General features: G+C 44.9%; 5 protein-coding genes, 1 long non-coding RNA gene, 1 other non-coding gene and 2 pseudogenes across 8 annotated transcripts in view; 2 read left to right on the top strand and 7 right to left on the bottom strand.

Annotated features, from left to right (window-relative positions):
- Positions 1-196, top strand: part of LOC147963543 (uncharacterized) — a 1,138-nt gene extending 942 nt beyond the window's left edge. The window contains exon 2 of the mRNA XM_087529612.1: positions 1-196. This exon is cut by the window's left edge and continues 619 nt beyond it. Coding sequence (XP_087385738.1) covers positions 1-162 — 162 coding nt within the window. The 3' untranslated portion in view covers positions 163-196.
- Positions 197-6,254: 6,058 nt separating this feature from the next.
- LOC147963542 (uncharacterized) lies at positions 6,255-11,889 on the top strand. Its single transcript, XM_087529611.1, has 6 exons — positions 6,255-7,529; positions 9,281-10,191; positions 10,438-10,606; positions 10,707-10,790; positions 11,345-11,607; positions 11,721-11,889. Exons 1-6 carry the CDS (start codon positions 6,255-6,257, stop codon positions 11,887-11,889), a joined length of 2,871 nt encoding a protein of 956 aa, XP_087385737.1.
- A 509-nt stretch (positions 11,890-12,398) lies between these two features.
- On the bottom strand, positions 12,399-16,401 carry LOC147963541 (uncharacterized). Its single transcript, XM_087531303.1, has 2 exons — positions 15,558-16,401; positions 12,399-14,947 (listed from the first exon to the last, which is right to left on the bottom strand). Exons 1-2 carry the CDS (start codon positions 16,399-16,401, stop codon positions 12,399-12,401), a joined length of 3,393 nt encoding a protein of 1,130 aa, XP_087387429.1.
- Positions 16,402-27,624: 11,223 nt separating this feature from the next.
- On the bottom strand, positions 27,625-36,006 carry LOC125512937 (NAD(P)-binding Rossmann-fold superfamily protein). 2 transcript variants are annotated; one of them, XM_048678001.2, is made up of 9 exons: positions 35,725-36,006; positions 32,813-32,899; positions 32,668-32,726; positions 32,073-32,168; positions 31,872-31,952; positions 31,374-31,436; positions 31,117-31,290; positions 30,708-30,803; positions 27,625-27,981 (listed from the first exon to the last, which is right to left on the bottom strand). In XM_048678001.2, exons 1-9 carry the CDS (start codon positions 35,912-35,914, stop codon positions 27,949-27,951), a joined length of 879 nt encoding a protein of 292 aa, XP_048533958.1. In that variant the 5' UTR covers positions 35,915-36,006; the 3' UTR covers positions 27,625-27,948. The 2 variants fall into 2 exon arrangements, with proteins under 2 accessions (XP_048533958.1, XP_048533957.1); XM_048678000.2 differs by lacking the exon at positions 27,625-27,981 and adding an exon at positions 29,888-30,327.
- On the bottom strand, positions 28,117-28,190 carry TRNAV-AAC (transfer RNA valine (anticodon AAC)). Its single transcript has one exon. It is a non-coding gene; the product is annotated as a tRNA-Val (tRNA).
- Positions 36,007-36,796: 790 nt separating the features above from the next.
- Positions 36,797-41,563, bottom strand: LOC125517137 (receptor-like protein EIX2; annotated as a pseudogene).
- A 6,116-nt stretch (positions 41,564-47,679) lies between these two features.
- On the bottom strand, positions 47,680-50,423 carry LOC125516860 (wall-associated receptor kinase 1-like). Its single transcript, XM_048682151.2, has 2 exons — positions 49,125-50,423; positions 47,680-49,014 (listed from the first exon to the last, which is right to left on the bottom strand). The coding sequence occupies exons 1-2, from the start codon at positions 50,398-50,400 to the stop codon at positions 47,831-47,833; spliced, it is 2,460 nt and encodes an 819-aa protein (XP_048538108.2). The 5' UTR covers positions 50,401-50,423; the 3' UTR covers positions 47,680-47,830.
- Positions 50,424-53,191: 2,768 nt separating this feature from the next.
- Positions 53,192-55,717, bottom strand: LOC125514206 (uncharacterized). The gene is made up of 3 exons (XR_015608491.1): positions 55,652-55,717; positions 55,198-55,487; positions 53,192-53,411 (listed from the first exon to the last, which is right to left on the bottom strand). It is a non-coding gene; the product is annotated as an uncharacterized LOC125514206 (long non-coding RNA).
- A 10,771-nt stretch (positions 55,718-66,488) lies between these two features.
- On the bottom strand, positions 66,489-68,894 carry LOC125516412 (receptor-like protein EIX2; annotated as a pseudogene).
- Positions 68,895-70,449: the final 1,555 nt, after the last annotated feature.

Below are 70,449 nucleotides of genomic sequence, written 5' to 3'. Positions count from 1 at the left end.
CGACATGGTTGTGAGCCGGGCCACGGTGATCTCCTCGACACGCGGTATCTCAAGTATCACCATCCCGACAACGACGCGGGCACGGTGGTCGTCGAGTACCCAATGAAAACAGTCCTTGCCGTTGACGTAGTTCCATATGTTCCTAGCCTAGTTCCAATCTAGCTCGATTCTAATTATTTCTCCTCCTTCCGTAGAGAGACGCCATGTTTTATCTATATATTGTAATAATACCTAAGGCAAAAGAAAAAGAGTAAAAGAATATAAGAGCGTTTAAAACATTAAAGTAGTGATCTAAATGCTCTTATATTTCTTTGGGCGCTTATAGGCGCCGGCGCACCGGCCCAAAACTCGGCCGGTCGCAGGGCATCCGCACGATTCAACACATAGCGTTCGTAGGATTCGCTTGTCCCCGGAAAAGAGAAAAACTCAACGCAGGGGCGTTCCCCATCCCCTCTCAACCCGGCACCACACGGCCGTTCCGCTCGTGCCGCCCACCACGCTCACAAACCGGCGACACCCCCTCCATGCTCGAACTGCTGCCGCTCGCCGCCCGCGCTCACCGATGCTCGACGTCATCACCCTCCCGTTCCAGTGGTTGCAACTCGTCGCCGTGCTCATAGCACCCCATGGCCGGTTCCAGCTCCTTCGGATACCCATTGTAGCACTCCGGTCGCTGGTTGCAGCATCTCGGCCTCGCCCCCCACACGCTCGCACGGTCGTAGCGGTGCCGGTGCTGATTCCAGCTCTCGGTGGAGCCGTTTGAAGCTTTTTGTCACAGAGGTTGAAGATTCTTCAGATGCCCGTTGAAACTTTTTCCACAGCTTGAAGCTTTTTACCCATGTCAGTTGAAGCTCCTTTCACCGTCGCTTGAAGCTTTTCCACTGTTGGTTGAAGCTTTTTTCATGGTTGAATCATTCTTCACGCGGGTTGAAACTTTTTCCTCATGCCAGTTGAAGCTTAATCCACTCGCTTGAAGCTTTTCCACCGCTGATGGTGCAAGGTTTGCAGCAAAAAATGGTGGCCGTTCCAGCAAAACTAAACACCGGTTCCAGCATTTGGGTCACGTGGTCTGTCTGTGCAGCACCGGCGGCATACGGTTCCAGCTCCTGGTAAGACGATTGCAGCATGTCATCTACTCATCTTGCCGGATCCAGCAGGCAGCAGGGCACCTCGCTCGCCCCCCTGGAGCTTGCACCAAGCCATGGCACCGGTCTCAGCAACCACTTGGGGCCGTTGTAGCATCTGCCAAAAATCGCCAGTGGCAGCAAAAACTTCCTCGCCCGACGCTGCTTGTAGCTCGCCGATGCATGGGGTGTGTCTCCGGGGCAGCTCGAAGTTGGCCATGGTCTCTGCAGAAAAAAAAACGGCGAGAGCTACCGCGTAGCAGGCCTGTCAAGGATGGAGGTTTGAGATGGAGAGAAGCGGAGGGAACCAGCTTGGGTTGTGCCGTCCATGGCGTCTCGAGTGTGAGCGGGAGGAGAAGAGATGGGAGAGGATGTGCGGTTGAGAAAGAAACGCGTCAAACTTAAATCACGTGGGGCCACTGCCAACGAGCACGCGTGGAAAGCGACCGGCCAAAGATGCAAAACGTTTTCCTATTTCTTTACGGAGGGACTACATTGCAATTACGTTTGCGTTCAGTGATTTTGCTCCTGCTTGGCAGTAAATAATGTTTTTTTTGAAACGTACTATTTATGTTACCATTCTCTTGGTTTCTTTTTAGTTTTCATATAAAATTTGTACGAAGTCAAACTTCATAAAGTTTGACCAACTTTGTAGTAAAAAATATCGACATTCACAATACGAAATTCATATCATTTTTTCATCATAAAGTTAATTTCCTATATAACATTAGTATAGTAGGTGTTGATATTTTCTTAATATAAATTTGGTCAAACTTTGCGTATGTTTACTTCAACCTAAATCCTAAAAAGTGGTCGCGTGCTCCCTTGTCTTACAGAGCACACGCGCTCGCTCGCCGTCCGATCCCCATCTCGCGGCCGCACGCGTTTCAGGTGGAAACCGCGGCGATTTAATCGATGCGGGCGCTAGGTGTCCCCTGGTCGTGGCATCGTGGTCAAGTCCCGTTGGTTTCTCAGTGCAGTTGCTTCTCGCATCCCTTCTCCTGTTCCTCTCCACTACCTCTCCCATTCGAAACTGCCCCTCATAGCGGAGCGGATCTCGTTCCAATCCCCCCAACTCCTCCCCCAAATCCAGCGCGAGAGCAGCCGGCGGCGTGTCGGCGATTCGGCGGTTGTCTTCCGCCGGAGCGAGGGCGGGACAGCGGGCGCGGCATGAAGGCGGTGCAGCGGCGGAGACGCGACCGAGGAGAGACGACGCGCTGCTGGCGGCGTCAGAAGGAGCAGCACCGGAGACTCGGCAGAGGAGGAACGGCGTGCGCGGCCGTTGTTCTGTTGGCGCAGAAGGGCAAAATCGCGGCGAATCCCTTGTATGCCTGTCGATCTCTTCCGGTCATCCGCGTTTAGGAACACCAAATCGATGCGCTCTGCCGCTCCGCCGCGGACAGAGGAGGAACGGCGCACGTCGACGGGTCTCCGCGCTGCCGAATCGCGGCGGGTCGACTGTCCACTCCACTAAGTTGATGAAATCGAGTAGCAGATGGTAGAAATTGTTTGGAGCACTTGTTAATTTGGAGATGGACGACGACACGGGGCATTTCGTGTTCCTAGGCTACTGGTGAACTGGGATTCGTAGGTTTCGAAGGCAAGCCTTGGGGCTGTAGATTTCTGGTGTTGTAGATGTCGAGGTCGATCCTGATTAGCGACTGACTTGCCTGAAAATGGTTCATGTGTTGCCTGCGCAGGTGTTTTGACAGTGTTTTTGATTTAGTGTACGAGAATAATGCTTCTCTCATGTCAATGTTGCCTTTGTTTTGTGAGTGACTTGCCTAATATGGTTGATATGTTGCCTGCGCAGGTGTTTTTGACAGTGTGTTTTCATTTAGCGTAGGACAGTAATGCTTCTCTCATGTCAATGTTGCCCCTGTATTGTGAGTGACTTGCCTGACATGGTTCACGTGTCGCCTATGAAGGTGTTTTGAAAGTGTGTTTTTGGTTTATTGTATTGTAGGACAACAATGCCTCTCTCATGTTAATGTTGCCCTTGTTTTTGCGAGTGACTTGCCTGATATGGACCATGTGTTGCCTACGAAGATGGGTTTGACGGTGTGTTTTGATTTTCAGTGCAGGAAAGTATTGATTTAGCAATGGAAAATGCACATGTGACTTGTGTGTGTGTGTGTGTGAGGTAGGAAGTAATCCAGTAGAGGGAGGTTAATAGGGCTATTTGTAGGACAGTTTTAAGCATTTCACGAGGATTCATTCTGTGATTTTCTGTTCTATGTGCCTTTATTTGTTTCAGATTTTGTAGGACATGTAGAGGTAGGGTAATAGGGCCAATTATAGGATAGTTGTAACATAGTGAAAATCAGATAGTTTACAACCCTTTTCACTGCCCACTTTTTGTAAGTTGCTGTTTGTTAAGTTCAGTAAGAATTTAGTCAAACAAAATTCGTTGGATGATATAGAGTTCTTTCAGAATCATTTTCTAATGTGTTTTTATGATGAATCTCACTGTTTTGTCCTTTAAATATGCAGCAGAAAATAGATGGCTGGGACAAGTCATAAGTCTAAACAGGATGGACCTGCTGGATCAAGTCATGACGACCTTGCATCTCATGGGAATGAAGAGCATCAAGCACAGGTGTGCACATGCTCAAGAAGTTTTTATGTTCTTCCTGTACATAACAGAGTTTGTTTTTTTTCATTTTTTTTATTGATTTATGTGGTTTCCATCTCCCAGCCACGGAGCAGTGCACCAATAACTGGGTACAAGCGTATGAGAACTAAGACAGTTGTTTCACGGGGGAAGCGCCCTGATGATATCATTAGTAATGAGAATAGTAATGAGAGCCAAGCTGCAGATGCTGGGAATAAAAATGTTGAAGGTGCAGACGTCGAGCAGCCTCCAAAAGCAAAACGCCAGAAGACGGGAGGAACTGAGGTATTTTGCATAGTTGCCTCAGTTTCACTGAGCAGCTGCCCAGCAATGCTGCCTAAGTTGCCTATGTTGTGATGAACCTTTTTTCTTTTTTGCTAATCCCCTGTTTCTGTTTTTTCCTTATGCGCAATAGGGTCGTAGGAACAGGGCATCCCCTGCAAGGCTCTTCAAGTTGAACAAGGACTTGGTTCCTGACCAAAAGGGTGTCATCATTGGAAAAGAATTTGGTGGCATTTTGGACCTTGTAGCGAGTAGCATGCCCGGAGATCTTAGCCAGTGGATAATGAAGCATTACGACCCGGAGATTTCGCATATAGTCATTTCAGAAAGGGGGAAGATTCCTGTAGATGCCGCAAGTGTCCGTAGGATATGGGGTTTGCCCAACAGGGGCAGGAAGGTGTGCTTCGAGAATCGGCCTGAAATCACAAAGGCAATGTACAGTATTTACAACATCACATCCAAGAACTCCCCAACCCTCACAGAATGGTGCAAGATGATCGTTGACATGGGAGGATCTCATGATGATGATTTTGTCCGCGTTTGGCTAGCTCTTGTTTTTCATGCTTCCTTGCCCCTTCAACTAGTTTGAGTATTTCCCCAAAGAGCTTCCCGGCGGTCATGGATGTCAATGGAATAACGGAAACCAATATATGCCAGTTTGTTGTTGATCAATTAAAGCTTGCGTTCACTTCGGGGCGTGCCAACAAGAAGGCTGTTTGTTGTTGTGTTTTCCACCTTGTTGTAAGTGCTTCAAGCTGTTTTGTTTTTTCAAGCATCCTTTTGTTTACTTACCTTCTCTTTTCTTATTGCAATCATTAGCTAACTTAAACTTTTTGATCTTTCTCCGTGTCTCTATGCAGCTGCTGTACCTAGACTCTCTGGATGTTTATGAGCCAATCCCGAACTTGGTACCAAGGGTTTCAGTTTGGAATTCAGATTTAATCTCCAGAGTTATCAAGAAGGATAGGAAGGCTCCAGGAGAATATGTCCAATTGCGGGTAACTGAATTTTTCTGTTTTAGTATACATATCATTGTCATATTGTTTTTAGGAAACGCTACCATTTTTTTAGAGTAGGCAATTCACTTTCAAAGAGCAAGCAAGGTAATGTATCTTTTTGGGCAAGTGACATACATATTTTTTCAAGTATGCCCAAGTAGTTATCAGACTTAATCGAACCTTCTCTCGTTTGCCATGCACACAGTTGGATAATGTTCACAGGAAGGATTTGTTTTGTTCTTGTATTTAATAGTAGCTTCTGTAGTACATTTTTTAGCTCTTTTTTTTGTCTGAGCAATTTACATGTTGAAAAGTAGCAAATTTACACAACAACACAAGCAACTTATGTTCTGGAAACTAGCAACTTGCATACTAGTTCTTCATTTTTTGTTGATTACAGTATCAACTAATAGTAGGCAACAGGAGGGAAGTGGCATAATGGTTGCAGGAATTTTCAGACTATTAGTAGTACTATTTTCCTTCATTTTTCTCAGGTCTTTTTTGGTATGGGAGTGCCAGAATTGTTGTCACTCATAGTTTTTTTAATCTTCTTTGGCTATAAAACCACCAGCTCAAGACGGAGTTTTCCCGGTGTGCGGATGATAGCTTGTTTGGCAGTATGGACCACATCACCAAATTTGTTCCCGCAAGATTGCCCAAGTCATATGACAAATCAGTAAGTTTATCTAGTACTTGTTTTTTCCTCTCACTGTTGTTCCCCTTTTTATCGCCATTTGTACATTCAACCATTTTTTCAGAATCTTCAATAGAAGATATGTACTTATCATGTTCTCTACCATCCACTTTTATGTTTTACAGAAGCAAAAGAAGCTCACAGAGTTGGTGCACGACATGTGTTCTGTAATTTCACATGCAGTTGGGAAGCTCGTGACTGGGGTTGGGAAGATAGATGATGATGAATGGGGGACAAAGGAGGCAGATCCTACTACTGCAGAGACAAGCAGGCGGCGGTCTAACAGAAGGGGCAAGCGAGTACCAGCCAGAAGAGACAGCTTACCAAGTGAGGAGGAGTCGTTTAATTCTGACAGCGACGACAGCGAGGCAGCCGACAATGAAAGTGAGGGAGATGGCAGGGATGAAGGTAGTGATGAAAGCGACACCGATGGCAGTTCAGACAGCGATGACGGTCATGATGGATCAAGTGGAGTTCAGGGGAAATCAAGTAGCCAGGGAGCATGACAAACGGTTGATCACCACGAGGGGGCAAGTGCTGAGATGGGAGGTAAAGACAGAACTGAGGGGAACGAGGACAATGATGATGATGAAGAAGAAGAGGACGACGAAAAAGAAGATGACGAAGGAAAGGAGGACGATGACGATGAAGAAGGCGATGGGGATGACAAAGACAAGGAAGATGATGGGCAGGGGAAGCAGGATGAAGATGATGAGGATGACAGCGGAGGTGGCAACGGTGGTTCAGGTAGCAATGGTGGCTCCGATCGGGACGGGGATCCCGCAGTTGAAAATGCAAGCAGCGATGATAATGAACAATGCACGCTGCAATTTCTGATTGAAAAGAAGAGGGACAGAAAGGCAAAAGGATTGGATGAGGCAGATAGGATATCTATCAGAGACCTTGTGATGACAGAATTCAAAACTGCTGTTTCCCCAAAACCACGCTTCCCTGTTTTCGAAGTGAAAGAAATGTTGGATATTGATCACATATCCATGGCAACCGAAGCGAGGAGGATGTTCAAAGAGTTGTTGAGGGGGGAAGATTTGGATATGGTCTTCACATTCAACCCCAAGCAAATATGTCCAAAGGCGACTCGGCAGAAAATAATGAGAGAACTTGGTGCTCTAAATGAACCTACAGAACAGAAGACTGCTTGTCGAAACCAACTACCACCACTCCCGCCATCAAAGAAGATGAAGAAAACTGTTAGTTTTGTATTGGAGCCATCTGTGATGAATGAAACAGCAATTCATCCGCAGGCATATCGTGCCGAAAATCCCGGTTACGGCCAAGGGGGAAAGTCAAGGCAGTCAGCCATGAAAAAATCTGGTCCTCCACAGCAGCAACAACATGCATTTTCTGAAACAAAAGAGGCAATCCATGGGAATGCCAAAACACAGGTGGTAAAGAGTACACCATCAAGCTCAGCAGCACCCCTGTGCAGCAAAGTTGGAGATGAGGCAGTACCTACAGGAGTAGATTCAAAGCAGTCGGGTAATTTTCATTCCCAATGTCAAGCAAGTGGATCACATATTCTGGCAACTCAGTCTAAGGAGGAAGCAAGACCAGCTGTTTTTCAGGCAAGTTCTGCAGAGGAAACACTGGACCCCACAAAAGTAAGGCCAGTTCAACTCAAGAAGGGACCCACAGTGCTAGTAAGCACAGGAAACCACAGCAGAACACAACCACTAGGTGACTTAAATGGTCAAGTGCCTCCTCTGTCTCGGGGAAATGTGATGCAGTCAGCCAATGGTATCCAGAGGGCCAAGGTGCAAGACTTCAACGCAACACCCGAGGCTGCGCCATTAAATCATGCAGGACACAAATGAAGGAAATATGCCCTAGAGGCAATAATAAAGTTATTATTTATTTCCTTATATCATGATAAATGTTTATTATTCATGCTAGAATTGTATTAACTGGAAACATAATACATGTGTGAATACATAGACAAACAGAGTGTCACTAGTATGCCTCTACTTGACTAGCTCGTTAATCAAAGATGGTTATGTTTCCTAACCATGAACAAAGAGTTGTTATTTGATTAACGAGATCACATCATTAGTTGAATGATCTGATTGACATGACCCATTCCATTAGCTTAGCACCCGATCGTTTAGTATGTTGCTATTGCTTTCTTCATGGCTTATACATGTTCCCATGACTATGAGATTATGCAACTCCCGTTTGCCGGAGGAACACTTTGGGTGCTACCAAACGTCACAATGTAACTGGGTGATTATAAAGGAGTACTACAGGTGTCTCCAAAGGTAGATGTTGGGTTGGCGTATTTCGAGATTAGGATTTGTCACTCCGATTGTCGGAGAGGTATCTCTGGGCCCTCTCGGTAATGCACATCACATAAGCCTTGCAAGCACTGCAACTAATATGTTAGTTGTGAAATGATGTATTACGGAACGAGTAAAGAGACTTGCCGGTAACGAGATTGAACTAGGTATTGGATACCGACGATCGAATCTCGGGCAAGTAACATATCGATGACAAAGGGAACAACGTATGTTGTTATGCGGTCTGACCGATAAAAGATCTTTGTAGAATATGTAGGAGCCAATATGGGCATCCAGGTCCCGCTATTGGTTACTGACCAGAGATGTGTCTCAGTCATGTCTACATTGTTCTCGAACCGTAGGGTCCGCACGCTTAACGTTACGATGACAGTTTTTATGAGTTTATGCATTTTGATGTACCGAAGTTAGTTCGGAGTCCCGGATGTGATCATGGACATGACGAGGAGTCTCAAAATGGTCGAGACATAAAGATTGATATATTGGAAGCCTATATTTGGATATCGGAAGTGTTCCGGGTGAAATCGGGATTTTACCGGAGTACCGGGAGGTTACCGGAACCCCCCGGGAGCCATATGGGCCTTAATGGGCTTTAGTGGAGAGGAGAAAGGAGCAGCCCAAGGTGGCCGCGCACCTCCCCCCTCCCCTAGTCCTATTAGGACTAGGAAAGGTGGCCGGCCCCCCTCTCTCTCTCTTTCCCCCCAGGGAATCCTAGTCCAACTAGGATTGGGGGGAGTCCTACTCCCGGTAGGAGTAGGACTCCTCTTGCGCCCTCCTCCTGGCCGGCGGCCCCCTCCCCCTTGGCTCCTTTATATACGGAGGCAGGGGGCACCTCTAGACACACAAGTTGATCATTGAGATCGTTCCTTAGCCATGTGCGGTGCCCCCTGCCACCATATTCCACCTCGATCATATCGTTGTAGTGCTTAGGCGAAGCCTTGCGTCGGTAGAACATCAAGATCGTCACCACGCTGTCGTGCTGACGGAACTCCTCCCCGAAGCTTTGCTGGATTGGAGCACGGGGATCGTCATCGAGCTGTACGTGTGCTAAGAACTCGGAGGTGCCGGAGTAACGGTGCTTGGATCCGTCGGATCGGGAAGAAGACGTACGACTACTTCCTCTATGTTGTGTCAACGCTTCCGTTGCGATCTACAAGGGTACGTAGATCATACTCTGTCCTTCGTTGCTATGCATCACCATGATCTTGCGTGTGCGTAGGAATTTTTTTGAAATTACTACGTTCCCCAACAACAAAAAGGAGAAAGAGAACATCCCTCCGGTGTCATGTACAGAGATGAATAGGATACAAGACCTGACTGAAGCTCTAACCATGGGAAAAAGTCTGGAACAAAAGTTGCTAAGAGCCCTAGGGAAATTGCCTGCCTGCTCAACTGTACTTGCCCAACCTGAGGCCACAAGTGTTCCAGAAGCAGTAGAAGCAACTGGCCAGGGGAACACTTCCCATTTCTCTCATGTGGAGGAGAGGTACCATGAATTCATGCGTGTTAGTGGGAAGACAACCAATGCACTAGAAATCAATGTTCTAGATGTGAGTGAGCTGTTTGCAAGGTGTGTTGATCCAAACAGCAAGAATGCCCAATCCAACTCCACAAATCACAGCTCAGCGAATAAAGATAAACAACATTTTGAGAAAAGGGACACCGAAAGATCAAATGACTTTTTCAGAGAGTACTGCCCAGCACCAAGTTTCGATCTAGGCATAGATGATTTGCACACAAGATCTGCAGACAACACAACACATCAACATGTTGGGTCAAGCACATTTACAGAGCATGAGTTCAAGGAACTCCCAATACATAACCATCCAATCATCGATATAATCAATGATGATTATCTGTTGGACGGTGAAGGCATGGATGAACCATGTGTTCAAGCAGAAGGAAATGCGTACCAAACACCTGAAAAAAGTTCCAACCAAGGAGAAGTGGGGTCAGGCAGCAAGGTTTACAGCATTAGTAGTTCAGGAGAGATGCATCCACATCAATTCGAGAGAAGAATTATCAAGCCACCTCCTTGCAAGAGGTCACCTTTCATTGACTATAATGAGAAGAAAGTCTACATGTCCAAACCCGAAGCAAATAGATTATATGCATCAGTTATTTTGCATGGAAGAATTAATGAAGAAGAGTCACCAGATGTGGATACCAGGTATGACAGTATATCACACTTTCCCCCAGGCAAGGTCTGTCATGTTATCCAGGCAATTCAAACTGTGTTTACAAGCAAGCCATTTATAGAATCAGGCAACTTGGCTTAGTGTGAAATTCTTATTTTTTGAAGTAGTTTATCCTTTGATATGCCATGCCCCTATGTGTTTTCCCTGAGTTGAAATGGTGGTAGGCAATTCATGGAATGATTTTGTGAGCTGAATGCCTCTTTTTTCTTCCCATGCAGCGTAAGGGTAATTGAATATGGCAAATACTTTGTCACGGTGAGGGAGCTCGCAAACTCAATGAAGAAGGAAGGTTTTGTCTTGAGCCATGTAATGGAAGTTGGTATACAGAATATAATGATGAACTTGCCACCAGACTCAAAGAAGCTCGTGATGCCCGTCAGGTTCTCGGTAAGAAAACGCGAACCAACTAATAGTGTAGTTTTGCGTTTTTTTCTTTTTATTTTTTTCATAAAAGGTCATGTTCATGTCTGTATTTTTTTTACATCAGGTTCAGATGCTAAACATGGAATTGAATGGCAAGGAGCTCATTTCCCGGTTCAAGAAGTCGAATCGCTTGGACCGTAAAGACATGGTAAGTTAATGGTTCCTTTACTTTTTACCAATGCATTTTTTATATATGACTTTTTAAGCTAAAACTTTTGCTCACACAAATGTAAATATTTCTTAGGGGGGTGGGGGTGGGTTGTGTGGTGGGCAAGTTGACTACACTCATGAAAATTGCTTCTATGTGCCAAGTTGCTTACATTTTTTGCACAACTTGCCTGTGCATTTTTGGCTGGTTGCTTACACAAGTAGATAAGTTGCCTATGCATCTTCTGTTTTTGGCAAATTACTCACACTAGTCCAAAACTGGCATGTGCATTTTTGCATCTTCTTAATTGCTTTTATGTGGCAAGTTGCTTACATTTTTTGCACAAATTGCCTGTGCATTTTTGCCTGGTTGCTCACACAAGCAGATAATGCATTTTCTGTTTTTGTCAAGTTACTCACACTAGCACAAAACTAGCATGTGCATTTTTTGCTTCTTCAATCCAGTTTCTAGTATTGTATTTTTTCTACTAACCCAATTTTTGTACTAGTGTGCATTTTCTAACAGTTTCTTCTTTCCTGTGCATTTTCTAACAGATTATGTTCCCAGTGTTAGAGAACATCAACAAGATAAAACCTAAAATAGGCAATCATTACTGGATTTTTAACGTGAACATAAGAGATCGACGTTTTGAAACTCTTGATTCTTGGAGGACGCTCAAAAACAAGTCTTTAGATGTTTGCGCAAGGAAGATGGTTGCAAGTTTTCGGTCTCTATGGGAAGAGCATTACGCCAGTTCTCGCGTCTCGCTGGATGAGTTTGGGCTTACCAACATCGACGTTCCAAAACAAAATAATGAGTAAGCATCCACTTCTTTTTCACATATTAACTATGGTCTTGTTCAGTTTTTTACAAGCGACACAATACTACATAGAGTAAGCATCCAGTTCTTTTTTTCAATTTTTTGTTTAGGTTCGACTGTGGTGTTTTTGCTCTGACGATAGCAAACGGTTGGGAGGCAAGGGCTGTTCCAAATTTCACAGCTGAGGATATTCCAAGCATCAGGAAACAATTGACTAACACGTGGGTTGACAATGCCAACAACAATGCTCCATGGAAAACCATACTCAAGTTAGCATAGGTCAGTTTTTTCTCCCCCCACGCAACATCCATGTAAAATGCATGTGTTGTTTCTTTTTGCTCTTTTGTGAATTTTGGAGTGCCGGGGGAGGAGTTGCCTGTATAACAACTTGGACCAGGCAATTCTATTGCATAAACAGGCAATTTAAGCTTTATTTTGAGGCAAGTTATTCAGAAGAACCCACATAAAGACAAATGAAAGACAAATAGTATGATCATTACATAACCAGGGAATTGTTGCATTTTATAGCATTGCAGAATCTTATGTGTGTAAGTTTTCGACTATTATGGGGAGGGCAAGGGTGTTTGCGGGGCAATTCAAATCACACAACAGGCAACTCAAAACTTATAACCAGGCAACTCAAAACTTATAACCAGGCAAGTCAGCCACAAGAAACCGTAAACCATAAATAATAGTTTAGGATGTTCAAACATACAGACCCACAAATAGTTTAACTCATCAATGTCATTCGACACATCTTTTTCAGCCATCTGGTCACTGTGTGACCATTACACCAATCTGGTCGGGCAGCTTGCACCATTGTGGTTAAAAGAACCACAATAGCCGCACTTGTTCTTTCTCTTCGGATGCAGCTCAAGTGCTGATTGAATTCTTTTTGACTTTGCCCTCCCTTTTGTTGTTGATTTTGGAGGGTCTCTAGGAATTGCAGGGCCAAGTGTGGTAGCAGGTCTTCCAAACTGTGGTTCAACCATCGTAGTACCTTGTGCGGCTGCAACAGCTGCATGTAGAGATGCCATACTGAGCGGTTGGTGCGCATATCCACCAGGAGCTTGCGCAGTAGGAGATGAAATTGCATTGGCATTTTCTTGTTGTGTTGTTGAAGACTCTGGATGCTGCCCAATCCAGCCATCCAGTGTTGCTGTTGATGCAGGCAATGGTGCCAGTCCAGGACCAGCCACATAGGTTGTGTTTGCTGCGTTAGGCCCCCGCGGTGGTTGTATAGCCCCCATAGTTTGTGGTGCAGGCCAAATTGCTGGTCTAGGACCCATAGGAGGTCGCGCAGGCCCTCTTGCTAGTGCCGTATCCATCAAAAGTTGTGGCGCAGCTCCTCTTAGCGCTTGCACAGGCCTTGTCATTGTTGAGCCCCTTGAAAGGTGCGGTGCTGCTCCACTATTCAGTGGCACATATCCTGACAGTTGCTGTACAGGCCAGCAGCCTTGTGTGGGAGGGCTCATGGGTAGTGGTACAGCCCTTTTTTGCATCGCTGCACCCCCGAATGCTGTCTGTTGGTGTCCATCCTCACTCATAGAGTTGCCAGTTAGGTTTGGTGCATTTTTTCTCCGCGTTGCAGAAGCAGGTCGCTGCTGCCTAGGTCCAGAAGAGGTTTGTGCATGTTCATCAGGACGCACCGCAGGGCCACTAGTTGCCTGAGTGTTTCTTGGTGGTGGCGCAGAAGCAGGTCTCTGCTGCCCAGGTCCAGAAGGGGCTTGTGAAGGCCCTCCAGGACGCACCGCAGGGCCACCAGTTGCCTGAGAGTTACTCGGTTGTGGTGCAGAACCATCAGCTGATGGTGGAGGACCATCAGAGGGCCCACTTGTTGGTGCTGCCGGTTTCTTCTTCTTTGACATGTTGAGATTTTTGATTTCATGACGCGCACCACGCATATGTTTCTTTACAATATCCGTCGCAGCATCTGACGCACTAGCAACTCGGGCAAGACTACCAAAATCCATCATCAAATTTGCATGCCTGAGTTCCTTTTTCGATTGTGGTGGCATCTCATCAGGTTGCTCTTCAACAACAGGGGGTGCGTTGGGAATTGCCATAGGTGTCCACCTTCTAAGTATGTACTGCGCTGGGATTTCATCAACACCAAGTTGGTTGAAAACTTTCAAGATATGGCAGCAAAGCATGCCGTCCCTCTCAATCTTGCAGCAGTCATATTTGTAGTCTCCAGCACTAGCTTCCACCGTGACAAAATAGCCCCTAGAACCATATTTGGCAACCCACTCTTGATTGGGGTAAACCTCATACAAGTTTTCACCATGTGGTCGCACATTGTACCTTGTAGTCAATTGAAACTCATCGCGAAACTTCTCGTACAAGTCCCTAGTATACGAACCGTACGCCTGCTTCTCTATTGGGTAAGATGACCACATTCCAGTCTGTAAATGTCCTGTCCTGTAGTCTTTTGAACCCTCCCGGACTAGTATGTGTGTTTGGATTTTCTGATATTGCTTCACAAAGTTCAAAATGGACTTGTGTGGGTTCACATATCGCTTAAGGACAGCGTTGAACCCCTCGCTGCGTTGAGTTGACTGCAAGAAAGGGAAGAATTGATGCTTGAAGTAGCAGGGCACCCATGTCTCTCTGTACTTGTATAGATTCTCGAAGTGGGAGTCAGTCATAGCCTCATACTTCATCATCAGCTCACACCACCTTGCCTCAAATTCTTCCGGCATCAAGCTGAAGTCAACACAGTTGTTGAAATCTTTGGACAAGCCAGGGTTTCGCCCCAGCAATGCTCCAAGCTTTTCTTGTGATTTTTTCATAATATGCCAGCGGCAACAGCGGTGCACACTTGTAGGAAAGATCTTTTTAATTGACTGTGCCATTGCGATGTCTTGGTCGGTTATGATGTTGGTGGGTGCTACATTATGCATTGCCTCAAGGAAGGTCTGGAATAGCCAATCAAAGCTCGATGCCAACTCTTGCCTAACAAAGCCACAACCCAACATGAACGACTGCCCATGCCTGTTAATCCCAATGAATGGTGCAAAGGGCATGTTGTACATGTTAGTCATATACGTTGTGTCAAAGGAGATACAATCATGATAAGATTCCACGTACGCCTTCCTTGCTGCACCATCGACCCAGAAAATATTCTCAACCCTGTCTTCCTCATCATATTTTATCTTGTAAAAAAAATTTGGATCCTCTCTCTGTTGATCTTTAAAGTAAGCAACTGTCTCTATCATATCCCCTTCTTTTGTATCATCCTTGTTAAAGAGCGTCTTGAGGTTTGTAATGTGTTTAGTGCCATAAGGTACAATGAGTTCTGTCCCATAGAAATCTGACATGATGTGCATCATACGACCTGTTGACATGAAGTCACAATGGTGGTCAATCCTTCTTCTACACAAAAACAGTGCCAAAAATAGTTTCTTTTCTGTTTTCAGCAAGGCAACTCAAATGCAAAGTTTGGGCAATTCATGAAGCTATACAAGCAACTACAACCATATGCCCCAGGCAACACATGAGCAAAATACACAAAACAAACCAGGGGGTAACTATGCATTTAGCAAGCAATACAAATTTCAATCATAGGCAAGTTGACCCTATCCAGAAACAAGTACTATTGTACATTTTAGCTACAAAGAGACTAACCATAGGCAAGTTCACATTCAACACCAAATTTGTTTTATAAAAAAACTAGGCAAGCAGGAAACTTTGCATTGAGCAACAAACAGGTAAACATTAGGCAACTCCAGCATCCAGAAACAAATCAGGCAATTTATTTCTTTTTTCTACTGTTGTAAGCAATTTAGTGGCACTATCAAGCAACTAAGGCATTTGTTTGAAGCAAATCAGTGACATGGTTCAAGCAAAAACAGGTACTTGTTGATAGGCTAAGAAACACACAACCAGTAGGCATGTGCAGGTTCTTAAAGTTAGAAGATAGGGGGGAGGTGGGTGTGGTTCAATACCTGTAGTTAAATTGCAGTTATGAAGATGAGTAAGGAAGGCCCTTTCTTCCGGCAGGATCCCTTGGTGTGATCGCAAATACTTAGTCAAACATGGCTTGTCAACCAACGGATGGTTGTGCTCGCTAACAAAGTAGATCACTTCCCATCTGCCATCTATTACCTTCACAATCATCTTAGCTTTGCAACCACTTTGCACAATTTTATCTCTTTTTCGTTTCTTGCTCCTCTTTTTGCCTTTACTATCATCATCAAGAAAGACAATAGCCTCATCTTCATTATCATTTTTTTCTTTCTCAACAATGTCATCTAGCATGGGAATCTTTTCTGCCCCTCCGTCATCAACATCAGGCTTTCGAAACTTGTTGCAAACAAACTGTTGTTTTATCAACTCCCCTGTTTTGAGATCCTTCCTTGAACTATTCATTTTGATTGAAAACCCCATTTGCAAGGAATATGCATTGTAATGCACCTTGGTATCTTCCAAAGTGTCGAACCTCATGCCCACGTAAGGCTCCTTGGGCTGTGACCAAGCTTCATCATCATTTTCAGCACCCAAACCATTACCAATAGTGCCACCGGTATCACCTGCAGCACCTATGCCATCAAGGGTATGAGCATCACTCCCAGTTGCTATAGCTGCAGGTACTTGTGTACTGCCCGGAGCACGCCCCCCATGACTTGACTGCCCATCTGTCTCCATTGCTTCTGTAGCAGCACCATCGACTCTTTGGATGATAGGGGGATTAGGTGATTCCGCCACAAATTCTGCATTTCCAGCACCATGTTGTGTACAGTACAATGGATCATCATTATTTTCAGCTGGTTCTTCATTCAGATCAATCATTGTCAACCTGTTTTATTTATTGAGAATATGGGAAAAAGTAAAGCAAGTCAGCAGAGGGATGGAAGCAAGTAGCACAGTAAATACAGGCAAGCCAATAGCTCACCCACCCACCAAAGCAATTTTTACGTTGTTGAGGCAAGCTAGTACCACACTAAACTCAAGCAAGCAAACAACACAGCAACGCAAGCACACCAGATTCACAAGATAGCAGTTGAACATAACCAGGCAATTCAAAGTGCACTATCAGGCAACCCAAACCATATAATCAGGCAAGTCAAACTATATATGTCAGGCAATATATTATTTTCAGGATATGCATGGAGCTTGCCTGAATGAACCATGTTTGTACATATTAAACATAACATAGGCTTTTTGTTTTTTGTGTTTCATAATATATTTTCTTATTTTGTTTTTCTTTAAACGCCGGCAACATTTGATTTTGGCGAAGCAAGCATACTGCCATAGAAGTGCTACTTTTGAAGTGTCTTCAGAATGGAATTCACTCCCAATTCAGAGAGATTAGAGCATGTTTAGTGTTAGGAAAAACTTGAGTTAGAATTATGGGCATGATTGCTCTTTTATATTCAGACTATTTCTGCTTTCAGTACTTATGTTTGTGTGTTAGAAAGAACTTAAGTTGACATTTTTAGGTTTCATCTTTTACAGCAGCAAGTTTGTGTGTCTTTGGATATGCTCAGTATGTTTTGAAGTAATGTTTCGCAGCTGAGATAGTTGTTGGTATATGGATTTTTTTGTTGGCTTTTTCCTTCTTTTGCAGGATGAAATACTAATAATTTTGCAACTGTATCCTGGCAACTTTCCAACTTTTCTTGGATCATGATGAAGGATATGATACAACAAAGGTAAATTGTACTACGCAACTGTCTCTTTGTTTTTTAGTTGCAATTTCAGTTACATTTATTTCTTCTAGTGTGTTTTCACTATCGTAACCAAGGAATAATGGAAACAAATGTCCAAGAGGAATATTTTTCTAGTTTCTTCAAGAGTTGCCTTGACATCATTATGCTGTTTTGCTTAATCCTATTTTTGTAAGTTGCTCCAATAAGCCATATTGATGTCAGTATTCATTGTCTTATAAGTTTCAAAAGTGTTCATGTTTTGCCATGGCATAAGTTTTCAAAGTTTTGTGCAGACATATACTTAGTTGCCTCATTATAGCACTATTTTTGCTCAAACAGAATGTTTATTTTTGCACTATTTTAAGCAATTAATAGAACCGGAACACGTCAGAAAGATCATGATCTGTTTGTTTCTCATCCTCTTATAAGTGCTCAGTTGTTTTTCTTGCTCAAGGCATTATATTTTCCTAATTTTTTTGTCAGCATTTACTATCAGCACTTGCCTACAGATTTATAAATGTGTTCATATGCAACAGATTTGCAAATAGATTTTGAAAACTGGGAAGAAATATGATGCTTAACATCAGACTAAATTTGCCCAAATCAGGGGGCTGAAACTTGCCCAAACAGCAGACTAAACATGCTTAACATCACATCTTTTTTACACAATGTTTTGCACATCTGAAGCCTTGTACAAATCATGGGGAAAGAGGAGGGGGATCTGAAAGATGAGCCAAATCTGACCTTTTTGCCTTTTGCAAGGCAATTAGGAACCAGGCGCCTAGAGAAGAAACATCAATGGAGCCGCCATTGGAGGGCTGTGAAGGTTTTCTTGGATCTGGAAGTGGTGAGGGGAAGGGGCGTGCTGTCCTTCTTTGCTTGGGAGAGAAGAAGATGGGGCTGGGGGTTAGGTGAGGAGAAAGGAGGAAGGAGAAAAGATGATGCGCAGGGGTGGGGGAGGGATCGGGCAAAGGGGAGGACCAGGTGTTTTGCCCGCTCGATGGGTGGCTGCGGGAATCGGGAGCGGGGGCCAGGTACTTTCCTATCCTGGACAGGGGGGACAGAAAATTACCTTTTCTGGGTGGCTGCCAGGAAACACTAGGGAACACCCGGCTGCTCCCTAGACGCGTCCTTACCTCAAACAAATTTTATACATGGAGTAAAATGAAATGGAGGGAGTATTGTTTATGTCCTTTTATAGACAAATAGGTGGAAGTGAATTACCTTTTTAGTAGGGAAATGCTAACTGGTGAGCATCAGATTTTTTAGACATTCCTAGCGAACAGTTGTTGGGTCAAAGACATGAATCCTGAAGCACTCTCAGTTGCCACATAAGACAAACCCACCCGTTTGCTGCGAACGTACCTGGTGCGAACGCGTCCATACAAGCACCGATGCCCCCCTCGCGTGCCAGAGGGAGAGGGTGTTGGGGAACGTAGCAGAATTTTATAATTTTCTACGCATCACCAAGATCAATCTATGGAGTCATCTAACAACGAGAGAGAGGAGTGCATCTACATACCCTTGTAGATCGCGAGCGGAAGCGTTCAAGAGAACGGGGTTGATGGAGTCGTACTCGTCGTGATCCAAATCACCGATGACTGAGCGCCAACGGACACTACAAGAAATATGTCAACTTATGACCACCACTATTGGTCACTGAATGGTCACAAATTTCTATTTATGACCTTTTTGTGACCAAAAACATAAGGTCAAAAGCTGGGCGTCGTAAACTGACTATAGCGACCTTTCTTCTGGAATGGTCGCAAACGTTTATGACCAAAATAAGTCCACTGTGGCGTTTTGGTCACTAGCAACCTCCCCAGGCCACGTAGACATCCAACGTGGCAATCTGACGTGGCACAAGATTCAGCCCGATCCAATTCGATTTTCTACATGGGCCTAGCCCAACAATTCGGCCTTTTCAATGTATTTTTTTCCTGTGCTTTTATTAGCTACATGGGTCTGGCCCAACAATTCAACCTTATTGATTTCTTTGTGTGGCCCTTTTAACAGCAGGTTTTTTTTATCATGTATTTTTCTGGGCCGTTTCTTTGCTGGGCCTCTCATGTTTTTCCCTCAAAAATAATTGTCCAATATAGCTTGGGCCTAGCCCAGTTCCGAAAAAATTGATCCAATCCAGAAAGAATTATTATGCCATATACATTTTCAAAGCAACGTGCAATGTTATTATATTACAACCGTTCATTCCAGCAATACTGACTCGACAGGCTGGCTGGCTGGCTGAGCTACTACTGACTGACTGCATTTGCATTGCGCCCACGGAAATGATATGCTGCTGCTGCTAATGGTGGCTGGTCATTTGGGGCTGGCTGGTCATTACAACAGAACAGTCTAGCACAACAGAACTGTCTCGAGAGAGCCCTAGTAGCCTAGCACCGTCCACTCGTACCATCCCGGGAGCAGAAGTTATACCTGATTATTACAACAAAACAGTCTAGTGTTAGCAAGTTTCTTTTTACAGTATGTATAGTTCAGGTGAAGAAGAGAAGGAAGCAGAGTTCTTCTTACTTCTCCCTGAAGCTCTGGTGTTGCTGCTGCTCGGCGGCGGCAGCGAAGAACTCGTCCATCTCAAGAGAGCTGCGTCGGGAATGGTTCCTGGCTCCGGTCGCTGAGCCAGGGGTGCTCATCGTCTTCGAGCTGTAGATCAGGCTGCACAGCGTCGTCTCCCTGGCGCCCCTGCAAGCAACCAACCAATAGCACAAGATCAATCATAGGAACATAAGTAGAATTAAATAAGCTGGGAAGATTATTTACTGAACTCTTCAAGTCTTGAACTAAGTACGAGTAGAAGTAAGTAAAATCTTTTTTTGGACAACTAGCAAACTGGTCCTGTTATGCCCTGGACAACTACATACAAGAAAGCAAAAGTAACCAGGACAATAGAGGTGTGGTGATCAAGTATATAAACACTCCTAGCAGCTAATTATATAAGGGCACTGCTCATAATGAAGAGCAAAGTATTTTTATGGGGAGGAAAGGCTCCCAGCTTCACCACCCCCAGGATATGCATTCAAACAAGAATTTATTAGTGAAGAAAGAAAAGAGAGGCTCCCCTACTTTTTGCTGGAACTGCAGTAGCCTAGCTTAGCTTCAAACAAGAATAACGCCATCGCCTGGAGCTTCTCCAGGTCGGCGGTGAGGTCCAGGTTGGGGGAGAGCATGAAGCCAGCCCCGACTGCAAGGGAGATGACCAGCAGGCTGCCCTTCAGGCAGGTGGCGCCGCGCAACAGCCTCCCGATGATGGCCTTGCAGTACTTGTCTGCTTCCTTGATGGAAGCCTTCTCCCCAGAGTCCTCTGCTTCCTCCAGAGCAGCCTCATTCTGCAATACAAACCCATGTGCAGAAGATTAGAACATGCAGATATGTGCAGGGATATGTTGAGGGTTCAGTAAAATACTATCTTTGACCAAAAGGTAAATTAGCTTTGCATACATGCTTAAAAAGTGTCAATGCCACATATGTCTCATTTTAACATCATAACAGCTTGAACTACTTTCTACAGAGCATTTGCTAGTAGAACAACTATGCACATAAAGTACGATCACAATGGATGATATGCAGATATATGCGGGGATGTAAATATTACTTGCAGGGATATGGAGGTGTATATTTGATCAACAGGTAAATTAGCTATGGCATGCAAGCTTAAAAAAATGTCAATGCCACATATGTCTCATTTTCGCATCACAGCAGCCATGTTATCAACAGAAAATGGTAACCGCTCATGGACAAATTTAACAAATTTAACAAGTATTACCGCTGATACTTGTCCTTTTGGTCCTATTCTAGCTCCACGCCCTTCTTGAGCTCCTCCAGCTCGCCCTCCTGCGAGCAACCACAACCACATACGGTCAGATCCGGACGGGCGATGAGCAGGCGAACGAACGGGGATCAGGGGAAGGTGGATAAGGGCGTACGAGGCGGGTGAGGAGCGCGGGGATCCCGGGACGGACGTGCGCGGGCTCGACGCGGTCGAAGGGCGGGAAGTCAAAGTCGGCGAGCAGCGGGTTGCTGCTGCTGTCGGCGTCCGCCATGGCGTCGGAGGCGGCGGTGCAGTAGGCAGAGCAGGCGGGGGTGGCGGAAGGGAGGGTGGCCGGGGTAGGGGGAGGAGGGGGCGGCGATGGTGGAGGGACCTGCCGGCAAGGTGAGAGAGCCGGCGTGTCGATCTGGATCGAGGAGGAGGCGGCGACGCATTGGATCTAGATCGGGGAGGAGATGGCGGCGCGTTGGATAGCAGAGGAGGCGTTCCGCGTCCTGTGGGAGGGAAGCAGATGGGAGAGGAGAGGTCGTCGGCGGCGAGCTGTGGGAGGGACGAGGCGGTGGGTGGGTGGCGGCGTGCGGAAGCAAGGAGGCACGGGTGGGGCGCGAGGGTTTGGGTAGGTGGATGCGGCGCACGCACGCGCCTGCGAGCAAGCCAGCCACGGCGGCGCCCCTCTCTCCATTGCGGCGGTGCCTCTCTCTCGGTCTGGGGAGAGGGGAGAGGCGGCGAGAGTTGATCGGGGGAGAGGGGAGAGGCTGCGGGAGTGGATCGGGGGAGAGGGGAGAGGCGGCGGCGGGAGTGGATCGGGGGAGAGGGGAGAGGATCTGAGTTAGGGTTTGGGTAGTTGGGTTGTGGTTGGGTGAAGGGTGAGGGCTGCCGTTGGATGCGGAAGCATCCGACAGTGGTTGATGCATGATCCGCATGATATGCCCATGGACCAATCAGAACGCAGCAAACCATTTGATGACCTTATGACCATATAAATTGGTCGTGATCAATTCAAGATAAAAATTTCATTTCATTTTTCAGTGCTCAAAATGATTTTTTTGTGAAAGTCCTATCAAATATGTGTTCAAATGATATCATATTTTGCACAAGTTTACATCGTGGATTTGCATACAATATTGACAAAGGGAGTTTTCATTTTCTTTGGACGACAATTTTTTTTCCATTTCTCGAGTGCCCAAAATAAGTTTTTTTGTGAAGGACCTATAATATATTTGTAGCAAAATTGGACCAAATCAATTTTCTAAAATACTAGGACATATTTAATGCACAATTGACAAAATGGTTGGGTGTAAAAAGGTTTGATCCACCTCTCGTGAAAAAGGCAAATTCCCGCCGATTCAGCTGGAAGCGGGTCAAATTTGAACTGCAGCTGCCTCATAGTTTGCTATTTATTTTTTACAAAAATCATTTCTAGGTACATAAGTACCTATTTAATCAGAGAAACACCAAAAAATTCCAAGATTCAAGCACTAGCTAGGAACGGTCATTCCCGCCGTTTTGACCGCATTTTGAAACGGGCATAAAAAATTCAAAAAAAATCAAAAAATTCGGAAACCTTCACATTGTGTCATCATATGTGACCAAGTTTTCAGGAAAAATAACAAACTTGTAATACGGTAATTATTTAAAAAAAAGTGTTCTCAGAAATGAGCTATCATGGGTGAAGATTCATGGATTTCAAGCCAAATGATCAATCTTATGGCCACATTCATGGCATAGTTTGTTCAAATGATCTCATATTGTGCACAAGGGTGCATATTGGAATGGCAAACAATGTTGCCTAAGAAAGTTTTCATTTTCTTTGGACGAAAAAACCATTTTCCATTTTTCGACTGCCTGAAAGGAGGTTTTTTTGTGAAGGACCTCCCAAATAATTGTTGCAAAATTGGACCAACTCAATTTTATAAAATACTAGGACATATTTAATGCACAATTGACAAAATGGTTGGTTGTAAAAATGTTTGTTCCACCTCTCGTGAAAAAGGCAAATTCCCGCCGATTCAGCTAGAAGCGGGTCAAATTTGAACTGCAGCTGCCTCATAGTTTGCTATTTATTTTTTACAAAAATCATTTCTAGGTACATAAGTACCTATTTAATCAGAGAAACACCAAAAAAAATCCAAGATTCAAGCACTAGCTAGGAACGGTCATTCCCGCCGTTTTGACCGCATTTTGAAACGGGCATAAAAAATTAAAAAAAATCAAAAAATTAGGAAACCTTCGCATTGTGTCATCATATGTGGCCAAGTTCCTAGGAAAAATAACAAACTTGTAATACGGCAATTATTTTAAAAAAGTGTTCTCAGAAACGAGCTATCATGTGTGGAGATCAATGGCTTTCAAGCCAAATGATCAATCTTATGGCCACATTCATGGCATAGTTTGTTCAAATGATCTCATATTGTGCACAAGGTTGCATATTGGAATGGCAAACAATGTTGCCTAAGGAAGTTTTCATTTTCGTTGGACGAAAAAAACATTTTCCATATTTCGAGTGCCCGAAAGGAGGTTATTTTGAGAAGGACCTCCCAAATAATTGTTGCAAAATTGGACCAACTCAATTTTATAAAATACTAGGCCATATTTAATGCACAATTGACAAAATGGTTGGGCGTAAAAGTTTTTGATCCACCTCTCATGAAAAAGACAAATTTCCGCCGATTCAGCTGGAAGCGGGTCAAATTTGAACTGCAGTTGCCTCATAGTTTGCTATTTATTTTTTCAAAAAATCATTTCTAGGTACATAACTATCTATTTAATAAGAGAAACACCAAAAAAATTCCAAGATTCAACCACTAGCTAGGAACGGTCATTCCCGTCGTTTTGACTGCATTTTGAAACGGGCATAAAAAATTCAAAAAAAAATCAAAAAATTGGGAAACCTTCGCATTGTGTCATCATATGTGGCCAAGTTCCTAGGAAAAATAACAAACTTGTAATACGGCAATTATTTTAAAAAAAGTGTTCTCGGAAACGAGCTATCATGTGTGGAGATCAATGGCTTTCAAGCCAAATGATCAATCTTATGGCCACATTCATGGCATAGTTTGTTCAAATGATATAATATTGTGCACAAGGGTGCATATTGGAATGGCAAACAATGTTGCCTAAGGAAGTTTTCATTTTCGTTGGACGAAAAAACCATTTTCCATTTTTCAAGTGCCCGAAAGGAGGTTTTTTTGTGAAGGAACTACCAAATAATTGTTGCAAAATTGGACCAAATCATTTTTATAAAATACTAGGCCATATTTAATGCACAATTGACAAAATGGTTGGGTGTAAAAGTTTTTGATCCACCTCTCATGAAAAAGACAAATTTCCGCCGATTCAGTTGGAAGCGGGTCAAATTTGAACTGCAGCTGCCTCATAGTTTGCTATTTATTTTTTCCAAAAATCATTTCTAGTTACATAAGGACCTATTTAATCATAAATACATGGTTTGGTGGCGATACGTCGAGGTTTGGGCGGTGGCCGAGGGCCCCAACTCTAGAGCACGTAAACTCGCATGCCCGTCGCGTGGTCACCGCGTGATCGTAATGTTTCCATGTGTTCTGGGCGGCCTAGGCATGTCTAGTGGGTTGGGCACTCCCCAGGTTGGTGTTACGAAGAAAATTACAACATAAGATTCTCACGAGGAGACCGATCGATGCTCAAACATGAATTAGCAGACAAGTGTTTGATTAGCGGTACGGGAAATTCACATGGCCAATGGGCGTGAGTTTTGGCTGAGGATGATCATCTACTAAGGAGAATGTCTTCACAAATTTTGAGATCAAAAGGAGGATCCTAGGTGGTACTTGCTTTGCAAAGTACCATGCTGGACAAAAATATGAATGTTGAAGCTGGGCTCAAAATAATGAATGGAGTGAGCTGAAATTTTGTGGAGGATGGTTATTTGGGCATAGGAAAGCATTGTAGAAAATTGATACCATTTGGACATGCCAAAGTAGTACTTCCTTCACAATGCTCTTCTATGGACAGAAACTTGGGAAAACTAGTGAGAGAGATTTGATGAATGAAATGAGCTCAAAATTGGTGTAGGTAAGTTACTTAGGTATGGTCATGCGCTGGTAAATTTTCAGATCATTTGGGTAAGCCTAGCTAGTACTTACTTCACAAAGCTTCTCTCGAGGTAGAAACTTTGGAAATTTCCCGAGAAAGATTTACTAGGAAAATTGAGCTGAATATTATCATGTGGCAATGATTTGGGTATGGAAGAGTGCCCGAAAAGTTTGAGGGTAATAGGAGGGGTCTATATAACACTTGCTTTGCAACGTGCCAATTTGGCCATAAAATATAAATTGAACCTGGGCTCACATAGATGATTTGAATGAGCTGCAATTTGGAGGAGGGTGATAATTTGGGCATATGAAGGAACTGTATAAATTTCATGTCATTTAGAGATATAAAAAAGGTACTTCCTTCACAATGCTTCTAGGTGGATAAAAACTTCGGAAATTTGCCGAAGAAGATTTGCTAGGCAAATGGAGCTGAATTTTGTCATGCGGTGATGATTTGGATAGGAAAGAGTGCCCAAAAATTCTGAGGGCAATCAAGAATATATAAATAGCACTTCCTTCATAAAGTGTTGTTGTGAACAGAATAGGAAAATGAATATTGTTGAATTAGTTTTGAACTAGGCAAGGAAGGATTTTTACATATTTGATGAAGATATGCCCCAAAGAATTTATGAGATTTTTTTGGGAATTTTGGGAATGATAGAAATATAGGTTGCTTCACAACCTAGGGCAAAAACTGCCACATGGACATGACACATAGGCAAAACTGATGAGATGGCACCTAGTCATCACAACCCACCACAATCTAAAAGGCTATGACCATCTATATTGGTCATTAACAACTAGAAATAAGGCAGCGGACTAGCACTGTTTGCTTTGTGACCATTTCGTGTAAGGAAATTATGACCTTTCTGACCAAAATGGTCGCAATGGTTTAGGGTTTGGAGCCCCCTGAACAGATTTTGACCAATTGGTCTAAAATGGTCATAAATTTATGACCAATTCTTCGAGGGTCACTGACAGAAGGTCATAAGTTGACATATTTCTTGTAGTGGGACGGCACCTCCGCGTTCAACACACGTACGGTTGGGGAAGACGTCTCCTCCTTCTTGATCCAGCAAGGGGAAAGGAGAGGTTGATGGAGATCCAGCAGCACGACGGCGTGGTGGTGGAAGCAGCGGGGATCTCGGCAGGGCTTCGCCAAGCTCAGCAAGAGGGAGAGGTGTTACGAGGGGAGAGGGAGGCGCCAGGGGCTAGGGTGCGGCTCCCATGCGCCTCCCCACTATATATAGGGGTGGAGGGGGCTAGTTTCTTGCCCTCCAAGTCCATTGGGGCGTTGGCAAAGGTGGGGGAAAGAAATCCCATCATTTCCCTTCCCCACCAATTGTTATCCCCCCTTTTTAGGGATCTTGATCTTATCCCTTCGGGATATGATCTTATTCCTTCTAAGGGGGGATCTTGGTGCGCCTTGACCAGGGGTGTGGGGCCTTGCCCCCACTACCCACGTTCATGTGGGTCCCCCCATGCAGGTGGGCCCCACTCCGGAACCTTCTAGAACCTTCTCAGTACAATACCGAAAAATCCCGAACATTTTCCGGTGGCCAAAATAGGACTTCCCATATATAAATCTTTACCTCCGGACCATTCCAGAACTCCCCGTGACGTCCGGGATCTCATCCGGGACTCCGAACAACTTTCGGGTTACCGCATACTAATATCTCTACAACCCTAGCGTTACCGAACCTTAAGTGTGTAGACCCTACGGGTTCAGGAGACATGCAGACATGACCGAGACAACTCTCCGGTCAATAACCAACAGCGGGATCTGGATACCCATGTTGGCTCCCACATGTTCCACGATGATCTCATCGGATGAACCATGATGTCGAGGATTCAATCAATCCCGTATTCAATTCCCTTTGTCCAGCGGTATTGTACTTGCCCGAGATTCGATCGTCGGTATCCGATACCTTGTTCAATCTCGTTACCGGCAAGTCTCTTTACTTGTCCCGTAACACATCATCCCGTGATCAACTCCTTGGTCACATTGTGCACATTATGATGATGTCCTACCGAGTGGGCCCAGAGATACCTCTCCGTCACACGGAGTGACAAATCCCAGTCTCGATTCGTGCCAACCCAACAGACACTTTCGGAGATACCCGTAGTGCACCTTTATAGCCACCCAGTTATGTTGTGACGTTTGGCACACCCAAAGCATTCCTACGGTATCCGGGAGTTGCACATAATGTGGCCTCTTCAAAAACAAATCCCTAAATTGCCATGGCATTTTGTTTTGTTTGTACCGCTCACATGTCATGGCATTTTTTGTATTCACCATGGCAATTGTGTCTATTAGCATGTCAAAATTCTCTCTCTCCATGTCTTCCTTTGGTGTGAATTTTTATAATTTGCAACTCAAATCTGTTTAGACGTCTGGCCATCTTAGTATGTCTTTGGCTATTGTGAATCGTAGTTTTGTATGAATTAAAATTGGTTGAACCGTTGAAAGCCCGTTAGGCGGCAAGGACGGAGAAAGTGGACCACACTGTAACACAAACAGAAGGCATTGCAGCTGCTCTGGGATTGGATGTATCTTGGGACAGACCTATGCTTACTCTCGACTGTGCAGAAGCATGTGGAGCATTTTGTTGGTTCAGATTGACAGATTTGGCATTCGTATCTGCCTTGCATTATAGCAAAAATAATGTCACTGTGGTAACAGTGATGGATGTAAACAGTCCTGCGTCACGGGGCAAAAAGAAAATTCGTACGTCAACCAGTGGGAGACGCTGAAAGTTGGAGAGGGAAAATAACAGACGACCTGATGATCCTTGTGCTCTACTTCTCCAAGCAGAAGACATCTTCGGTATGATCAATGATGCACGCACGCATATGTCTCTCCAATCTACATAAGAATAATTGTTTTAGTAGAAAATATAAGGATAATTAACTTCCGAAATTTTAGTTTAGCTGGTCTGATGTGAGTTGAGAGAAGAAGACAGGAAAAGTAAAATCTATGGATGAAAAAAAAAAGAACAATTGGCTTCGCCCGGGTTTGAACCGGAGACCTTCAGTGTGTTAGACTGACGTGATAACCAACTACACCACGAAACCACTTTGGAGATAACTTGACTTAAAACTAACCGTTTAGTTTACTATCATCACCTCGTCGACGCAAACTGTAATTTTCAGTTGAGAAATTAGCCCTAATTACACGGCTGTGTTACAATGAATACCAACACCTTCTGGCAGATTTGTATATGAAATAAACATGCTCCGTCCGCAGTTCAGCTTACGAAGCTGCAAACCGGCCGAGCCAGGCTATGCGCTTCACGTCGAGGAAAAGTGGTGTATGATTCTTCATGCGGTGGTGGCACGTCATCATACACGGTAAGAAACTGCCTCTATAAACCATGGCACCAACATTAAAAAGTAGTTTAAATGTTCATGGAAATTTAAAAATATTTTTATTTTCACAAATATTAACGATTGGTGATCACATCAATCTTACAATCAGTCGATGAGTATGGAGAACAATCGAGAGGGGATGGGAGCCTGAAGGAGTGAAGGTATCTCATCAGAGAAACAGAGAGATGGTTGTTTAACCCAGATTCAAAGCCACCGCATAAGTACTAGTGATATACTGTATGTCCTAGCCAAAAAAGCGCATACGCTCGGGCGAAACCACAATCGCCGGGTGTGCTGGGTGGCCGAACGAGTGGGGTGCTCTAAGCTGTGAGTAGTCCATCTCCTTGACTACGGGTTTGTCACACTGTCTATATAGCATCTTCTCTCTCATGAATCTATACAAAGCTCGCTTCCTTGGTAGGTACAGATCATTGCACTTGGGGTCCCAATGTAAGCAAGTAGACTCATTCCCGTCTCCCTGAGTGTATTTCCTATCAAATTTTGTGATGGCCCTTTTGTAAAGGGGTCTAACAAATTCTTTGCAGTTTGTGATACCACTCTAGAGCTCTCGATTTCCTAGCATATTTCAGTCTTCTCTTTAAATGCATCAAGGAGTTCATATTACCCATAGAACTATTCAATTTGACAATTACATTTTGATAGTCATGAGGATAGCCAAAATTGGTTTCTCAACCACCGGCAAGTCCATAAAAAACTCATGATGTTATTCTGCTTCAATGGTGGTTCTATCCAATGTTGTGAGTTCAGCTTCCACTCTTGACCTCACTAAGATGGTTTGCTTACCTTCCGAAAAGAAATGGTCTGCTTACAAGATTTCCATGAAATAGCCCCACTTCCAAGTGTGGAAAAATTTCCACGTGGCCTTTATCTCATAAGCATCGGAGATCCAATTCGACCCATAGTTCCCTTTAGATTGTGCATGACTTTTTTCAAGACCACTCAATGACATCTCCAGGTCCCGTTCCCGGCTACACCCAGGTGGGGACTCAAGGGGATACGAGTTAGGATCATGGGTCTTATGGTTGTAGGGAGATATTTTCCACTTAAATCATGAGATTGCCTAATGTAACGGATCCCCGAATCCCGATGGATAGCTACCAAACTAACGGTCATACCCCGCATGTAGGCAAAACCTCCTCAACATCACGCTGATAGGAAAATTCCCATATGTTTGTCAACTTGTGATTTAGGTGCACGATTGTACAAGGCTCTTTCAATATCGTTTCTCTTTAGGAAAACAAGAGTTACCCTGTCAATTAGACGACAACCGGGCAATTCAGCAGAAATAGCATGCCAATATTTTTACCAAAAAGGGCTCCACGCCCTGCTTGCATGACAATATTAACAAGCTTAGCATTCACACCCTTTTGACAAGTAGAGTACGATGATATTTACAGTTAATTGCCATGGCAAAAGAATGAGTTTAGCAGTTGTTGCGCCGTGTATGTTGCAAATGTAGATTAGAAAAACATAAAAAAATGTAAGAAAGAAATATCGATGTTGCTTGTGTTCATGAACCTGTAAATAACTGGATCACTGCACGTCAGCTTTAGAACTGATGCAAGACTTCCCAGAAGACTAGTGGATGGAAATCCACACATGTTGTTCAGATCTGTGATAAGATTGTCATGGGGGGCAGTGACTCTGATGCGGAAATGTTGAATCTCTTTCCTTTTCGATCCTTCTCCTATATTCATATATTCTATACATCAACAAAGAAGATAAACGTGTGTTCCAATCATGTGTCTTTGCTTTAGCCCTTTGCCATCCGTTCAGCAAACCATGTTTTCCAGTCTGTAACGTTTTCATCGCCATTTGCCACCTGAAGTAACACGGAAGATAAGAAGCTGGGCGTAAACCCTTTGCTCGTGCACCGCAGAAGAGTGAACAGGTTCAGACATGTATAATTTATACCTCAACCAATCTGAGGAATTGCCCAAAGCCTATTTCAAACATATTAGTTGAAATTATTAAGCTATGATACCATTTATCGATGTATTTTTTTGACACATTTTAAAGCGTGGGTGTGATTTGTGGCATCGTCCATGACATTTGGATTGTGCTTGTGAAATTTGGCACCCCCATTCGTAGAATTCTAGATCAGGCACTGGGTTCATTCAACACTACTTTCATCATATATAGCAGCGTATTGGAAATGAATAATGTTCAAGCTCATACATGAGCCTTTCTTGAGCTAATTACCTCGAATATGAGTGTTGTCTGGGGAATGGCATCCAGGGCCTCCACACAAATTGTAGCAGCATCCTCTCTGCTTATTTTCCCCTTGGCTGCTATACCCTGCGTATTTCATGGACCATATGAAAAGATACTCTTGCCTCAAAAAAACAAAAGAAATATAATTATCTATATTTACAATGTCTATGTTATGTGCAAATTACTTTCTTTTTGCAAGAAAATTGCAAATTACATGATACGTCCAATGAACCTAGTGGATTAATCTTACATGACAAAGAACATGGGGTCAGTGCCCTGTCTGGCTGTGTGGTTTATTGTACAGATTTAGCTTTACTTGCTGAAAGTTGCTGGTCTAAATTAAACAACATTAATTATTGGAGAGATAAGGTAGCTTTGTGTGCTGGTTGTCTGGTACCTCTGTAAAACTGAACCCCTTCTCACCACCCGGAGTGGTCTCCAGAGAAGCACTCCTGATTATCGTCGATGGGATGCCAGATGCAAGAACAACCTCTTCGTCTCGCTCGGCTAGCTTCCTTAGCTTGCTGTTCATAATAGCTTGGAGCCCACCGCTATTTCTGTAAACAGATAGCTGCATTTTATCAAGATCTTTTATGGTAGTGACTAAAAACTAGGCTGAACCGGGTAACCCGAGGTTACAAGAGAGGAGTAAACCTGGGATAGCAGGACAATGTGTTCGACACCTTTGAGGTCAATCTGGTCAGAAAAGAAGCCATCCTGTTGAAAATTTGCAATAGAAGGTCAAGGCAATCAAGGCTTTGTATGCAGAAGAAAACTTTTTGCCACAAGGAAAAGGAAGTCTTGAAACAGTTCTGACATAAGTATCAAACACACAACTAAATTACAAAGATAAACATTGAAGAAATCAATCCATAAGTACCACCAGATAAACTCTACAAAATTTCGATTCTCATACGTCTACATGGATAAACCTCATGCCACACAGGAATCTCCAAACACAAGAGCACGTCTCAATAATGCCAAAAGGTGGGGAAGACAAAAAATACAGTGATGTACTAACATCGAACAATGAGCTTGAGTAACTCGTTTATGTGACAAGCAATCAATAATTGTGCATAGAACGGAAATAGTAGGATTATGCCAGAAAAGTTTCATAAATGAATAAACAATGAACATTGAGTGGAAACGTACGTCGGTTGGACAAATTACAGCACGAACACCCCTCAATGTTTTCTTTGTGAAGGACTTATCTTCGATGTTGCCAACCATGCACTACAAGGAAACCAAAACAAGGAATGTTAAGACAAGTCACTATTTATCAGAGAAAAATTGATGAAAAATAGCATACGATAAATAACCAGAATTTTTTAGGTGAGAATTCAAAATTGTCACCTCTACATAAGTTCCAAAAGCTTCTTCAGTTGATCGTTTGTCCTTCACTAATGCTTTTATTCTGGCCCTTTTCAGAATTAGTGACAATATCACCATCTGAAAATAAAAGCAAATCAAAGTTCAGGAATTGAGAAAATTTAATCAAGCTGTACATACGCAATTTACACATTGCGATATTCACTGAGAAACGGCAGAAATAGCAACAAAGAACTCTGGAATTTAATAATAGGAAAAATATGGAGGCGACATCTGAGGATATATGAACACCAATTTAGTCTTTCGGAAATGATTTGAATATCCTAGAGTATTTTCCCAAAAAGAATTTGCAGAAAGAACTCTTAGAACTCTTTTACGTTAGTAGAATAAAAGTTTACATTGTAGAGAAAATCTTGTGTAAGTGTCAAAACATTGCCTTAAGAGACTGATAGTTTGGCTTTGGACACACATGTAAGTAAGAATAGAATATATATTGTTCAGCTCATAGCACAAGAATACAGAAGAAATTGGGGTATAGTGACTAGTGAAATACTGAAGATAGGACCGGATAGCATTTTCTGCACTGATTGGAAACATGAACTTGAAGAACAAATCAAACCTGTCCAATCTCACTCTCGCCATTGGTAACTAGCACGGCATCTCGAGGCTCCTCGATATCTATTCTCATCCCCAAACATGCCAACAAATAAGAGATAATGACAACAAGATGGTATTACATTTATGGATTTTTTTTCTCTATACACCTGAAGACTCATCCTCCTCGCCCTCGGCACCCCCATCCTTGGGAAGCAAATCGGGTGCTCCATACCACTTCCTCAACTTTGGACCACCTGTACAAAAAGGTTTCAGAGAATACAACCTGACAGTCAATAGCACCAAACTTGCACGAATAGACTCGATCCAACAAAATTTAATATTCGGCTTACCTCATTATGGAATAATACATGTATCTGTGCAATCATACATGTATTTGTGCATGAAATTGATTTATAGGGGGGGGGGGGGGGGGGGCGACATACATGACTAGTGGAATTTAGACATGATTATGATGATTGCTCACAGGTGTGACTACAAAGATAGAATCCTTCCACATATGAACTATAACGTGATTGGTAGTTTAATCTGGACTCTATTTCGAAACTAGTTTAAATTTGAGAATCTTCTCTATATAAGAGATGGCTCTTTTGAAATGCAATATAAGAATGTCTCTACCCCTTAGCCTCACGTATGCAATTGGGAGCGGCACCACAGAAAAGTGCAGAAAAATAGGGGTAGGCTACAAACATATTCCCAACAGCCATTACATATCAAGTATAAAAAGTTGATTCTTAGTGATCATTGCATCATCTATGTCTCTAAAACACAATCCAAACATGTAACCAATGCGTGTACAAGTGAAAGACTACTCCCTCTCGCTTCGATACTGCTCTCCGAGCATCACGGGGGAGCCCCAAACCTGCATTCTCGCCCCCTACCACCTCCCATCTCTACCTCATCGCCGACAGCAAGCGTTGCCGGGCAAAGCCCATGCATCAGCACTGGCAGGGCTGCTCTACATCGACATGGTTCTAGCGACACAGGCCTGGAGTGGATGCTTGCAGTGGCTTCCTCGGTGAGGCCTTGTTTTCATCGACGATGAAGCTCTTCGCGGTGCGACAACTCCCTTGTGGTGGGGCACGACGTCCTACTGGTTTGGCTACGGCTGGTCATGAGCGTCGAGGAAGCAGGGCAACAGGCTCCGATGAGCCTGGATCTAGGAGATCTTTCTCTAGTTGTAGATTTTGCGGGCCCTATGGAGCTGATGGGCCTGGGCTAGGCATAGCAGATAGTTGTAAACGGTTGGGGAGGGGAGCTTAGTGGTCCAGCTAGTCTCGAGGCTCGGGTGGGTGGAGAGCAAGGCAACATCGAGTGAAAGCTCCGCCTTTAGCTAATGGTCAGGGTAGGCAACGGAGACGCACTTAGGCATCGCTTTCTTCTTGAAGGCATCATCAAGGATCTAGAGGTTGGTGCTCTCCGGTGGCGGTGGACGTCACTCGGTCACGGTGGCACGGCGTTTTCAATCCTGACGAAAGGGGGTAGGGATCCCCTTCCCGACGATAGTGGCCTAACAGAAGTCGAAGTCACCTCGTTACCAATGTCGTCGATGCTCTATCCACCTTGCCTCTCTTTGTCTTTGCTCGGTGCCCTGCTGCCTCGTCTTCGGCGTCTGGATTCCGAAAGCTCTCCTTCTCCAACTAGTTGGGCGTGGACAGCGGCGGTGCTGCTGGCTAGGTTTAGCCCGGATCTAGGTGGTCGCCCATTGTCCACCATGCGATGTGAGGGGGCATTCTTCTAGCCCGAATGCCGACGGTGCGGCATCTTTCGATCCAAGGCGAGGGGGTAGGGTCCCCCTTTGGTGATAGAGAAGGAAGATATTGTGTCCCCTCCTTCCCTATGTGCTACCTGGTGCACTGTCCACCTTCGACGGTCGGCTATGTCCTGCCTTGCTGCTCCGACCTTGATTTCTTTGATCCTAGTGTGGAGTGCTTAGCGTGTGCAAGCTATAATCTTCATTTTCCTTTCATTAGTTGCTTGTGGAGGCTGTAGTTGATGTTTGCTTTCCGGTGTCCCCAGTTGTACCAGTATGGCCGTTATTGTTTGAATCATGTCTTATAATTCCTGGCTGGTTGATGGCTATGTTAATTCAAAGCCGGGCTCTTCGCGAGCCTACGTTCTAGAAAAAGATGTGGTGCTTATCCTTCCTCCCAGACAACCCCGAGGGGGAGTGGCAACGGCCTCGAGTGCTCCGTTTTCTTGAAGATGTCACCAAGGTATGGTGCTCACCGTTCCAACCAGACAACCACAAGGCGAAAACCTTAGATTTCCCCGGAGCGGAATCGGTGGTGGTGTTTTTGCATCATGCACCCCTTGGGGGTGTCGATCTCGCAATTGTTATCATTTGGAGGGGCCGATGGATGGTGTGAGGATGGTGATGGTCGTCAGGGCGGGCGCGGCAATGATGACGGTGGTGAGCAATGTCGAGATAGCGGCAATGGTTGTGATAGTCGGCCCTTTGATGTGTCCGCTGGATTATCTCAGTTTGTTCACTGATGTGCAGTCGAGGCTGCGCCGTCGAAGCTCGGTTGGTGATGATGACAGGTGATAAGTTGTCCGTTCGGTGATCTTTTGCAGCCCATCCTTGCATATTTCTCCTTCAGATCTCGCCGTCAAATTGGAGATGCACAGTCGGCGATGAGTGTGGCCGGTTGTTTGGCATGGATTCATGTGGTTTCTCACAGCCTCTGCGGTGTGGGCTTTGTCGACGGACGTTTGCAGAGAAATTGCGGTCGCTTGCTCAGGGAGAACCAGAGAAGTGAAGATGATGACACCAATTGTGCAACCTCACCGGTCGATGTATATTCTTCGCAGCAGTGTTGTGCTGTAGCTTTTGTGTGCCTGATTCCCTAGGCTGTGACGATTTTCGCCCGGTTTTCCGCTAATTAACCGGATAACTCTCTTCTTCTTAAGTTGCCTTGTTTAAAAAAACACATGTACATACCCACTTTTCAGGCGACCAATATTTGCATTCTCAACATTGGTTCTAGAGCTTATGACATAATAAATCTGGAGATGCGGGAAGAAACGCGCAGTAACGGGCAGAGGTTTTGGACATTACCCTCGATGTAGTCGAGGATGCGATCGGTGAAGCTGGCGTCCTCCCTGCCCTTGGACCGCACGACGGCGACAAGCGGCCGCCTTCTCGGCGAGAAGAACAGGGGGCGACTACCGTCCTTCGTGTGCGGTGGACGGTGAGGAGGACGCGCCGGCTGCGGCGTGGGCGGCGCCAGCAGGGGAGGGGCGCGCATCTGGGGAGCCGCCGGCGGCGGATTTCGCGCGCGTGCGTGCGTGCGTGAGTGACTGGTCGTTGGTTTTGCGGCGAGGAGGAGGTGGATAAGGCGATTGCATTGCGAGGGTGGAAAGCCGCGAAACTCTTGGTCCAGAGGAAGGGGACTTGGGCCGGGTTGGGCCGCGGCTTTGTATCAGGCCGGGCCGCCGTCAGGCTTGGGCCGTGCCAGGCCACCTTCCATTTTCATTCCTTCAGGAATAGACCGAGCAACCTATACAAAGCTAAGTTTCAGAACCAGCACAACACCAATCAGAGTGGCGCAGCGGAAGCGTGGTGGGCCCATAACCCACAGGTCCCAAGATCGAAACTTGGCTCTGATATTTTATTTTCTTTTTTCCAATTTGAAAATTCCTTTTTTTTTGTTTCATCGAGCCAAATCTGTATACATTACTCCCTCCGTTCACCTTTGTAAGACGTTTTAGACATTTATAAAACAACACCTAAAACAGTTCAATTTCAGCTGTCTAAAACGTCTTACAAAAATGAACAGAGGGAGTACTGTTTTTCTTCACTCGTTTTGCTGCATTCTGTCAATCTCATGCCCAGCTGATCATCTTTTCTTGCTTTCCTCAAACACTGGAAACTACTATTAGTATACGGAGTGTTGTTCGGTAAGAGCAGGAGTAAAAGCAGAGCCGTCCTCAGCGAGCCAGCATCCACCCCAAGCATTATCTGAACTCACATTTTCTACAGAAGCAGATGCATCATTAACAAAGCTTCCACAGCAATTTTCAGGTTCTGCATACGTGACTCGCATAGTGAGATAGCCGTTACACAATATTGGATCGCACCTCCAAGCATGTACCCCAATTCGCACAATATGCACACGTTTCTAGGACTGAATTAGAGGAGCTATTTATGGGACTGAGTTAATAAACAGATTAACAAAGCCAATATATACAAGATACAAGCATTATCTGAACTCACATTTTCCATGTGCATATGCAATAGCATGTGCACTTGTGCAAGTGAAGGAACCTGCGCTAAGATAAGGATACACAACAGCGCTTGGGTTGCAAATATGTTGCTTTGTTATACTACTATAAAGCAGAGGCACACAACTGACAGTCATTACCACAGGGAGGACACAGTTCGACAAATCGACAATGGTCAGGCTCAATCGAATAATCCAAGAGAGCTGAACCTTTGAAGCAGTAATCAATCGAGCAGTCTATGCCATCTGTAAAAACCATCCAAGATCCAACGGTTACATGCAGGACAAAACAAACAAAACGGAGACCACCTCTTACATGGAGACCTCAGCTAGAGCAAAGACTTTCGATTTTCTCTCCATAGTGTTGTCTGGGTTCTTCTCAACTATTGCTCTTGCAGAATTGAACATCTTGCAGGCCCGAACAAAATCAGAATCAGCTCCATCACCTGCCATGTTATCATCATCCTTGCCATCACCAGTTTCATCCTCCTTATCTTTGCCATTTGAGTTTTGCCCGAGGTATTAATATTTACCATGGGGTAAAAGCACATTGAAAAGAACCATAAACTATTATAAAAAGAAAAGGACCAACAACAGAAAGCACATACAAAACACATCATATATAATTATATACAAACGTCAGTCAATGGCATGCCCCTAGAATTCATACATGTGCATGTTTAGTTCCAATACAATGCACCCAGAATACATGCATGTGTGTGACTTGTTCCAGTACGATACACTGGAATATCAATTGATACATTCATGATAAATCTCCAGATTATATCGTATTACATATCTAGAGCAAACCAAGGACCACCAGTGCTGGTTCTAGTACAATATGGAAAACAGCAACCAATCTCAGTCCATGGTATGCACCTTGAATACATATCCTGACTAGTTCTAGTACAATATAATACCTGAACATCGATTGATACATTCATGATAAATCTCAAGAGCAAACCAAGAACCAGTGATGGTCATCTCATCTGAGCTTCTAGCCATTGATTTTACCTCTCAAGGAACTCCAGGTAATAGCCACATGCACATAAACCCAATCATACAGGCTGTCACAGAGCAAGTACCATGAAACTCTCCATCTCCTCTTGAATAAGAAGGTACAGAAGACCAACCAGAGACCCATCACATATCCAGAGCCCATGGCTAGGAAAAACGAAACCAAGTCGTCGCTTGCATCTCCGTGGTTTTCTCCTGGAATTGGCTCGGGCTGTGACGAACAATTTACAGAGAGGAGGACCCCAGAGGCCGGGGTTGCCAATATAAATATAGGCCGGGTCTTCGAGTGTTTGCAGTTGATTTCCAGTCGGTATTTTCCCCCTCAGATTGTTGTAGGACAGGTTCAGGCGACTCAATGATGTGAGAGTCGATAAGCTTGAAGGGATTTCACCGGACAAATCATTGTGCGATAGGTCAAGTGACTCCACCTGCATTAAGGCGCCAATATTCTCAGGGAGTTTTCCATTGAAGTTGTTCCATGATAAGTTCAGGCTCTTCAATGCTACAAGAGCGCTGATTTCTTCAGGGATCTCTCCCATAAGACTATTACAGGATAAATCAAGATTCACCATACATATGATTTCTCCTGTATATAATCTCTCTTGACCTTTCGTGAGTACTGTTAAATTCTCAGTATAGTCAACTAGTTCATTGCCAGCAGAATATACTCCAGAAGTGAATGCATCCCGAAGATCATCATTGTCTCTTGTTTGTGTCATGCCTGTACAGTTAATAATAGATCTCGGTATGCTCCCTGAAATATTGTTGTAGCCAAGGTCCATGTATTGAAGATTAACAAGCTCCGTAAGCTCGTCTGGAATGTGACCACAAAACATATTGGATCTCAGTCGTAAGAATGACAAAGATGATAGCTTCTCCCCAATCCATGCTGGTAAAGCCCCAGAGAATTGATTATGTCCGAGATCAAGAAAGATGAGTTGTGGACATTTCTGGAGAAGTGAAGGAAATTCACCAGAGAGGTTGTTGTTTCTCAAGCTTAGGTTAACGATGCTCAGAGTCAGATCTGTCATGTTTGTGCTGTACTTGTTGACTAGGCAATCGGTAATTGATCCATTGAGGTTATTACTTGATAGATCTAACAACCACAATGATCGCAATCTGCACAAAGAAGATGGAATGGCCCCAGAGATCATGTTGTTATATAGAACAAGTGTTTCAAGCCCTGGAGCTCCAAAGTCTAATGGTAGTGGCCCAACTAGATTGTTCCGACTGAGATCCAGTTTGGTTAGAGATATGGGAAGCTTAGGTATTGGACCACCAAGCTGGTTAGAACTGAAATCCATTTCTTTTGCTCTCATAAATTCCATTGTTGATGGTAGGAATCCTGTAATCTGATTATTTCGGATATTCAGAGACATTACTGAGGAAGCTGTTGTCCAAAACCAATCCGGTATTATATCGTTTATGCTTGTGTTTGATATATCAAGACTCATTACGTGTGTTTGCCATCTAAGCCACATTGGGAATTTTGGCCCTAGCTGACAGGACCGAAGTTCAATTATTCCTAGACTGAAAGGAGGAACCCAAGTTAGGCTCACTGTGATGGCTATGGAGTTGTCTGATAATCTCAATTCCTGTAACATATCTAGACGTGATAAATGACCTTCATGTATGACCCCGTCCAGGTTGTTAGAACTAAGGTCCAACGTCGTTAGCTGTTTGAGCTCTCCTATCCACACCGGGACATGACCTGTGAGTTTGTTATCACTGAGATACAGCTGGTTCAGGTTGCTCAAGGATTCTACTGGTGCAGTTGGTAGGCTTCCAGTCAGATTGTTGTCCGATAGAAACAAGTCCTGTAGTTTATTCTGTGAACAGTTTGGTAATCGATGGAATAACTCTGCTATACTCCCGCTGATATTGTTCCTGAAAGATACCAAACTCTCCAACTTACATAGGTTCTTCATGTTGGATGGTATCATGCCCACAAGGTTATTATCTGATAAATCAATCTCCACAATGGAGGTCATATTACCTATCCCATCTGGAAACGGGCCATAGAAACCATTGCCCGAGATATATAGATACTTGAGGCTAGTTAAATCCCAGAACCAGTTGGGCCTGCTATGCTTATGGAGGTGGTTTTCCGAAAGGTCGAGTGTTTCAAGAGATGTCAAATTTGAGAGCAGAAGAGAATCAGGGCTATTTTTAAGCAGGCAATTAGTAACACAAAGAACTTTCAGAGTTGGAAGCATGTTCACAGATGGAAGCCAGTGAACAAGTGTGCTGAGGTTCAGCCCAGACATATCTAGGTGCTCAAGGGAAGTCAACCGTGACAACCAGGTGATATCAGTGGAGTATGTGTTGTCTGAGATGTATCCAAGATTTAAGTATCGTAAGTTGGAGAGATTCCCTAGCTGCGGTGGTATGCTTCCAACGAACAGTGACCCTGATAGATCGAGATATCTCAAATTGTTAATGGAACCAATGAACTCCGGTATATGTACCTTGTCGAATCTGTTGTGGCTGAGGTCGAGATACCGAAGATGATGTAAACCAAGCAACGAGGAGCTTATGTTGCCTGCCAGCGCCTGCCCGTTTCCTTGGAGATCGAGCCTGACAACATGGCCAGTCCTGTTGCTGCAGTAGACGCCCTTCCATCGGCAGCAGTCATCGCCCTTCCATGATGAAAGGAGGTTGGCAGGGTCTGATAGGCCTGCCCTGAAGGCAAGAAGGGCAGACTTCTCACCGGCAACACAGCTGGGGATCGCATCGTTTGGATGCAGGGCAGATGTGCTGCCCTCTGTGGTGCTCTTGGCTTGAGTGAACAAGAGCAAGGCAATGGCTATTTGGATGCAGGAGAAGTGAAGTGTGTCCATTGTCCATTGGAGATTTTGCCATGAACATGTGGTCTTCTTTTCTCCCGGGTCAGTTATATGTTCTTCTTGCGATAGGAGACCAATGAGGACTTTGGGGCTAGGAATTTCATGGAAGGCGCTGGAGAGTGGAGCTGAGCGGAGTCTTTTTCCACAACTAGTCAGCTTGAGGGTCCAATCAGGACTTTGGGGCTTGGAATCTAACGGAAGTCGCTGCTGGAGTGGAGGGTGGAGCATCAATTGACAACGGTGTGGAGCTAAGTGCAGTTTTTCCACGGATAGTTGGCTTGGGGGTCCAGGTACTACTGTCCTAGGATCATGAATTGTTGGGAATGAAAGTAGAATATATATGTAATCCAAAATGTAAATATTCTAAGAATTCCTACATAATAAGTGGTGAATTCCGTTGCTAAGAGATCCCGCCGTCCCATCTAGGGCCCAAATTAAAGATTGATGTGAAAGAAAGAAATCTGGTCCAAGAAGAAATCCCAATATTTGGGACGGCGAACCCAATCCCGTCCATCTCCCTCGGACGACCGGAAGAATACTGAAGCTGAATGGGGGAGGGGAATGTGGAAAGAGGCGACCTTGCGATCTGGAGGCTGGCGGCGCCGGTTAGGTTAGGAGGACGGAGACGCCGTCGAGCGGATCCGCTGGAAAAACTCCCCGAGGCGCGCCTCCTTCATGCTCCCCCGCGGCTGCCTCCGGACGACGGACCAGGCTTGGCCGCCGCCTCGGCTACTCTGCTGGCGCAGGTCGCGGGGCATGTCGGAGTGAGCAGAGTAGGCAGCCCACACCGTGGGGATGAAGATCTAATCCGTGCCCGTGCTGTCTCTTTTTTTTTTTACACAGAGAATGTATTGATAGGCCTTTTTTTTGCGGGAAAAACTTTCAATCTATTCATCTTCTGGTAGTACAACGAATACTAGAAATAATAAAATTACATCCAGATCCGTAGACCACCTAGCGACGACTACAATCACTGAAGCGAGTCGAAGGCGCGCCGCTGCCATCGCCCCTCCCTCATCGGAGCCGGGCAAACCTTATTGTAGTAGACAGTCAGGAAGTCGTCGTGCTAAGGCCCCATAGAACCAACGCACCAGAACAGCAACCACCGCAGATGAAGAGTGTAGATTAAAAGGATCCAACCTGAAGACACACGAACGAAGACGAACGACGAACAGATCCGAGCAAATCCACCAAGGACAGATCAGCCGGAGACACAACTCCACACGCCCACCGATGATGCTAGACACATCACCGGAACGGGGGCTAGGCGGGGAGACCTTTATTCCATCTTCAGGGAGCCGTCGCCGTCTCGCCTTCCTGAGCAGGACACAAACCCTAACAAAGATCGAAAAAAGATCTAAAAACGGAGCCCTCCCACCGGCAAGGGGCGAGATCCACTCCGCCTCCATGGCCCTAAGGCCACCGGAGACGGGACGGATCGGCGCCGGCGCCGGCGGGAGGCAGAGTACCCTAGCTTTTTAGAGGGGCGGCTGGCTAGGTCAAAGGAGATCTCATCCAGTATGCGTATTAATAGGCCTTTAATAGAGGAAGAAGTGAAGAGAGCCTTGTTTTCCATGAAAAGTAACAGGGCCCCTGGTCCGGATAATATCCCCGCTGAATTCTACCAGCATTGCTGGGAGATAGTGAAGAGTGATATCATGAGATTGTTTACTGCCTTTCATGCCGGGGAGCTTGATGTCTGTAGATTGAATTATGGCATTATTACTTTACTGCTCAAGATCAATGGGGCCAATAAAATCCAGCAGTTTAGGCCGATTTGCCTACTAAGATATCCTTACAAACTGATAACTAAGGTGTTGGATAACAGGGTGGCCCCCTTTGCTGATAAGCTGTTTAGTAGACATCAAAATGCATTTATCAAGCATAGGAATATCATGGATGGAGTATTATCTTTGCATGAAATTCTGCATCATACTTACATCAAGAAGAAAGTGGGTATTGTCATTAAGCTTGATTTCGAGAAAGCATATGACAAAGTGAATTGGGACTTTCTTTTGGAATGTCTCGAGATGAGAGGGTTTGGTCCCACATGGTGTGGGTGGATTAAAAGTGTTCTGGTCGATGGCACAGTTAGCGTGAAGTTGAACAACGTTATGGGCCCATATTTCAAGAACTTTAAAGGGGTTAAACAAGGGGATCCGGTGTCGCCCTTCCTTTTTAACATTGCTGTTGAATGCCTGTGTAAAATGGTGCTGCAGGCACAGAAGAATGATTTAGTTGTTGGGCTCGCTCCGGACCTTGTTGAAAAGGGAGTGGCCATATTGCAATATGCAGATGATACAGTTTTGTGCATTGACCATGATCTAGAGAAGGCTGTGAACATGAAGTTGTTGTTATACATTTTTGAGCTCATGTCTGGGCTCAAAATCAATTTCCAGAAAAGTGAGATCCTGTGTGTAGGGGGGGATGATGATATCCTTAGAGCATATGTTGATATGTTCGATTGTCAAATAGGGCACTTTCCCATGAAGTATCTGGGGGTGCCAGTGACCTTTTCTTCTTTACGAGTAGCTGACTGGGACTTTTTAGAGTCCAGATTCATTAAGAGATGTGATTCTGGCCTGGGGGGCAATGCCTCATCTGGGGGGCGCTTGACATTGCTCAATGCTAATATTTCTAGTATTGCTTTTTATTATATGTCCATGTACCTTCTATCTAAAACTATTCTGGCCAGGATTGATAAATGTAGAAGGAGATTCTTTTGGCATGTGACTCAGAATAAGAAACGGTACTACCTTGTTAAATGGACTAGGATTTGTAGATCCAAGAATAAAGGAGGGCTGGGTGTGAAAGACTTACATAAGCAGAACCTTAGCCTGCTTACTAAATGGTGATGGAAATTAAAAACTAAATCTGGCCTATGGCAGGATATTGTAAAAGCCAAATACTTCAGTAGGGCTACTGTGGCTGACATTAAAATGAAGTGCAATGATTCACCATGCTGAAAAGCGATCATGAAGGTGAAGAATCTTTATATGGCAGGGAGGAGAGTAATTGTATAATCGGGAAACATTGCTAGGCTATGGATTGACCCATTGGGGACAATATCCCTCTGGCTGAGCAGTTTCCCCGTCTTTTCTCGATCTGCAATTATCCTGAGTGCACTATTGATAAATACGCAAATGCTGATCCCTCCTCATTCTTTAGAAGGAGGTTGAATGGTGAGCTCTTAGATCAATGGGCCGTGGTTGGTAATAGGGCCAGGGAAGCATGTGTTTCAGATGCCTCTGATGTGATCAAATGGGGCTTGGGTGGTAAGACCTCTTTTACCACCAAATTGGTGTACTCGTTCCTGGAAAAGAATGCCGCTGGGTGTGATTACAGATGGATCTGGAGTGCTAGAATCCCTCTCAAAATTCAAATATTCCTGTGGCAACTTTTTCAGGATGCTGTCCTGACTAGGGATGTGATGAAACATCGCGTTTGGAAAGGAAATTCAAAATGTTCTTTTTGTGAAGGAAGAGAGACCGCACAGCATTTGTTCTTTACTTGCCCTGTTGCCAGGATAATCTGGAGAACAGTGGCATGTATGTTTGGCACTACTTTATGCCCTGATAATATTTGGCAGGCCTACTCTTGGTGTTTTACATTCCTACTTGGGGGGGGGGGAAGTTCTATACAGCAGGGATCGCTGCTGTGTGCTGGGCGATCTGGTCATGTCGCAACAGGGCCACCTTTGAGTTCAAACCTCTTACGAGCCCGTTTGAATGTATTTTCTCTACCTGTGCTTTAATTTGCTATTGGGCAGGAATGATGAAGCAGGATGACGCTACTGCCATGAGGGACGGCGCGAAGATGCTGAAGGAGAATGCGTCGATGATGATGAGGATTTGTGCTGCGAACCGTGAAGAGGCGACCTGCTGATTCTACTAGAGCTATGTCCCTGTGGTTTAGTTTGATGCTTGAGTTGCTCTCCCCTGCGTGGGTCTGAACTTATTCTGCTCGACTGTTGCGAGCTTGTGTTTTGTGCTCTTTTGGGGTTGTTTGACCCTGGTCCTTAGCTACAGAGATTTGGTGTCGTCGGGTTTTCGCCCCACAGTGAGTAATCTCGATGGCGAGTGCTCACGGTGGGTTTCCCGGTGATGCGTTGAACTCGCTTCCTCTTTTCTCCTCTTTGGACTGTTGTATTTCCGTTATGTCGCAGTAATGGAAAGGGGTAATGCCCGATTCAAAAAAAGAGAGAATGTATTAATATCGTAAAGATATCAATTACATCTAGTCTCTCTATCAACAATATGTCCCAAAAGATGATATGTCGGCTCAGTCTCTCGGAGGTGCTCATAAGGGTAGGATGTGCGTGTGTGCGTTCATAGGGATGAGTGTATGCGCGTGTATATGAGTGCTTGTGTTTGTACTGATGCTAAAAAAACAATATGTCCCAAAAGCATCAAAGATACACACAACAAAAAGAAAAACAAAAGAAAAAAAACTCCATCAAGGTGATCAGTCACTAGTATCAACAACACTCTAACCTCCATCGAAGATGAATACAAAACAGGTTCTTCGAAACAACGCCTCCATGAATATACAATGCATGAGTGTTGTCGTTGTTCGATCGAAGATCTTGGATTTTCATTTTGGAGAAAGTCTGAATTCACCCCAAAACACAGTGTCCTCAACAAGGTCATTGCAAGTACAACCAATAAAAGTCAAACCTTGGCCTTTCACCTTGGGAATCAAGACTCCGTACTCGAGGAGCACCATCAAAAATGCAGTCCTCGAGTGTTGTCGCCCCCACTTGTCGAGGCCGCTGATGCAGGTCACCAAACACCTGGCACACAGAATTCATCACATCCAATGCATCCTTCCACCAAAGCTTCAAAATCTCCAATCGCAGCCGACATGACTTTCTCTACCTCTATCAATGCCTTAGGAATCTTAACTTAGACATGTTCCATGACATCGATAAAAAGCGAAGCTTCGCACTGTGCCCTCTTAAGCGCACGACCTGAACCTTTCCAATCTAGATATCCAGGGGCAACATACACCAATCTGTATAGATATTACATGGGAAGATCGGAACTTGTTAGCGGCCAGATACAAGAGATCGACATATGACAGAAAGATGACTTGTCGGAAGTAGAGCGCTAGGGCCAAACCACCACTGTCGCGCCGCTAACTCCACCAACCAACGGCCACGGCGGAGCCGGCCACCCGCGACCCACGCCGCCCTCGGCCTGCCCAGCTCGAGCAGCCAGACCGACACGTCTCCTGTCTGGCGACTCCAATGGCCCAACGATACACCATCTCGACGCCTGACACGCTGCCATCACGCTGCCATCGCCGACAAGCTCCGACGCACCGCCATGCTGCTTTAGAAGCAAATACATCATGATCAACCAACAAAGCTTCCGGAGCATTTTTCAAAAGGATGTCATTGGTATTATCCTGAAAGAAGAAAGAAAATAAAATTAAAACTAAACCTAAATAATGAAGTTTTCTAAGGCAAGAATGAATTAGTGGCGCCGGTATCACCCTTTAAGAAGACAGAAAATGAAGAAAAACTAAACAAAATAAAAATAAAGTTTCTAAGGAAAAAATGAATTGATGACATTGATATTACCTTTTAACAACAAAGAAAATTAAAAAATTGCACACAGTTTTGCACCAAAAATGTACTTCTTGTAACATGCAAGCAATACACATATAATAGTGTAACATCGAAATCTTATATAATTTACACACATATTATTTTAGTACATGCGTGCATACTTGCACACAAAAAAAGAAAAATAATAGTAATAAATGGCATTTTCTAAGAAAAATGAATTAGTGGTATTGATATTATCCCTGAAGAAGAAAGAAAATAAATAAGAAACTTTCGCACAAATAGCATAAAAATTGCACTTTTTATAGTATGCAAGAATATACATATAATAGTGGAATTTCCGCACTCTAGTATAATTTGCACACACATTATATAATACTTGCACGTGTACATTTACACACAGTTACATCCAAACATACACACAAAGAAAAAACAAAACCTGACTAAAAAACAAAATAAAAGATAATAAAAACCACAAGGAAAAAAGTGTGTGCTCAGTTGTTCTCTCTCTCTCTCTCTCACACACACACACACAAATGTACATTTACACACAAGAACTGAAGACATGCATGCACCAGCAAGAAACGAAAATCGACTGAGGAAATCAACGGGGCAGTCAAATCCATTGTGAACTTTCACACGTATATCGTTACTTGAATCAACGGTTACAATATTGACTGACCCAAATTAAATATTCAGTTGCCTGACGTGTAGCTAAAGTGTAATGATATGTCAACAACTCTTGTGTATTATTAACTCTTCTAAGTTGCACCTAAATACATCTCGAAGCAAGCAATTGAACCATTTCCTCCGTTCACTTTTGTAAGTCGTTTCAGACAACTTAAAATGAGCTATTTAGCACATTGTTTAAAATGTCTTCAAGGTCTTATAAAAATGAACGAAGGAAGTATTTTATATAATTTCTTCATGTCATCCCCAAATTCCCATTCCACATCTGTCACAGATGTATGAGATCATCTACTAGCATAAATTCCACACCTAGTCAAAGAGACCCATCAAACACGTCAACATCGCCCATATTCTAGCTAGGGAAGGGGGTGAGTAATGTGTGGACTGAATCCCGACCTGATTGTATCTTGAGGGTGATCTCTGAGGAGACAGCCGACTTTGCTGAATAAATAAAATGCGTGATAGTTCTGAAAAGAAAAAGAAGACCCGTGTTGCATTTTCTTTGGTGTCACAACCTGCATACCTAAGGTTAACTATCCATATGTGTTGACTGACCCATTCAAGGACGCTTGATAGTCACTACTAAAATCTTTTTCTTTCTTATACGCATGTGTGTCTTATGTCCACTTCAGATCCGAGCCCCATTTCAAATTTAAAGGGCTCGTTCCTTGGTGTGTATGACATGGTTAAGAGAGGCCTCGTTGTTTCCATAAAATACAAAAAATAGTAAAACATACAAGCCCTTTAATCCTTGTGTACAAATCAATGAAAAAAATCCTTAGTTTCTAGTTAAACTTAACTAGCACCAAAATACATTCACTATCGTGGGTATCTTGATGACAACAAATACTCTTCTTCTAGGCTATATTGTCTGCTCACCTCCTCTGTGCTCTTACCCGTAACCACTGCATAGCTAGGTGCAACCATCTCATACATCTTAGCATTTTCATTGGGTACTCGAAGGCTCTCGAGTGTCATCTCGACTTGCCTCATGGTCGGCCGGTGGTCTCCTTCCATCCTCACACATGCCGCTGCCAACATAGCTACCTCTTCAACCTCCTTGCCCCCTTCCACCACAATCTGAGGATCTAGCACACGGACTAGATTGCCTGTTGCGAGCAAGGTAGTGAAATGTGCGACAAGGCTTTCCTCCTCCGGCGACCGAAATGAGCATGGTTTTTTCCTAGTGAGCAGCTCCATGAGGAGAACACCAAAGCTGTAAACATCGCTCCTCTCGGTAAGTCGTCCCGAATAGTAGTACATAGGGTCTAAGTACCCGAATGTCCCTTGGATGGCGGTTGCATTCCCCGTTTGATCGATCGGAATGCACCTTGAAGCTCCAAAATCCGACACCTTTGCTACGCGATTGCCATCTAACAAAATATTCTGAGACTTGATGTCCCTGTGAACTATAGGGATTGACACGGCCGAGTGAAGGTACGCGAGAGCTCTCGCGGTCTCTATTGCAATTCTCAGACGATCCAACCATGGCAACGGTGCTTCAGGCTCTTCGGCATGAAGATGATGGTAAAGAGTCCCATTGGGGATGAACTCGTACACTAGCAATGGTACCTCCGTCTCGAGGCAGCACCCAAAGAGCTTCACCACGTTCCGATGGTTGATCTGAGAGAGGATGGCTACCTCGTTGATGAACTCGTCGATCTCCCTCTGGATCGCGACCTTAGACCTCTTGATCGCCACAACATGCAGGTCTGACATGATCCCTTTGTACACCGTGCCATGTCCTCCTCCGCCGATCTCGCGAGCTTTGTCGAAATTGTTTGTGGCCTTCTCCAACTCCACCAAGGGGATGATCATCCTCTCGGCGATGTCCGCCTTTTGTGACACCAATTGCTGCAAGAGATAACCCCTGTTTTGCTTGAAGAACTTCTGCTTCAACATTTTTGCCCTCCGGCGCTTCATCTTCCTGGTAAAAAAGATGGCACCAAGTACCATTAGTAGAAGGCCAACGCCGCTGCCCATTCCTATGCCGACACTTAAACCTGAAAAAGTATTGACAGAAAACGTGTCTCTCTTGTTAGGAAATGGTCTCTGGTGTGAAACAGAGCAAGAACAGTCTCTCTCTGATCTGATGTTGTGCTGTCGTGCTTACCTAAGGAAGATTTGACGCAGCCATCTTTGACATGGGGGTTGCCGCGGGCCCCACGCGGACACCGGCATATGTATCCGCCGGCCGTGTTGGTGCACTCGCCGCCGGAGCAGGTGCCGGGCAGCGCGCACTCGTCGACGTCTTGGCATCCGTCGGCGAGGTACGGGTTGCCCTGGTACCCGTCATGGCACCGGCACACGTAGCCGGTGCGGTAGTTGCCGGTGACGTTGTGGCATGAGCTGAGGCTGCTCCGGCACGCGCTTGTCGCCGCGTCCTCCGGGCAGCCCGACGTGCCCAGCGTATCCTGCGGCTGCGGAAGCGGCCTGGACTCCACCGCCCACTCCAGCACCACGGGGATCGCCGTCCGGCTCGACGCGTCCGCGAGCGACGTGTTGAGGAGCGCGGCGGAGACGCCCTCGAACCAGCCCCTCTCGGCGATGCGAACGTACGCGGGCAGCTCGCCGTCCTTCTCGTGGTTGGGGTCCACCCACTTGAACTCCACGCCGTAGGACGGGCGGCCGATGGGGATGGGCGTCTCGCAGCAGCCGATGCCGGCGCACTTGGCGACTTCCTCGAGCGAGCTCGTGGCGGCGCTCGACCACCGGTCGTTGACGGCGCAGAAGGCGGAGCAGCCGACGATGACGTTGCCGGTCTCCACGAGGAGCGTGGCCTGCACGTTGCACCCGGTGACCAGGAACTGGTTGCGCGTCTCCGACACCACGTACGGGCCGGCGCGGGCGCCGGCGAGGCCGCCCCACGTGCCGTTGCCCTCGGGGATCCCGTAGTAAGTGATGTTCACGGCGCCAGCGGTGTCCATGACGCGCACCGTGGAGTTGGCCAGCGAGATGTCCACGACCTCGAGGGTGCCGCTGCGGCCGCCGATGAGCAGCCGCTCTCGGCCGCGCGCCCGGTCGCAGGTGAGGTTGAAGCCCGGCCAGTAGCACCCTTCGCCGATGCCGAACGGGTACGGCACGCTCACGCTGCCGCAGCTGGTTGGGCAGCTCGCCGCCGGCGGCCCCGCACCTCCTGTGACCTGAGCAGCCGGCGCCGAGATGCAGAGCTGGAACAGCAGCACAATGAACGCGGCCGCCGGAATCATCGTGATGATGCGTGTGAAACCCTCGTCGTACCGTCGCCGGATATGCAGCTGCGTGCGACGAATATATGCTAGTATCGGTCCATGCATGCAGTGAGTCAGCCCATGCATTGATTTTTTTTTGAACACGCCCATGCATTGATATTCACGCGTGGACTGACCTTGTCTACGCCGACTATTCATTTTCCTTGCAACAGAAGCAATAATACTAGCACTGTATACGTGGGACGTTTTCAACAAGGATGGAGCAAAATCTAAATTTTGGATCAAAAATATCTTTAAAAAATACTCAAATTATGAGTGGGATTTTGACCCAATTTACTTTGAAGAGACGTAGGGTAGAGTGTATTTTTAGCTATATATCATGATAAAATTTATTGGCCAAACTCTTCATTCAAAATTGGTGTAGGAATGAACGATTTTTAAGAGCGGGACATAATGTGACTTTCATTCATTATACATAAAATATGCAATGATGTCCTTAGAAAAGAATACTCTCCATTCAGCATATCTCTTTGCACATTAATCTAAGAAAATACCAGAAAACCTCAAATAATACTCGCTTTGTTTCTGGGTGATTGATCGACCTTTTAGATTATTATTGTTGGTTGGTTACTTTTTAGTTTATCTATGATTGCCAAAACACAACCATAGGAGCATCCTTCACATGCAAAAACCATAAATCTGTGGTTACTGCAACCCGGGGTCATGCACAAGTTGATACATAACCCGGGGTCTGTGAATCGACTGTGACTACTGCAACGGAAGCCTGCGCTTGTACTAGTGACTAGTCAAGTTTTTAACAGGGTCGGCCAATAAATGCATGCGCGTAGAAACAGGCAGAGAGAGTTAGCAGCAAATCAAGGCGAAAACAAAGCCGAGATTGCTGGAGCAGCAGAGAAGGGAAGCTCAGCCTTGCTGATCATAGTGGGGAGTAACTTAGACTAGTAACATACATACTCCTACGTTATTAGTCTATATTACTACCTTTATAGTATATAATATTATCGAAAAATGCGAACAGCGGCCGCACATCAGGCAGGTCGCTATCCAGGCCGTCACACCCTCATGTGGATCCGCACTTCTAGTGTATATATATCACGTATTTGATTTTTTCTTGGCCCGTATTGAAGCAGTCAAGGCCCACCCACATGCAAAAGCCCCTAGGGCTTTGACTCGAAGCTGACATGTACGAGCAGCATGCTGGCGTCGGAGGCCTGTTCGACCTTGCGGGCGGAGCCCTATACGTCGTGCGTGCATTCTGTGGAGCGACGTTGCACAGGGACGACCACAAGTTCTCACAAGTGTCGACGTGGATCACTCCCGTCCAGGTCCAGCGAACACGCACGTTGGTTCGCAGCAGTTATCAAGGATTAAGCATGCTCAACTTCTTCGATTGTTGTTTTTATTGCCAGCTTTCACCATGGATTACAACATGATTAACATCTTTTTCTTTGTTTGCAATACACTACCACCAGACTGGCACGTGATTTGTTATCTTAAGAATTTTTATAATTCTGAAACAACAATCGAATTAGGCCCATCAAGGTTAAGTCCATCACAACCACGTGATATTGGCACGCTGACGCATATTAACCATTAATTAGCATCAGCGAGTTTAGGTTTTCCACGTGACGCCCATTGCCGTGTGTCAGCTTTTCGCCGCGCAGCGTGGTTCTCTTTCTACACCCAAGTCATGTCTTGGAATTAACTACGTCTTCACATCACCCATCCCTGTTGTCATCTACCTCCCCCCTCCTCACTTAGCTCCAAATGATTGTGAGCAATGCTTCTTTATTAACAAAACGTGTCACAATTAGATTTTTTGTGCTGAAACGATTATGATTCATTTGTTAATGAGTTTTTTCAGTTTGACACGCTATAGAAAATCCAGCCAACCGGTGTTCTTGAGCCTAACTAATCATGTTTACAGAAGAAACACTTGTATTTACAAATGGTAGCTTGCACTTAAGATGCCTCAGCGGCAGCACCATGCTAATTGCACGTTGTGCACTTCGGTTTACGCTGAGTGCACAACAACACCGCTCGGTTAAAACAGAATTGCAAGCCGGTGCACTTTACGAAATTGAGATCGGCCGTAGTCAAAGTTTTTAAAATTACTACTCCCTCTGTTCCATAATATAAGAACGTTTTTAATATTAGTGTAGTGTTAAAAACGTTCTTATATTTTGGGATAAAAGGAGTAGCAAATTAACCAGCATGCATAGTGAAGGTTTCACAGGCACCAATCTTCATGTTAGTGAATGCCCATAATAAAGTACGTAAACAAAGTAGTTCAAAGACGACAATATGTACTATAATTAACATGGGTTTAACATTACTGTACCCTCGTTACAACAGTCAGTTTTGATTTACTCGTGGCCGAGCGCTGGTCAGTAGTATTGGTGTTTTGTCTAAGTACTCAAACCAACCATCATTGTTAGACTAATCAACCACACCTCCAAGATGATCATTAATTGTTGCTGGAGAACACAACCGACCACTCATCAGTTTCTCGTTTGCCCATGCCGTGGGGATATATTTGCAATGGTGGGAACTGCCTGAGCACTCCCTGAGCCCATGCCGCTCACTGCTTCCTGCACGTCACAGGGGAGGCTCCAGGGCATTTGCTGTCACTTCACTTGACCTCGTCACTAACCTAGGCATCACATTACACGCCCGAAACTGTGCAAACCAAACTATGCAGTGCATGTAAAGCAAACGCACCAACAGTTATGGTATCAATCTAAGAAAATCTGTCAACAACAAAACTGCAGTACTCCACGCATGCCAACTCAGATCAAGCCAAATGCATATATTAAGTTGAGGACCAACAAGTCCACACAAGATTCAAGGCTGATGGGAATGCAACACTTCCGAATTCAAGTTTAAGAAAATAAAAAGTTCTAAAGAAATAAAACACAATCCATGCAAATAAGAGTCACAACACGCAATCTACGTACGTGGAAAACAATGACTGCAACTAATTATATTAGCCACCAAACAAGCATTTGCTGAGCTACAACAAATCCACACGACAGAGATTGTTGAGCTAGGACAAATCCACACACACCACCATTGACAGTTCACAACAATAGTACAGAACAACATTCAGGGATCCACAACTGGCCCATCACTCTTCTCTGGATATGCTCTAGAGCAGTTGGGATCTCCCTCTCCTCCGTATCCTAATCCTGCAACATTTGTAGAACTATGGTGTGAATCCAAGTGAAAGGAAATAACCGTGCTGCAAGATATGGAATCCTAAATAACACCAGATCGCATGCATCAAATCCTACAACAAGGGTCATACTCATAGTCACATACATTCTGATCCTAGCAAAGGCAAATCCATGACCAAGTGTTCCAGTTTGAACAAATTAATATTAAGCAGTACACATCAAAGCTAACATTTTTCTCCCACAGATATAAAAGTCAATTCATCCCCTAGTCCCAAAATATCCTCCAATGGATCTTAATCAAGTTACAGGGGAACTACAATTTCCAGTCTTAAGAGAGACAGGACGACAATTAAAATCTCAGGAAAAATACACTAGTTTGGCTAACTATTTACTGTCTCCCAAAACCAAAATGCAGGCTAGCATTCACCTCGTAATCTGCATTCCCAGATGGCAACTTCCGCATCTGCACTACGACTAAAATCCAATTGGCATCACCTTGGGACATGATTAAAATCACACTAACACTAAATAAAAATTGAATAACAACCTGGTGAACAATATGTTCAGAAAGTTCAGTCCACCATTGCCATTGACTGTATCCCCAAAACCACAAGTGTCTCCCCAAAAATTTAGTCTACCATCAGAAATCACACTTCGTTTGGCTAATCATCGACTGCCTCCCCAAAAACCAATCTGCAGTCTAAAGTGTCCCTCATACCAAAAGAATTACTCCCCAAAGATGTTCAGTGTCGTGCCAAGGGTATATAAACAAATCAGATGAAAAGAAATAGATATGCACTATAGACCAACTACTTAACCAAATCAGATAATTAGTCAGCGGCAGATAACCAAGTTACCACCGCGTACTATAGACCAACCAATTAATTAACCTGCAGCAAATATGTACATTACTAGCAATTGGACACTGTAAAATCCAAATGCTAACATATGTTCAGTTCTAGTTCGTCTAGCACATATGCACCAGCTTTGTACATAACTAAGCTAAATTGATCAAAGTCGCTCGGATGTAAACATTATTGGCATGCCTCTCGATTGGCAGGTTAGCTCTCAATGAAACTCCACTCTGCAAAAAAAGAAAAGGAAATGTTCAATACCAAATCAGAGTGAAACCCCACTCATGCTCAGCAGGTGTTTTTCCGATCCTCACCCTAGCAAATAAATTTCAGTTAGGTTCAGAATTAGGGGGGGGGGGGGGGGGGGGGGACTATTCTACTAATAACACAAAACAAGGATATTTCAGTCACATTCATAATACAGGCCCAAAAATGCATACTATAATAATAAAATAACCACCAAGTCCTAGTTAATTACTTACGAGCTGATTGTTTTTAAATGTTTCGATCCGCTGCTTCAGTATAGCAGTTAAAGAACATAATGCACCACTTTTAGCAAATTTCAGTTAACTAACTGATGGGTGCATACAGATAAAAATAACTAAATCTATTAAGTAACGTAGACAAACAAATACACATGACCATGAGTGCATCACTGATTGTGGAAAATCAATACCCGGATACACTCATAACACACGACCAAAAAAAAATCAGTAAGGTTCAGAATTCAGGACCAAAAAAGGGGTATGCTATACACAAACAACCAGGAAATCTCAGTTAGCTTCGCAATTCAAGGCACAAAAGAGGCTATCTGTTTTGCAAATTCGGATGCTTCTGGTTTGAACAAGAAGCGTCTTTGACTAGAAAACCATGACAGTCTAGCATTATCCCGAAAATTAAACCATTTCCTGTGCTAGATGAGAGATTTTTTAATCCACAATTACCTCCTTGTCCAGCCACTTATAGCTTCTGATCACGCCGCAAAGCCGGTGTTCCCATACATCTCTATGCCCTCGCCACCGCGGCCCATCTGGTCATCTGCGATGCCATGGAATCCTGCGACTTCACCGGTAGGACAGCACCAATCAGCACCGCCGCATGAACACGCATCCTGCAGAAAAGGGTTTGACACAACAAAATGAACTCAGATCAATGGAAAGAGACGAGGTTCTATACGTGGATGTGCGGTCGCGCCGCCGTCGCCCATCTGGCCATTGACGACACTCATGGAGTCCTGCGACTCCACAGGTTGGAGAGAAGCAGTAAACGCCAAGGATCCTGTACAAAATCGAGCTCCTCAGTCAACTCTATCCAAATCCTCCATGGGGATTAAGCAGGCCATGACCTGAAGAAAAGGAGGGGGCGGAAGGAAAAAGGGGGGCGGCGGAATACACATACCCATTGCAGTCAACACCATTGTTGGACATCTCGCGGCACAGCACCGGCGCCGCCGTCGTCCGGCGGAGAGAGTGAATGGGGCCGAGAGGCAGGGCTGTTCTGTGGCTGCCGCTTCTCCCACGGGGTTCAGGAGGAGGAGTGCCGATTCGAACGAACAACGATGGGCCAAACATGTACGCCTACGCTGCAACTAGCTGTATCCCGGACCGTATATGCGGGCCTAGGCTGACAGCAGCCTGCCAACAACGTGACTGATTTCAGATCCCAAAGCCCATTCGAACGACTATGATTCCGGCCTGCCTGGTGCTCGGCCGCCGTAAGCCCGCACTCGTAGTACTATTATAGATTAGTATAATAGATGATCTTATTTATTGTCATGCATGACATGTAGTAGCATCACATTTATTATGTTACAGTATCTACCTACTCCCTCCTTTCCAGTTTATAAGTCTCAATTCAAAAATCTCACCAACCAAGGTAGATGATGAGTGGTGGAATATTTTTTATAGTTTGCAAAAACACCCAATTAATGCTCTTGTTTTTCTCAAAAAATATGTTTACGAATGCATTAATTGCAATGCATGCATGTATAAAGTGCGTGCATTGGTCAGTTTTCTCTTAATACTTGCATGCAATGATTTAATGCATCTTGAAGTCTGAACATGTGATGGGGAACAATCAAATTGAGCCTTAAAAAATGGAAAACCTAAAATTTTGAGATAAACCCTATAAACTGGAAAAAAGGGAGTATGTTACTATAACCATCTTTCTCTTCTTTAATTGCCTGCCACATAAGCATGTTTGCGAGTCCCAAGTGCATGATACTACTTATGTTATCCCCACTATGGCCAGCCTTAAAGAAAAAAAAAGCTACTACAAGATGATACTCCCTCCGTTCCAAAATATAATGCTTTCTCTATTCCCGTACTTTAATTTTGACCATAAATTTAATCAATGAGACCGACTACGGCGAGAGCAAAAGTTATACCAGTGAATTCGTATTTAAAATAACTTTTCAATTATATAATTTTTTCTCCCGCCGCAATCGGTCTCGTTGGTTAAATTTATGGTCAAAGTTAAATCTCAGGAAGCGCGGACGTATTATATTTTGGAACGGATTAAGTAGTGTGTAGTCCTCGAGCACCCGCACGAGCCCAGGTCTTGGCCTCCTCCTGAATCTGAATGGCCGTGACGAGACGCTGGACCGATGGTTGGTCACCGTCAAAGACGCAACAGTTACATTGGCACCAAATGGACCATTAAAGTTGCAGCAAATAAATTGGTTATGTATATGCTACAAAATAGCGTTAGTGGATGATAACTTGACACATTTGATGATGTGGAGGGTTACATATTAAGAGAATTAGAGTTAGTGGCGATCAACTATTTAGGTATATAGGGTATCTATAATATCTAAATAGTTCATCTCCACTATCCTATTTCACTTGACATGCAAGCTATCCACCTTAGCAGTCTAGCCACTTTAGCAGTTCTCCACTCACCGCATGCTTTTGTTTACAACCTTGAGCCATGGAGCCTTCCACCTTACCGTGTTAATCTGTTCAACTTTCCACTATAAAAAAATGATTCTTTGTGAGGCTTGATCTTCTAACCTTTCGTCTTATGGATCAACTAATTTTAAAGATTTCTTTCATCTCCTTGAAGCTTGAACCAATAAATCTCCACTGATTCCCTCAAAACAAATCTTCACCGATTCTTATCATCTTCTCTCTCTCTCTCTCTCCATACCATACCATACTGCGCCGCCGCTGGCCAAACATTCACAGGTCGTTGCCACTGAATAAGCGCACATTGTTGCCAACTAGTGCTAGTGTTAAATCATTACAGATGCAATCTTAGAACTACAGAAGGAAATGTTGGCTACTAAATGGAAAAACTCTCATACCTACAAAGTGATGATATGAACAATATATTTCATACCAGTTGAGCTTCAACTAATTATCCTCGTGGATGAACTGGTACCCATAGAACAGCCCTATCTCATCCTCAGTTAGTCCATGCACCACACGGAACCGGTGACTCAAATCTGATCAATGACATGTACAGTTGAACTCCGGAAAGAATACATTGCTGTCAAAAAAGAATTCCACCAGTACGTCTTTCATAATAAATTTGTTGTGGGTATTAGTAAATTATCCCCTCTGGTATAAAAAGACTAGTCGTTTTACTAGCTAAATATCTAAATGGTTGGTTTGACCCAAAGCTACTCACTAAGTGTATTTTCATAACATAACTTGAACACTATTATGGGGGTGGATAGGGGGGCACTGCCCCCCCCCCCTCCCCCGTCTCACTTCACCATGTTGTATTTATCAATAACTATTTATGGCTAAGTTCATGTATATAAAATCTCTATACTCTAATACCACATTGAGTACACGAATATAGATCTGAACTGATAATAATTTCACCATTACCTCATATAAAGATTTTTTGCTCCCACAAATGAATTCTACCATGCGTCAGTTGTTGCTTTGGTAGAAGAGATGAAAACCTTCGTTGTCAAACAAGGTGTCCCAGAACCCGAGTATTCTGCATCTGTACATCGCCGCCATTTCAACAGGAAGCAGCAGAGCCACCGCCTGCTTCATTTCCTCTCTTGGCTGCGGTGAAGGTGCCAAGTTTTGCAGAGAATATAACCTCACCAAGAGTCTAAATCTATATAGGATAGTTAAGTATGCAAACAAATGTGTGATAACATTTGTACCAGGCATCTAAAGATACCTAGACTCTTGAGAGTTTGAGGCAATAATGCAAGTCAAAACAGGGATTCCACTTAATCTGGGAGCTGCCGTCGTACACAAAAGAGGTTACGCTAGCACTAAAGATGATGTTGAGTTTGTAGACAGTGACAATGAAGGTTGTGATGGTTTTGTTTGGCGGATGGTCGCGGGTGAATTCAGGGTTGCCAAGATGGTCACGCTAATTTCAGGGTGAAATTTGTAAATGGAGTCCCATTCTCCATCTGCGTGCGGAGCTCCGGTCGGCGGTCTTTTTATCCGGCGGCCAGGGTGGGGTGGGGGCCCCCTTCTGCCTGGAGCTGGTCTTCACGCAGGTCGGCTTGGCCAGCGGCGGCTTGCCAGATCCGGCCCTTCCGGGGCGGATGCAGTGGCCCGGGCGTCCATCGGCTCCATTCGGCGGTTGCGGGCGGGGTGGCAGCCCTCCCTCCCGATGCTCGCGTGGGTGGTTCTGTGGTGGTGTGCGCCAGATGTGGCTCTGGCCCGTCTACCTTGGCAGTCGGCGAGGAATGCGGTGGATCTGCTCGGCGATGGCGCATTCGCGGCAGTGGAGCGGGCCAGTCGAGTCCTGCGCGAGGGTGTTGGTCGTGCTTCTCCAGGCGTAAGCCTTGCTGGCGCTTGACAGCCGGCGGCGGCGGCGCCCGTGGGCGTCACTATTCTAGGCGTAAGTCATGCATAATGTGTGCCATTATAAGATCCAAAGAACAAGGAGTTGACTAGTTGTTGATGATTCAAATACTAACCTGAACGAAAACAGAAGATAGGTGAGCACTACTTAAAATCAAACATCACCGCACCCGGAACAACCATGGCATGCCGACCACGCAGGCATCCGGAACAACCATTGCTGCCGCTTCCTTCAATCCATGACGACGGAGAGGCGGCATCTTTTGATAGATCTCCTGCGTCGGCCAGCTCGGTCACCATGGATGGATGGTGGTGGTGGGGAGGCCGCGGGGTAGGGATTTGGTCGCGGCGGCGCTGTGAAGGTTGGCCGGAAGGAGCTCCTCTACCGGCGGCACGGAGAGAAGATGAGGGAGGCTCCTGTGATCCTGTCCCTATGGTCAAAGCCCTTGATGAGGGACCCCTGCTGGATCTTCGGCCTCAGGTAGAGAGATAGGGCGGCTGCAGTTAGGCAGAGCCCGGGCCATCTTGCTCCGTAGTCCGTACCATCACTGGCTGACAGTGGGACCACACGCATGTGGCACGCCACGCAAGCGGCTCATACGATGTCAAGATAGTGACTACAATTTCGTATTTTCAAAATTTTAGCACTAAACTGAACATCCAATGTAAGTTCTATGACTCGCGCTGATATTGCCTCTTTTTTCCAATATATGTTTAGACTAGTCATAGTGGAAATAACTTAACAAGTAACATAGAGCATTCCAATAATCATTTGCTTATGTGCATGTAGTTAATAATGAAAAATGTGTTTAGAGTAACATAATATGTTAATGTGGCATAACGCAACACAAAGCAAAATGAGTCTACAATCTAATAAATGCCACCATCTATGATACTACTTCTAAGTTACTTTGCACTATAAAGATAGTAACACCGTGAGGTATCGTATGCATGACATAGTCTAAATTACTCTCCACTATGAGACCAACCTTAGGCGAACAGTCCAGACATATCTGGACAACCCATTTGGCCAGATGTAATGGATTCCTGGCGGAAGGACTCTGAGCGCTGCCGTTGGACGGCCTCCTCCCAGGAGCGGTTGGGCGCAGGCCGTAGGGTCATCTCCTCCTCAAGGCCGCGTGGGATGAGCTCGGGGTCGATGGATCTGAAGGTGTGGGACTCGGATCCGTTGCCCGCCATACGAAGAAGGCCGAAGATCGCCAGACGGGAGTTTGGGTGGCAGAGTGGGGTGTACTGGAAGGGAGAGTAGTGGAGTGAAATGAGGCCAGGGTTTCGGCTAGAGGTGTGAATAAGGTCCATTTTATGTGGGGTCGGGTGGACCAGCATGGACTGGCTCCGACGTGACGGGCATCCCCGTATCCGCCCCAAAGTTGGGCTAGATATGAGAGTTGCCGGTCAGTCCGGGCGTATAGACCGAATTTGAGGCGCCCGGTTGTGTAGGTTTTTACGTCCGGTCACTGACCGGACAACTCGTCCGGCTGTTTGGAGCGGACGAGGTCCGCTCATAGATACTCTAAAAGTTTACACTACTCTCCCCTCCCCCGTCTAGTTTCCCACCAGAGTTTCCCATTTTCGCCTGGTTTTCCATGGAGCTCTTCACTTAAAAAAACAGCCGCCCCCGTCTCCGACACAGTCCAGTCTTACTTCTGCGACTCTGCCATGTCGCCCCTTCCCTTCCTGCCCCATTTCCCATTGGGTCGCCCAGGCCGCCACGATCGAGGCTTACGCCGCCTGAGCAAGGAGGAGGTGCTCGTTGCTCGTCGCCCGAGCCAAGTCTGAGGCGCCAAAATTCAACATCTACTTAATATCACCTCAATATTACATACTAATTTAATAAAGTCCTACTAACGACATATGTTAGAGTTGTGTCGAATATTGTATACAACGTACGTTACAGTTGAACTCTAAGTTGTATTGTGTTTAATAGAATATGAAGTCGTGTCCTAATAGAATACTTGTATCCTTGACCTCTTATATACAGTGGAGGTAGACACACGATATAACCTATGCCAATATAATAGCATGGGCGCAAGGGGGAACTGACGACGTGTGCTGGTGCCCGGGTGATTTGTATGCGGTATTGTGACGGTGTCATGGGAAGGAGCACCGTAGTTATGCCCCGGGGATGCAACCGAGTTTGACGAACCTCGTTAACAAATCTCGGTGTCGTGCCTCGTGTGATTATTTGGTTTTCGGATGATCGACTATGTGTCTCGAATTTATTCTAACGACATACTCTATCGCTCTCGATGGCGCCTTCGAAGAGACCTCCTTTCCTTAGACGGGGAGACATGGTCTACTGCAATTTGTGCCTCCACAGTAAGAAGGCGCTTTCGCAGCCGGTCGGTCACCTGAACAGACAACAAATGAGGAGATGATTATATTCATCTGTTCATCGTTTGCACCGCCCCTTACAAAAACAAGTGACCTGAGGTGCAGTTTAAATCCTATTAGATATGTCGTTTCTTTTTCTTCTTATATAAGCAAGGAAAAAAAGTTCATGTTCCTTTTTCATGGAGAACTGGACTCATGAGACTGAAGACAGGCAAGCAACATGAATCAAATCTAGTTTGTTACTGTACCTTCTTCTTGAATGCAGCCCCATCTCAGTTTGTAGAGTAGATTTTTCAGAGCCTCCTTCCTTCAGAAGCAGATGCATCATTTTCAGAGCAATTTTCAGGTTCTAGGATAGAATTAAAGAAAACTAACAAGCGAATCTATCATTCTTAATAAGTTGCTTCCCACTACTTTCTATTCTTTCACCATACACACTGTCCACATTAGCGTTGTGCCACGTCAGCTACCATATTCCAATCGGTGCTTCTATTTCCAACTGTAACAGCAGAAAGAGCTGGACTTAGGGCACGTACATCGGTTTAGATAGCTGCTGTCTATACTTCTGTACACGTCATTTTATAGACTGTACTGAAGACACCCCGTACATCAGGCTGTCTATTTGGGCTATCTGTAGCATACCTACGATCCGTAATTTAAGTCATGCACACGGTGGGTTTTGCATGTAAAGAAAACAGAACATGAGATTTTCTAGGATCACAATAGACGGCATTACAACGGCAAGAAGGGCGTTGGTAAGCAGTGATTCTCGTGGGAGTCGACCGTCTTTATTTCTACAGACGGGTATCTTCTCTCTCCTCTACCTTTCTCTTTCACCTTGTTAAAAAATGAGTAAAATGCATCACAAGTCCTAAAACTATCATAGGTGTGTCAGTTTAGTCCTATAACTTTGAAACTGCACTTTTGGGTCCTAAAACTATCGGAAGTATGTCAGTTTAGTCCTATAACTTCGAAACTGCATTTTTGGGTCCTAAAACTATTGGAGGTGTGTCATTTTTAGTCCCATAACTTCAAAATTGCAGTTTTGGGTCTCAAAACTATGTATGTTTGTTCATCTGAGGTCCTAATCTTGCATGGCCACCATCCATGGTGCATTTTTTCAAATGAGCCCTTTGTATGTGTTTATATCCCCCAAAGTGGTACATACGCTTCCACGTTGCAGTGTGTCCTGCAACCTGCATGCCCACCACCTGCATGGCCATGAGCTGCACGGTAGCCTCCCTGAGAGGTTTGGCGTGACCGTCGGGGAGACCCCGAGCTAGTCGGCATGGAGGACGACATCCCTCTCCCTCGGCGAGGCCGCCGGGGAGATCCCGAGCCAATTGGGATGGAGTACGCCATCCCACCTCTCTCTCTCTCTCTCTCTCTCTCTCTCTCTCTCTCTCTCTTTGTTTGATGATATCGTCGTTGCCCCAACACCCTTGCCGTAGAGTTGGCCGTGCAGGCTGTTGTTTGGGCACGAGCATGGTCATAGGTGGTGAGCTGTCGGGCGACACAGAGGAGTGCGCGGAAACTGCAAAGCTGGCGCAGAGGTCGTCGAGAGTGACACAACCCTAGCAGTAGCCATAGGTGGGTAGCAATTGGACGTTGTGCGACATGTCGTTCTGCTGCTGTTGGGGGAGCCTGAGATGACCGGTCTACTCTCCTCGCTGGAGCTCAAACCATCATTCCACTGATGGCCTCTGTACCATCGCCTCTGAGCATTCTGTGCGTGGGAGAAGACGAGCGCGTGAGAATGAGGCGGAGACAACGCTCTAGTTTTTTTTTTGCATATTTACCTGGTGGGCCCATTGGGTCAGGTCAACGTGGCTACAATCCAAGCATTTTCAAGTGACTCGTTGGTGGGTCAATGCTAACCATGCAAGCTTAGGACCTAAGAGGAAGAAACTTACATAGTTTTGGGACCCACAACTACTGTTTCAAAGTTATAGGACTAAACTGACACACCTTTGATAGTTTTAGGACCCAAAAGTGCAGTTTCGAAGTTATAGGACTAAACTGACACACCTCTGATAGTTTTAGGACCCAAAAGTGCAGTTTCAAAGTTATAGGACTAAACTGACACACCTCCGATAGTTTTAGGACTTATGATGCATTTTACTCTTAAAAAATCTACTTGACACATATTACAGACTGATGACTGTATGGCGTTGTACATGCCCTTAGTAATTGCATGCCGAGGCTGTGACTGCATGTCTTCTCTAGTCATAGTGGGAGTAACTTAGGTAGTAACGTAGCGTACTTCAAGAAATTTTTGCTTATATGGCATGTAGTTAATAAGGAGAGAGGTGTTGAGAGTAATATAATATGTTACTGTAACATAGCGCTTTCCGAGAAAGGATGAGTCTACAAGCTAATAAATAAGGCCATCTATGACACTAGTACTATGTTACTTTGCACTATGGAGGTAGTAACTTAGACTAGTGTCATATGCATGACACTAGTCTAAGTTACTCCCCACTATGACCAGACTGGTCACTATGGAGGTAGTAACTTAGACTAGTGTCATGCATATTGGCGATGAGTGTTAGCTGGGGTGAAAACCTGCTCTATCTTTGAACGGACCGGCGGCGGTGTAGCGCGTTACCTTCTTGAAGGCGTCGTCGCGGCTCTCATCAGTCATCATGTTGCTCCAAAGGATACTCTGACCCCTGGGTCGGGCGGGTGGCGGCGCGTTGGCGTCGTAACCTTCTTGGAGGCGCCGCCTTGGAGCTCACGGTTCGTCATATGCGGCTCCATCTCTTCACGGTGGCGTGTTCACGGTGGAGGACCCCGATTGCTCTTGTAGTGGTAGGGGTGGTGTTGCTGCGCTCAACACCTATGTATCCCGTCTTGGGTGTGTGCGTGTGTCATGGGTTGCGTTTGTACTTGGGTTGTGGTGGATCTTTGCTTTATATATAAAGCGGGGCGAAAGCCTTTTTCGGAAGTTACTACCTCCATAGTGCAAAGTAACATAGTAGTAGTGTCGTATATTGCTTTATTTATTAGCTCATAGACTCAACATTTTTTGGAAAGCGCTATGTGATGGTAACATAATATGTTACTCTAAACACCTCTTTCCTCATTAACTAGATGCCACATAAGCAAACTTGTTTTGGGATGCGTTATGTTACTAGCTAAGTTAGACCTCTTCCAATGGACGGGTGCTTAGATGAGGTGCTAAGCGCATTAAATACTTTAGCAACTATAGTCCACAATGCATAGGTGCTTAACTTGTTGTTGCTAAGCTCCCTTCATTTAATGATTTAGCTACTAAACTCTTTCATGCATTGGTGAGCTTGCTCCATTTAAATGTTTTGCCTAGGTTCACGCCTTTGGCATTGGTTCTTCATGGGGTTACCAAATCAATCTCTCTCCTATTAATTGTCTTGCCACATCAGATTTTTCGCCTACATGGCATGCTTAGCACCTATACAAGATGGAGCATTGGGAGGGGCCTTACTCCCACTATGACTAGCCATGTGATTCTTTCGTGAAGGCACACCCTTTTCCTAGGCCCACACCTTCCCCGCGACCACGAATCTCTTTCTTCCTCTTAACTGTCCCATCCGGGCCCTTCCCCTACACGAGTCTTCTTCTTCTTTCAGTTACGATTACGATCTAGACAACAGAACAGGCGCTACCCCTAGACCTCTCCCCTTCGATCTATATAAAGATTTGCTTCATGGCACTACTACATGGAAATCAAGATCCCCTTCATAGCTGTACTCCTTTTTGGGCTGCCCCCCTCCTCCACATCTAGCTTCGTGAGAGACGTCGTAGACAACGCATCGGTCTCGCCGTATCGAGTGTCGATCTGGCCATCCAAGCCTAGAAGATGCAGTGTTGATTCCGCCGGCGCCATCGTCATCTATCAGTGTTTTTTTTGTATTCACCTAGAAGCAACCGTACAACCTGCGTCCCTCCATGGATATTTTGTATGGTTGGCAGATATTAGATTGCTTTTCAGATTATGCAATTGGTGCCTAGACCCTAGCTAGAAACATTCAAACGATTCTATTTGATTCCGCCGGCGCCATCGTCATCTATCACTGTTTTTTTGTATTCACCTGGAAGCAACCGTACAACCTGCGTCCCTCCATGGATATTTTGTATGGTTGGCAGATATTAGATTGCTTTTCAGATTATGCAATTGGTGCCTAGACCCTAGGAATCATATCAAGTAAGTTTTTCTTGGACTGCATTGGCTGATTATTTGCTATATTCATAACGATTGTTCTCATTGGCTGTGTCTGGGTTATTTCCGTTTAGGGTACTTTATTGGCTGATAAAGTAAAATTCTTCTTGCAACTTTCAGTTTTGTCTCGATGCACCACTGGAGTTGACTGGGAGTTCTTTATTATCCGATTGATGAAATTTCCTCAGATTTATTCTGATCCTTTTGCCAGATGATAGATGAAACGCCCATGGGCCGATCGATTTCTGAAGCGTGTGTTGTATCAGGGTGCAAGGTGGAGGCAAAACATACTTCCTGTCCATGGGCCCATCGATTTCTGAACCCAAAATCCATGATTTATCACTAATTATATGAAGAACGTACTATTGTAGTGGTGTAATCCCTATGATGGCATCATCAAGTGAGATAGATGCATGGCAAGGAATATGTCTTATATGTTTATTTACTGCTTTTGATGTGCCCATAAAATGTAAGAGTTTGTTCCTTAATTCATACAGCTCCAAAATGGGTTCTTAATTGTTAAGATACATGGATCAATTGGGAAGGATTCTGATATTTACCATATCATTTGACAGCAGCAAAATACATGGATCTTTTTTTACATATTCATAAAATGCATGGATCTTTTTTTACATATTCATCTATCCTATGTTTTGTTCACCTTGCTTACTCTTATTGTAGAGGCCTGACATTATGGACTCATCCGAATGTTTCATATGCAGCTCCCATATACGTTTTGTTTACCATACGAGATGTGGTGCTCTCTGTTTTTTCTTCGGTAATTTCCGTATGCATGAGACGACCTCACATGCTAAATCGTCAACCACTCATGCAACTTCTTACAAACTACACTACGACTTCTACCTAAAATTAGTAATTATTTTGGTTAAATTTATAATTAATCATCAGTAGAGTGATTGCGTTCATTTGTAATCAAGAAAACTCTCATTAGTACTCTTTGGTCAGTTTCTACTTGCACATAAACCCGGTCATACAGCCTGTCACAAAGCAAATACCAAGCAGCCCTCCATCTCCCCTTGAACAAGAAGGTGCAAAAGACCACTCAGAGACCCATCACATATCCAGAACCCGTGGAGAGGAAAAACGAAACCATGTTGCCGCTTGCATATCCCAGGTGCTCTCGAGTAGCTGGAACTAGCTAGGGCTGTGAACAGTTCCACAAGAGAGGAGGACCGCAGAGGCCAGGGTTGCCTATATAAATAGATGCTGGATCTTCAAGTGTTTGCAGCTGATTTCCAATTGGTATCTTTCCAATCAGATTGTTGTAGGACAGGTTCAGGTGACTCAATGATGTGAGAGTCGATAAGCTTGAAGGGATTTCACCAGACAAATCATTGTGTGATAGGTCAAGTGACTCCACTTGAATTAAGGTGCCAATATTCTCAGGAATTTTTCTACTGAAGTTGTTCCATGATAAGTTCAGGTTCTTCAATGCTACAAGAGCACTGATTTCTTCAGGAATCTCGCCAGCAAGACTATTATTGGATAAATCAAGATTCACCATATATATGATTTCTCCTGTATATAGTCTTTCTTGACCTTTCGTGAGTACCGTGAACTTCTCAGCATAGTCAAATAATACATCTCCAACAAATATGAATTCAGAACTGAAGGCAGCCTGAAGATTATCAGAGTTGTCTCTTGTTTGTGTCATGCCTGTGAAATTAACGATAGATCTCGGTATGCTCCCTGATATATTGTTGTAGGCAAGGTCCAAATATTGAAGATTAACAAGCTTCATAAGCTCGACTAGAATGTGGCCATAAAACATATTCAATCTCAGTCGTAAGAATGACAGAGACGGTAACTTCTCCCCAATCCATGTTGGTAAAGCTCCAGAGAATTGATTTTCTCCGAGATCAAGAAAGATGAGTTGTCGACATTTCTGCAGAAATGAAGGAAATTCACCCGAGAGGCTGTTGTTTCTTAAGCTTATGTTAATGATACTAAGGCTTGTCATGCTTGTGTTGGATTCATTGACTATGCAATCAATAATTGTCCCATTGAGATTATTGCTTGATAGATCTAACAATTGCAATGATGGCAACTTACACAAAGAAGATGGAATGGCACCAGAGATCATGTTTTTATATAGAATAAGTGTTCTAAGCCCGGGCGCTCCAAAGTCTAAAGGTAGTGGCCCAACTAAATTATTCCAACTGAGATCTATGTCGGTTAGATTGAACAAAAGCTTAGGCATTGGACCACCAAACTGGTTAGAACTGAAATCCATTTCTTCCACACTCATAAATTCCATTGTTGATGGGAGGACTCCTTTAATCTGATTATTTCGGATATTGAGGAAGCTGCTATCCAAAACCAATCCGGTACCATGTCATTGATGCTTGTGTTTGATATATCTAGACTCACTACTTGTGTTTGCCATTGAAGCCATGCTGGAAATTTAGGCCCTAACTGGCAGGATCCAAGGTGTATTGTTAACAGACTGAAAGGAGGAACCCAAGTTGGACTAACTGTGATGGCTATGGAGTTGTCTGACAATTCCAACTCCTCTAACATATCTAGACGTGATAAATGGCCCTCGTGTATGAGCCCGTCCAGGTTGTTAACACTGTTATCATATCTAGACGTGATAATAGTGGGCAGAGCAGAGCCGGCCGCGGGCCATGTCGGAGTGAGCAGAGCAGGCTACCGAAGGCCAGGAATGAGGGACGGACAGTAGGAACCTGCGTCTGCGTGCGAATCTAGTGGGCTGGCTGTGCCCTGTCGTTCTGAACTCCTCTACACTTGCTCTAAAAAAAAGCCGATCATTATCTCTATTATTAACCTTGCTCTAAACTGCTAAGAACAAGGAGCAAAGGGCAGACTGTTCGGCCCTGAAAAACCATACCATTAGGCAAGGAGCAAAGGGCCTCACTATCGGAGGTTCAAGTCAAGGGCGTCAGATTTTTATTAAATAGCTAACCCGAAACCAAATATATTTTGCTACCGAATTAATAAAGGTTTCTAAAATTCAATACAAAAGGCATGGCAGCACATGCGAAATCGCACATTGGAGAATTATAGTGATCGCCACAAAGAACAGGACAACAACCTTGCGGAAACAATCTTGCTCCTTTGCACAAGGCAGGAGGCAGAGTGTGGATGCTACCCTAGCTAGGCAGTGGTGGGGGGACGAGTCGTGCAACAGTGGGTGATTTGTTTCTTCCGATTAATGGTTCATAAGGAAGCAACAATCACTACCGGAAAAGGGTCCTACCCGGACGGCCAAAACAATGCCGACGGCCGCCGTCGGCCTACTTGGAGCTATGCTGACAGCCATGTCCTGGCCGTCGGGCTACCCGAGCTAAGCCGACGGCACCCGTCGGCACAAAATGGCCGTCGGCCTAGCTGCGAACACGCCGACAGCAGCCGTCGGCATAGCAGTGGGCCCGGCGACCCCGCCCGTGACAGCGGCTAACGCCGTCAAATCTATGCCGACGGTCGGGACGGGTGGCCGTCGGCATATCTCTGCATGCCACGTCACCGGTTCGCGGCGCATCGTCCAGCACATATGCCGACGACAGCCGTCGGCATACCCGCCACGTCACCGATCTGCGGCACGCGCCCACCTAAACTCTGCCGTTTCTATGCCGTCAGCATAGTTATTTTATTTTTTATATATGTTTTTATTCTTTTTATGTATTATTATATTAATTCACATGTAGCATATGCTTTTTTATGTATTGTTATATGAATATATATCTAGTTTGTAATTTTTTCCATAGATTATGAATATACATAGTTTGTACTTTTTTCGAGCACGTTAATAATGTGTCGTCATGTTCTTTTGAATATAGGTCCTTATATTAAAATAAAAAAATAGCTATGCCGACAGAAGTTTTGTGGCGGTTGCAAACGCCCGGCACCCGTCTCCGGAGTGTGACCCCCTCACGTCCGTGGTGTGCCCCCTCACGGACGGCGCCGCCGCCGGCACCTGGGTCGAGAAAACTAATGTGTTTTTCAAAGAGATATTCCGTAGTCCAATGAGGATTGTGCCGGAATGCCCGTGTGCCAAATGTAAGAGACGTATGCGCAGAGATAAGAGTGAGATGACTAAGCACCTTCGCACGCATGGATTTATGCCCAACTTTAATATGCCGATAAACTTTGCCCAGCGGGACCGTGGTAGAGAGGAGGTGATACGACAACGTGTCGCTGGTTATGAGGACGATGGGGTTAGAGACATGCTAGATGATGTCTTTGCTGCACAGCCGACACCTCCGTCACATTCAGCGAATGAACCGGAGGAGCTGGAGGAAACCGCAAAGGCCTTCCTGTATATCTTGGCCTCTTCAAAGAAACCTCTTTATGAGGGTGCCAAGCTGTTTGTGCTGGATGCCATCTCGCAACTGATGGCAGACAAGGCTGAGTACGGCTGTAGCCGAGGTTGCTTCGAAGCATTTCTGGGAGTATGGACTAACAGCCTGCCTGAGGACCATGAACTGCCGAAAACCATGTACGCTATGAAGAAAATCATGAAGGCGCTCTCCATGGATTATGAGAAAATACATGTTTGTCCAAAGAATTGCCTTTTGCTTAGGCATGAGTATGCGGATGCCAACTACTGTAGGAAGTGCGGTTCCTCTCGGTATATTGAGGTGGTCGATGAGCATGGTCAGAAGCAGCAGCTAAAAATCCCTGTGAAGGTTCTTCGGTATCTTGATTTTATAAAAAGACTGCATCGCCTTTTTATCACCGAGGAGTCTGCCAAAATGATGAAGTGACACAAGGAAGGGAAAAGGTACAATCCAAAAAAATTGTACATCCATCAGAAGGTGAAGCATGGAAGTCATTCGATATAGAGTACCCGGAGGAAGCAGCCGAGGCTGGGAATG

This window comes from Triticum urartu, chromosome 6A (assembly GCF_056163025.1).
Source record: "Triticum urartu cultivar PI428250 chromosome 6A, HENAU_Tu73, whole genome shotgun sequence".
NCBI lineage: Eukaryota > Viridiplantae > Streptophyta > Magnoliopsida > Poales > Poaceae > Triticum > Triticum urartu.
This window is presented reverse-complemented; position numbering and strand designations above follow the sequence as displayed.

What these genes read in the sequence shown, in the direction of transcription:
- LOC147963541 (XM_087531303.1), bottom strand. Translation starts at nt 16,401, where the DNA reads ATGATTGATCTGAATGAAGAACCAGCTGAAAATAATGATGATCCATTG. An exon ending in TAACTGCAATTTAACTACAG is followed by an intron (nt 14,948 to 15,557) that starts GTATTGAACCAC and finishes TCATGTCAACAG; the next exon opens with GTCGTATGATGCACATCATG.
- LOC125512937 (XM_048678000.2), bottom strand. Translation starts at nt 35,914, where the DNA reads ATGCGCGCCCCTCCCCTGCTGGCGCCGCCCACGCCGCAGCCGGCGCGT. An exon ending in CGAGGAGGATGAGTCTTCAG is followed by an intron (nt 32,727 to 32,812) that starts GTGTATAGAGAA and finishes GGATGAGAATAG; the next exon opens with ATATCGAGGAGCCTCGAGAT. An exon ending in GCGAGAGTGAGATTGGACAG is followed by an intron (nt 32,169 to 32,667) that starts GTTTGATTTGTT and finishes TTTTATTTTCAG; the next exon opens with ATGGTGATATTGTCACTAAT.
- LOC147963542 (XM_087529611.1), top strand. Translation starts at nt 6,255, where the DNA reads ATGGGAGGTAAAGACAGAACTGAGGGGAACGAGGACAATGATGATGAT. An exon ending in AGGCTGCGCCATTAAATCAT is followed by an intron (nt 7,530 to 9,280) that starts GCAGGACACAAA and finishes AACAACAAAAAG; the next exon opens with GAGAAAGAGAACATCCCTCC. An exon ending in GCTTGGACCGTAAAGACATG is followed by an intron (nt 10,791 to 11,344) that starts GTAAGTTAATGG and finishes ATTTTCTAACAG; the next exon opens with ATTATGTTCCCAGTGTTAGA.
- LOC125516860 (XM_048682151.2), bottom strand. Translation starts at nt 50,400, where the DNA reads ATGAATAGTCGGCGTAGACAAGGTCAGTCCACGCGTGAATATCAATGC. An exon ending in CTGCGTCAAATCTTCCTTAG is followed by an intron (nt 49,015 to 49,124) that starts GTAAGCACGACA and finishes ATACTTTTTCAG; the next exon opens with GTTTAAGTGTCGGCATAGGA.